Below are 62674 nucleotides of genomic sequence, written 5' to 3'. Positions count from 1 at the left end.
TCTTACCTTTCCTTTTCCCCCCACGTCCTAAGGCTCCCAAGAGTGAAAACGATTGATCCAATGATTCAAACAACACTTCCGCGTTAACGAGCACCCTTGAATTAGTTGTTTGCTGAAAGATAAATTTTTCTATGGCTAATTCTTGGACTTGATTTCTACTCCCTTTGGCGAGAGCTGCTCTCTTGCTCTCTCGAGGTTTCTTGAAATTTCTATACGGTTCAAGTGAGAAAGATGACTTAGTCATCTCTTAATTTGGCCATATAGAATAAATTTCATGTGGCCATGGGCCCACAGAGTGGCTTGGCCCGGCCACTTTGGCCCTTCAACTTCAATATAATTCCCAAGTTTTCTTAATTCATTTTTGGCCCCAAGTGTTTACTTAATATCTTCCATGCCTGCAAGTCATTCGCTGACTTGTATCTTCTAGAACAAATCATGGTTAAAAATCCCGACTTCATGTCCCGGAATTGTCTTGCTCCTAACTTGTCACAACTTACTCATATTATCCCGTTGCTCAAAATACGGGACATAACATTTATAGCAACTATCTATTTAAGCGAATTTACGCTAAAGGACTCATATCGTCGTTACTTTAGACTCTTGGAAATTATCCAGTTTAGATCATGCTTGCCCACTCAAACGAACTAAATGGTTTAAATGCATACATACAATACAATTCATATGTTTTTTATGAAAAGCAAGTAAACTATGAGTTTAAGTCTCACCTTATAACGAGAAAGCCTCTCTTATAAATGCCAAATTTTCTTCAAACAATCTCCAATAGCCTCAATCTATCCAATAATATAATAAATGTTCTAAATTAGTCTAGAAACTAATCCTATAATTTTGGTTTAGAACTAAATCTCAACATTCTACCTAATTTCGTAATTTCTATAAAGAAAAAAATGATAATAATTATCTTTACTAAGTATAATATATATATATATATATATATTAAATGTTCTTTCCTCCAAATAATAATTATCATTGTGTGTAGAAGGAAAACAAATGAGACCAACAATTATACGGAATGAACACAAAAAGCACCAAATTTTAGATTAAAAGCTAAATTTCAACATTCTATATCTCAATTCCATAATTCTTTTAAAAGGTGAAAATATGCCCTAATATCATAATCTACCTTGCATATTCATATACTAATATTCATGTCCCAAATATAAGGTTTAGATACAAAAAGAAATACCTAAATACTCCACAACTTGTTGCCGTCGGGGAATTAAAATATATAACGAACTCCTTTCTTACACAAGCGAGACACAATAGTTTACTCAACAATGAACATAACCCTTGGATATCAAGAAAAGAGGGGTTTTAATTATAGGTGACAAATGGGTTTAAAATTGAGTTGGGGTAACTCTAGTTTTAATTGAGTAAAGGTGATAAACTTTGGATTAGTGATTAGAGAAATTTGACTCCCCCCCAAGTTATATTTTTAACATTTTAACTGACTTTTATTTTTACACTTTGCCCCCAAGTTTTATTTTTAACACTTTTGACCCACCATATAAACCCTACGAGCCAAAATAACGCGCAAATATTCTATTTGTCTGCCGATTTCCACCATTTTGGGCTCTTCTTTTTCTTCGTTACGATGCTTATTTCTTCTTGTTCTTGTTACGATGCTCGTTTCTTCTTCTTCTTCTTCTTCTCTCTCTCTCTCTCTCTCTTGGTGGATTTGCTCGAAAGAAAAAAACAAGACCACTTGATTTTGCAATTTTTTGGATTTCATTCTTGTAGCACGGAATTACTTCGTAACTCATTCCGTTGTTTTGCTTTCTTAACCGTCCGCCATTGTTGCTCGAAAGAAAAAAGCGACCACCCGATTTTGCAATTTTTTGACTGAATTTTGTTGGTGTAGCTTGGCAATTACTTCATAAGTGTTTTCCGCTCATTTGGTAAGTACAACAACGTTGTTTTATTTCAATTTTTCCAGGTATAAATCTCGATTTTTCAACAACTTACGATGTTGTTGTAGTTGTTGCAACATATAATATGGTTGTTGCAACTTCTACAACGGTCTCAGTTGTTAGCAATTGTTAAATAAATAACCTCCAACAAGCGAGTGAGTGAGTTGTTAAAAGCGAAGGTATTCCAACATTTATAATGACTCGGCATCGACCTCTGACAGGTCGACTTCGATTTTTATGCAACGGGGCAAAAAGCTGAAGCTGCTTGATTATTGACTTGTTAACGACAAGTTGTATAGTTGTTGCAACAGTGTTCCCTTGTTTGCAACAACTCAACTATCTGTTGGAGTCGGCTTGATTTTATGCCGAAACGGAGACAGCCCGGCGTGCTTTTAGCAGTTATTGACTTACGCAACAATTTGTATAGTTGTTGCAACGGGTGTTCTTGTTGCAACAACTCAATATCTGTTAGGTCGGCTTCAGTTTTGTACGAAACGAGAACCCAAAAAAGCGAAGCCGCTTCCAACAGTTATTGACTTGCTTTGCGGCAAGTTGTATAGTTGTTGCAACGAGGTGTTCCACTTGTTGCAACAACTCAACTATCTGATGGAGTCGGCCGGTTTTGTACGAAACGGGGCAAAAGCTGAGGCGCCTCTGACAATTATTGACTTGCTTTGCAACAATTTGTATAGTTGTTGCAAGTGTTCACTTGTTGCAACAACTCAACTATCTGTTGGAAGTCGGCTTCAGTTTTTATGCAACGGGGCAAAAATTATTGACAGTTATTGACTTTTGCAACAAGTTGTATAGTTGTTGCAACAGGTGTTCCACTTGTTGCAGCAACTCAACTATCATTGAGTCGGCTTGATTTTATGAAAGAGAACCCAAAAAGCGAGGAAACAGCAACAATTATTGACTTTCTTGCAACAAGTTGTATAGTTGTTGCAGCAGTGTTCAACTTTTTGCAATGACTCAACTATCTGTTGGAGTCGGCTTCAATTTTTGTTGAAACGAGAACCCCCGAAAAGCGGCCCGACTCCAGCAGATTAGTGACTTGTTGCAGCAATTTTATTACTTGTTGCAACAAGTAGTCACTTGTTCCGACAAGTCAATAATGCTGTTGGAACAAGCTGCTAATTTTTCATTTTGTTATAGATTGATATGTACTCTCATGACCAATTTTTTGTTAAAAAAATATCTTGGTACCTCGAACACCACTAATGGGGGACTCAATAACAATAGGGGTTGATTGCCATGGTGAATGGATCGAAGAACAATCGATATATTTGGCGATGAAGGGTAGTGACACGTTAGAGACGATAGCGATATTTGTCCAAAAGAGATGTTATGTTCGATGATTTTGTGAACCTAATCATCATACTTTTGCGAATTAACTTGTGAACCAAAGATCTTGCCATCACTTACATGCGCGACTTTTTTGAAAATCGAGAGGTCTTGCCATTTAAGATAAGCGATCAGGTTTGCGTGCTTATTTGAATGATGTAGCTAGGCCCGTTTTGGGGTATCGTTGTTGGAAGCCGATAGAGAACCACGATTTATCTCGAGACCAACAAGATGTGTTAAATGATGAATTCGATGGGGTGGATGTGCATATCCCAGATAATGAAGTGGGGGCGACCCGATTCTATACCCGAAGTTGCGAGCAATACATTGGGCACTACCCACAATCAATACAATCTAGCCATGTTCAAGATGATGAAACGAGGGTTTTATAAAGAATGTCATTCAAGAACAAGGAAGAACTAGCCACTTGGTTGAAACTTGCTTGCTTGAAGAAAATTTTTAGAATCAAGAAGGTGATTAATTCGCGTACGTATTTGCTTCGGATGTGTACATCCGGAGTGCAAGTGGTGGCTTAGAGCATGAGAAGGCTTTTAAGTTACGGACGATTTTGTATCAGAACTTACATAAAGCATCACACGTAGTTACGAGCACATTACGAGCCATAATCCACACGCTCTGCACGAGAAGTCATTGGTGAATACTTCAAAGATAAGTTTCCTTACGGTAAGAGCCCGTACAAAGATATGAGTCAATCGATATCCGTACGATTTGGGTTGTGAGTAAGTTATTGGAAGGTGCGGAAAGGGCATGGAGATTGCAAAGGCCTTGACAAGGGGGACACATGAGCACGGGTATGCGATGCTTGATGCGTACCGTTATATCTTCGTTACGCAAATCCGGGAAGTAAAGCGGCATTGAAAGTTGATGAAAATGGGAAGTTCAAGTACTTTTTTGTAGCCTATAAGGCTTGGATGCTTGGTTTTGCACAAATGAAAAAGTCATAGTATCGATGGGACATTCTTGAGGAGCAAGTACGAAGGAGTGTTGTTGTCGACGATTGCACAGATGCGGAGAATCATATTTTCCCGGTGGCATTTTGTGTGGTGGACAAAAGTGTGATGCTTCGTACAAATATTTTTGAACAAATGAGAAGCTATATAGAGGATACTTTTGAGTTGTGCATAATTTCGATAGACATCCAAGTATCAAAAAGGCGGTTTCAATTGTCTTCCCTACATGTCATTATAGTTTTGCATGAGGCACCTGGGGAAAATCTGAGAACTACCTTTCACAATGGGGCGGTCGTATCTCAATTTTATAAAGCAGCAAAAAGTACAATATTGATGTATTCAATGACCATTTTTCAATCAAATCGGAGATTTGGTTCTGAAGACGCCGAACATCGAACGTCTTTGGATTCACGGATGAGCGAGGACGTTACGCCGGAAATAGGTATTTTCACATTTACATTTCAACAAGTAACGTATCTGCTATGCAACTAATAGGTAACTTGTTGCGGCGGTATTGTACTTGTTGTGATTTTTGACACGGTGAGCCTCGACCACATGTTCTAACACTAATATGTTTGTTTTGTCGGTATGATTTTATGACGACAAACGCTGGCGAGTCGATAAACTCGATGTTCAATGTTGAAAGAGAATTTCCATTCTTGCTCTATTTGATTCCATAAGGAGGTTCTTGAGAAATTTCATGAGAGGCGTATGGAGTTCATCGACTCACCAACCATCTTTGTTCCTTAATGGAAAAAAAAATATCAAAATTTATCAACTTGGGTAATAAGTTATTGGCCCATCAAATTGCTAACTACAAGTTCGGCGTCATCGGCCACGGTTCGGTTACAACTTGATCGATCGAAAGATCTTGTACTTGTAGAGTTTTTGACACAGACAAAATACCTTGCCCACACTGCTATGTGATAACGAGTCAAATATGGTGAAGATTTTGGAAGGCGGATTTATGACTACTCATCTCCGTATTATGGGGTGGAGAATTACATAATTGCATCTTTGTGAGGAAATGAATCTGTGCCCTTCGAAGAATCTTGGGAGAGTTCTATGGAGATTTTAAATAAAATACCTCCTCCACATGTTGATCAGAGCAAACCGGGAAGAAGACGGACAAAGAGGAGGCGTGGAATCGGGGAATCACTTGCAACGAGGAAAAACAAATGCTCCATATGTAAAACAAACAGCCATAAAAAAACTACATGCCGAACCGAATTGTTCCCTAGTTGTTAAATTTGCAATGTCTTGTAATAATAATTACTATTTTTGTGTTTGTGAAATTAGACTTTATGACATTTTATATGGATTTACATTAGTAAAATTGGTTTAAATGATATGTTGATCTTGCTCAAATCACCAATGTATGTTACGTAGTTTTGAAATTTCCGAGCAGGTTTTTCACCAGTAAAAATTTGCAGCTTGAAATTTGTGTAACTTGTTGGGATTTTGCTAACCGGATTATGTACTTATTGCGACAACTAACTTAATTTGGTTTTCCAACAAGTGACATGACTTGTTCCGACAAGTGACATGACTTATTCTGATAGAATAAAAGGTTGTTTCATCAACAAGTGATATGACTTGTTCAACGACTATGTTACTGCGCATGACAGATTATATACTTGTTGCAACGGGTTAAATAATTATGACAGTTATGTACTTGTTGCAACGGGTTATGCAAGCTAACAACTTGATTATGCAATTGTTGCGTGATTATGTAATTGTTACCGCGCAGTTATGCAATTGTTGCACAGATTATGTAATTAACTTGACGGATCATGAAATTAACACTGCAACAACTAGGATATAAGTCACATATGTTTAGTTATTAACGAGAGGGAACCAATGATATTTAGTGTTAAACAAAGGGATTCAATGATATTTAGTGATCAATATATATATCTACTAACATCCTTAATGGATTAGACGGTAATTTCATTGATTTGATGGGAAATTCTAAGCGTATACTTCCCAAATCGAGCGATCGTTGGTGTAATTTGATGAGAACTACTTGATTCGCCCATATTTAGGTATAAACAAAGAAAACCAATGATATTGATTGTTTACTAAATGTTCTAACCAATTTGATGGTATCACAGTCGAGGGACGTATGATCAACTAAGCGTATACTTCCCAAATCGAGCGATCGTTGGTGTAATTTGATGAGAACTACTTGATGCACCCATATTTAGGTGTAAACAACGAAAACCAATGATATTGATTGTTTACTAAATGTTCCTAACCAATTTGATGGTATCTGAGTCGGGACATATGATCAACTAAGCGTATATTTCCCAAATCGAAGCGATCGTTGGTGTAATTTGATGAGAACTAATTGATTCACTCATATTTAGGTGTAAACATCGAAAATCCAATGATATTTATTATTTATTAAATGTTCCTAACCAATTTGATGGTATTCGGGAGTCGGGGACGTATGATCGACTAAGCGTATACTTCCCAAATCGAGCGATCGTTGGTGTAATTTGATGAGAACTATGGATTCCCATATTTAGGTGTAAACAACGAAAACCAATGATACTTATTGTTTACTAAATGTGAAACTTTTAAACGAGGTTAAATCCATTCTGACGATAATGCGCTTGTTGCAACATATTAGTAACATTTACCTGACAACTAACCAATACTGTTGCAACATATTAGTAACTTGTTGCAACGACTAACAAATCTGTTACCTTGATTAAAAACTTGTTACGGCAGATGGGTTAGTTGTTGCAATTTCTTCAACAATTGATAGATTTGTTTACCTTAGTGACTCATCTGTTATGGCCGACTCATCTTCAACATCGATTAGATTTGTCCTTGTTGACCCATATGTTGCAACAAAACTGAACCATCGGTGCAACAATTTACAAACTTGTTGTAACAACTTACTCGTATTTGCAACGGATGACAAATGACAAACTTACTTCTTATTGTCAGTTCGTTGTATGAGCCAATATGTTGCAACAATGAACCATGTTGCGAGATTTTAAACTTGTTGTAACAACTTAGATTTAGACCTGTTGCAACGGAATTATCAACTTGTTGCAACCATCGTATGACGATGGCTACATATTTGACAAAAAGAACCATGTTCTGACAATTTACAAACTTGTTGCAACAACTTACTCATGTTGCAACGGATGTGTAAACTTGTTGCAACGGAATTATCAACTTGTTGCGGCTTATTTTATCATCGGTTAGATGCATTTGCAACGGATGGAGTCGGTCGTTGCGAGCTTCTTGCAGTGGTAGATTTTGTGACTTGTTTAAAACTACGAAACCGAACATAATGTATTGAACACAACTTAAATAATGAACACCTAATATATACTTAACAAAATGTCTTAAAAAAATCGACCACCTAATATATACTTAAATTACACAATGTCATAAAAAACTCCTAATATATACTTAAAATTGTTCAACGAGGCACACATTTTGGCTCCAAAAATGCAAAATCAATGAATTGTTTATCAACCCATCTTAGGGCTCCAACACCTTTTCAATGACACCTAATGCCCATCTCCATTGCATCACTCCTCGAGTTGTGTGATTAGACTTTCGGGTTTGTCACGGTTGTGCCGGTAAGCAAAGCCTCATAAAAGCAATTGACCACGAACCACATACCTTACCGGTGACATTGCGGGGGAGATTGCAGCCTATTGAATTCCCAAGATTCATTGAGTAACTTTGCGAACAGTGTGCGAACATTCCACTCATTGCAATAACTTGGGCCTTGATTCATTACCGGCTCCATGAAACAAAAGAAATTAGATTCTTCATGAAGGGAACGTTGCGGTCATACACATTTACTCCCTCTTCAATCATGAACTCGAGTGACAAAATGTGTGGCATTAATATTCATCATTTGTTAAAACCCTCTTTTTAAATGACAAGCGACCTCACGGTGAGGTCTGACGCCCTGCAATAATCGACCATATCATCGTCCCTTGAATTCGACAAGTCTAACCTTGAGAGACACGGCATTTGGAGCTGTACTCTCTTTGTCAATTCTGCGTACCCTCTTGGACATGTTGTTATAAAAGTTGAGGTCCGGGATTATGTCGGTAGAATCATAGTACTCGGGGAAATTGATTTGCCTCGTACGCGTTAGAAAGCGAGGACTTCGTCTACATACTAAAAAAGTAGTAAAACGGTTAGTTACTTGGTGCAACGGATTCAACAAAATAAAGGCTGATACATGCTTGACTAGTTAACTTGTTACAGATTGTCTGCTAATTATGACATAGTTAACTTGTTGCACAGTTATCTACTTGTTGCGACAGCTAGTTAACTTGTTTACGGATTATCTGCTTGTTGCACCAACTAGTTAACTTGGTGTATCGGATTCAACAAATAAAGGCAGATTATCTCTTTTTTTGCAACAACATCGAATTAGATAGATATATACAAGTGTTGAAAACTTGTGATCCTCACGTATTTCCATGCTTGTCGAGCCTTGAAATCTTGCTGCTCCAAAATTCATCGCATTGAGTACATGAGATTCACCCCACTCTTTTTGGACTTGATTGATCCTCGACCTTTTTCTTTCTTTGAAGTATACCGGGCTTGAAAATGTCCACCTTTTTTTGGCCCAACATCGAAGAAGGTCTCGATTGACTTACTAGGGGTAGCAGCAGATCTTTTGCATCTAAACGTGCCAAGTCACCTTGGCAATTGCTTTGCCCTCTCCGAGCATGAACGGGGGTATAAGGTGAGGAAAAGATTCTTTGATGGTTTGATACCCCTCTTGAGATGTCAACCTACTGTGTAATGTTTGGGCTTTCCCAGGCACAACGCAATTCCTCCGCGCTTTCTAATCAAATTATCCATTGTGTCCTTGCTACAGTGGTGGCTCCCCAAGCACATGAAGGGACCTTAGAGAATGACACCAGCATCAACAAATCTTCTACCACTCAATCCTGCTACTAAATTACCTGAAAAATCACTCAATCTGGGAGCGAGGTAAATCACGATATTAGCATCGTCGTCTCTTAATCTTTCCACGACCAATACTTCTTTGGGACATCGTCACCAGTCCACCGCCGCCAACCAGCAGTGCAGACACACTTTTGACGACATCGGCCACCGCCATCGGACATCAACTGACAATGACATCACCACCGCCAACAACAACACTTTGTGTTTCTCGCGCGCCCCGGTATAACATTATCAGCCATGGTGATGGCTGTCGCTCCGACCAATTCCCGCTGAACCAAGTAATCGTCTCGACGCCTGAGATTCACAGGCAGCAAATGAGTGACAAGGCATGGCGTCTCACTCTCTTATTGTTGGAACAAGCCATGAGTTCTGACACTGACAAGAAAGTAGATATATCATAATGGTGCTAAATCATACTTAAAAATCCTATTTAAAATAAATTAACAAGGTTGTTGCAAGGTTACACGTACGGTAGACGATATCAGCCAAATAGGTAACTTGTTGCGCGAGGTATCTCATCATTGAAAATTTTCAACGGATGGGTAACTTGTTGCGGACGGTTGATAAATGTTGGATATTATACAACGGTAACTTAGTAATTTGTTTAAAACTGGTTGCGTGTTGATTTATGGGTAATTTGTTGTAAAACTTCGACGGATGGGTAAGCTGATTCGGAAGTTATCAAATTAGTAAATAAACTAGTTTCGTATATGTTGCAACAGGTAACTTGTTGCCACGGGTTAATTATACGTTGGACATTTTCCAGCAGTAACTTGTTGCGACGGGTTACGTTTGTTGTAAAAAACTGGTTTTTTAATAAATCACGTTACAGGTAGCATTTTGCGACGGGTTAATTATACATTTGGACTTGTTTACGGATGGGTAACTTGTTATTCATGCATTGTAAAAAACTTGTTTCATGTTATAACGATTCATCTTGTTGGGTAACTTGTTGCAACGGACATGTTCCGACGGATGGGTAATTGGACATTAGTTGCGTATTTATAGTCTGTGGTAACTGTTGCAACGGATAACATGTTGTGCATGTGTTATTCTGCCGAATTAATAAAAGTTGTTGCAACACCTAGTCATCTTGTTGTGTTCTAATGCTTCAGCTTCCTTAGGGGGTTGAAAAGGTCACACGCTCGGTTTTGTGTTGTTCTGGCGGTGAGCACGTCACAATTCTTGGATAGGTAACCTTCGGAGTATTCCTTGACTTGATGCACGAGGTGAGGAATGGCTTCAAATGCCTGACCTAGAAAAAAGATGTAATGTCGAAAATTAAAATAGTGATTGAAATAATTAAAAAAAAAAGGTAAAACGTTGAAGAAAATTTACCATGAAAGCCAAGGGGAAGCCATATGGGTTTTGTGTCTTCCCAGATTGGCTTCAAATGCTTTATCAAATATTCGATAGTCAAGTTAAAGCTTTGAAAACCCCGAGGCGTAGTTGTTGAAGGCATCATAGTCCTCAAAGAAGTTTAATCAATCAAGCGGTATGTTGTAGTTTACGTCTCTTGCCCAAAGAACATTATGCACTGAAACCAAACTAAGCACGGTGCCTCCGTGCTTTTTGAGAAATGTTTTGGACTCTAAATCTTGCAACAATTTCTTTTGGTGTAGCTCTTTCCCACTAAGTTTACCAAAAGAGACATTATTCTTAGCTTTGGAACCCTTTGCTTTCTTGTACGCACTTGGGCGTCCGGCAATTTTGGTTAAATAACAAGTGATGGGAAGAGGCTCGTAAGGATAACATCTCAATCCGGTAACTATGGCAAACTCCTTCCATGCCAAAGCAAACCAAGCGTACCTGATAATTGATCCAAATCTCATCCTTTCTATCACAAATAATCTTACGTTCAAAAGCTCGAAACCGTTTGTCATTTGAAATCGAGCACTAGTATTTCAGCAAATCTAAATAGGGGCCCAAAACGTAGTCCTAAAGAAATTCTCCAACCCATAGCTGCCGGAGAATGCCCACGAAGGTGTCAAAGCCCTTGCCCGTGGTTGATCTAACCACAAAATCACCGGATAAATCCTTTTTTCATTCGAGGCGGCATCGTCGCCGTACTTTTCAATCGAAACTTCGACGACCTCCTCAATCGAAGGTCTATTAGGATGCGTGGCAATACTAAAAGACTCAACAAGATTGGCATCCATATTATGTTTCCTTTTTCTTCTTAACTCAGCCAAGATCTGATCTGTTGATTCTTCTTCTTCATTATTATCATTTTCGGTTCTGTATCTTCTTCACCTCCTTCATCCCGCTTAGCTCCTTCATCCCCTTCATCGTCTTCTTCTTCACCTACTTCTTTTCATCTCCTTCTTCTTCATCTCCTCCGGCATTTTCTTCATTTTTTCCATCTCCTTGTACATGATTTTCATCATCTTTTTCACTTTCTTCTCTAGTTTCTTCACTTTGTTCATTTATCACTTTCTTCTTCGTAACGTGAGAGGTTTCGTGGGTTTCCTCTCTTTCTGAAGCCCCAGTTTCACTAACTCTTTCCTCATTTGTTGATTGACAAATAGCAGTCACAAGTTTATCTAATGGTGTTTGCACCTTAGCTCTTTTACTACTTTCTCCCTCAGTTGGTTTCTCTCCTTTTCTTTTAACTTGGCTTCATTTTATCTACACGAGAGAGATAGAAAAAAGTTTTAATTAGTTAGTGCAACATTCAAAGTAAAAAGGAAAAAGAATATGTTGCAACAAGTAATAAGTTGTTGCAACAGTATTAATAATATGTTGCAACAAAATACGAAGTTGTTGCAACAACTTATTACTTGTTGCGTGAGAATCTTAATTTGTTCGGAAATAGAAAAACGATTCTGATAAATCCTTATTTGTTTTGATTTTTTACAACAACTTGTTAATACAACAAGCTTCGATTCTGTAAAAACCTCAACAATTGTTTTGATTTTTTTATCCAAGACATTGTTGGATAAAATCAAACCTTTTCCTAAACCATAGCATGACAACAACAACAACAGAAGAAAAACATCTAAATTTAACTACAAAACATCTACATTTCACTACGAATACACAACCGATCACAAATCTCACTCACAACTTAAACAAAATACACCAAAACCATACAACCTCGAGATGTTTGCAGAATCCTAAACAAGTCTTTAATTCGCAACAGTAACCTCGAGTTGTTGGAAAATATCAACAAAATTGCAAGCCTTTTTTTTTTCGAAATAACAAATAGAAAAAGAACAAAAACAGCACCAAATATCATAATTTCACAACTACAAGCACTATTTACAAACTCACAAACTCCAACAAGTGCAACAAATACACGAAACTACAATAAAACAAAAACATTCAAGAAAAATCCATGCTCTTCTTCATCTTCTCTAACCAAAATCATCATTTTCATACTACGATTTCAAAACCCCAACTTTTGAACCAAGTGAAAAAAAAGTTACACGAGAATGAATAGACAAGCAACAACAATGGAAAGAGAGAAAAATGGCGCGGCAATGGAGAGAGGACGAAAGCAACAACAATGGTGATCATAGGTTTTGAACAGCGAGAGAGAGAGAGATGAGATGGCCTAAGAATGAACTCTTTTTTTTTTTGAAATAAAACGAAGTGGGTCGTGGGGAAGTGGGTTGGAGTTGGAAAGAGCTTTTTTTGTATAATGTGTGTGGGTTGGAAGAAGTTTTTGTATAATGTGTATGGGTTTTTGTGTATTTTGTAAAAGATTATAAGTTTTAAAAATTATAATTGAGTCCCAATTTAAGTTAATCACATTTTTAAGATAAGTTTGACCTTGACCGTCAAACTTGTCACCATTTCTAATTATCACACTTTTTTGTCACCACAACTTAAATCTTCCCTCTTTCTTTTCATTGACTACCTATTATGAGTGACCAATATCACTTCTCCCATTTATCTTTGAAATTCGATATAATTTCATGATTTTTGAGTCCAACTCCAATCTGGGTCATCGCTAGAATTTCCCATCGTAAATTCTCCAAAGTGGGTTTTGTTCAGCGACATTCAAATGGTTTCTTTTGTGGGTTCTATTATGTCACCTCTGTCAACATTTGCAAAAGCAGCAGTGGCTCCTCTTCTTCATCTACTTACTAGAAAATATTGTTTCCCAATTCTAATTTGGAAAAGCCATTCTTGGTGTGTTCCCTGATGAGTAGGAAGGGTAAGGAGACTGTTTGTGGTTGTGTTGCTCTCAAAAATGAAAAATACTTTTGAATTGTTATAATTCTTTCTGTAATGTCGTCGCTCGTTTCCACATCGAAGCCCATTAGGTGTTTAGTTGCACATGGGAACGTGTTCAAACAAAGGTTGGAGATTGATAAAACCTGATTAGGGATTAGGAGATCATGTTCAACTTCGATTCTTAAGTATATGTAATATATATGTAATGTATAGTAGTGTATACGGTTGTATATGTAAAATTACAAAAGAAGTCATACATATAGCTATACATAATAAATGTATCATCTGTACCCTGCAATTTGAGTTGGTTTCGTGTGTTTATAAATGAATACACAAAAGCACATACATTAGATATACGTATATGTAATGTTCATATATAAACATACGATGTACGTACACATTATCTACGCATCGATGACAGCTGAGTCACATAGCGCTTCAAACCAGTTAGATGCGTGGGCCGTATGTATGGGTCAGAGTCTCGAAAACATATCGAGTAGATCCAATACATATTAGTCACCACTCCATATGATAAGGACCCGTTTAGCCATGATAAGGACCCTTTTGGCCATGATAATTATCCACTTTTTTCCGGGAAAAAAATTCGCTTTGTTTGAAAATCAGAGTTTGGCATGAAGTTGTATTTGGAATTTGGAAAACACCTAAAACTCTATTTTTCACTCTCAATACATTCAAACAACCAAATATTCTTTGCAAAATAACCAAACACAACTCATCTTCAACTCCAACTTCAAAAATTTCAAATAAAGCGAAAAATATTTGATTTCGATGGCGAAACGCCTACTAAGAATCTGAAATAGATAACATCCTATGTCTATTTGGATAAATTATTTACCTGAAATGGCCCATATTTCTAATATTACCTTAAATGTCTCTTTTATACATCATTATACACTTTTATACAGGTTTATACATTGTCTATAGTAAGTGTATAATGTTGTATTTCGTGTGTATAAACATTGCTGTTAAAAAAAAAATAAAAAAAATTGACTCTGCGGATGTAAATAAAAAATATGTCTATGTGGATGTAATATTCTATGCTGAATTGTATATTATTAAAAATTTGAAATTATCCCTTATTTTAAATAAGCTAGAAGGTATGTTTTAGCTTTACAATATATAGTCAAACCTCTCTATAACATCATCCGCATATAACAACACCTCTTTATAACAAGTAATTTTTTTTCGGAACTGATTACTAATGTTATATTTTACTTCTATATAACAACATTTTATCTATAACATCAACAACCAGCTTTATAACAGTAAACTCTTTGTAAAATTACCCTTCATAACAACCATATGCTTCTTTTTTGTAATTTGACTAAATATTTAATTTGATACTTTAATATACTATATTTATGACAGAATACTACATTTGAATACATAAAGCTTAAAACTACATTCACCAATGAATTTATTGGAATTGTATCAACTTTCTTTAATGTTTAGTTAGTGAAGTATGCATATCTTTTAGATTTAAAATTTAAATAGTTATTTTTATAACATAAAAAAATAAATTTTATGCATTTCTTTTGCCTATAACAGTCAACTATTATTTAAATGTCAAACGCTGTTATAGGTAGCCAAAAAAATTTGGACCTAACGATGCTGCTATAGAGAGATTTGACTGTATATCCCAATTTCAAACTTACAAAATGAATAAAAATTATAAATTGGAATTCTTCTTATGATCCTGAAAGAAGTTCTACATCTAACATTTGCTGATTAATTCCTTGTATAGAAGCAAATTTCCATATTTTGCAAACTTCATGCTAATATTATTTCGTATCAAGCTTCTCATAGTTCTAAGATTATTTTTTGGGAGTATTGGCCTATAAATAGTTCTTCCAACGCTAGCTTTATTTCTTTTTTTCATAATTGATTATTGAGTATTACTCACTGGCTAAGGGAAAGTTTTCAGCCTTTCATTGCCCTGTAATTGCCAATAAGCCCATATTGTGTCAGTCCTTTTGGGCTGGTCCACTGATATAAGCGGGCCGGAGCTTCTAGACGAAACCCTAAAGGGCAATTTGCAGGATTGTCCTTCACTAGGGGTGATCTTTAATTTTTATCCCTCAAATTAGTGGTTTTTAATTTTTGTCTTCGCTAAAAATTTCTTGATTTCGGGTTCGAACCCCACTCAGTCAAAAATTTAATAAAATTCGCAAGATAGAGTTTGGATTCGCATTAAGGCTGCCTTGTCAATCTAAACATACGCAGTGCTTTGCGTTTTTTTTTTTTCTTGGTGGGGCCCGAACCCACAACCTCGGGTGATAGGCGAAGGACAAAACTTAAAAGACCACCAATTTGAAGGACAAAAAATTAAAGACCACCCCAATGAAGAGCAATCCGCAATAAAAACGAACCCCAAAACGGAATACATTTGTTTCCGTCGCCCCGATCGTCCTTCTTTTGGGGTGGTCTTTAATTTTTGCCCCTCAAATTGGTGGTGCTTAATTTTTGCATTTCGCCTAATACCCCGAGGTTCCGGGGTTCGAACCCTAGCTTAGTTAAAAAAAAAAAAAAAATCGCAAGGGAGAGGTTTGGATTCGCAAATAGAATTTTGCCTTCAAAACTAAAACGCTTAAGCGTGAGCTTGAAACTCTACTCAAGCACGCAAAAGCTTGGCCACCAATTTGAGGGACAAAAATTAAAGACCACCCCCAGCGAAGGCAATCCTGCAAATTGCCTAACGGAATAGCAACAAAATAGGGTCCATTAATCACTTAACTATGAAAAGTATTGGGCAACTTACACAAATAGCTATAGTCTAGGAGCTTCTAACCATCCATATCTAGCTTTTTTTTTTAATTCACAATTCGTAGCTAGTTCAAAGACTGCCGCGTGTATTTGAATGTACGCGTTTGTTACTCCAACCTTATTACGATGTCGCGTGTATTTGACTGTATTTGAATACATGCAACTTTAATTTCTTTGTACATGTGTATTCAAAATGATTGTATTTCAGTGCATTTAAATACACGACGGAGCTGTGTATGTTAGCATATTTATATATTGATGTATCCTTTTGTTTTGGCAAGTATTCGAGTTCCGATCAGTAAGGTCTTCGCTGAACGTCACAAAGGTTGAATGTATTCGACTGTATTTTAATGTATTTGAGTTATCGCCGGCTAGTATTTCACTGCTATAAAGTGTATTTGGGTATATCAAACAATGGTAGGGATAAAATTGTATAAAAACAAGAAAAATTCAGATTGAAAATTTCAGATACACTATATTTACTCGGAAAAATTGTATACAAACATATATATATAGATCATTCAAACAACACATACAGTCAAATACATCTAGTTTGCCTAAAAATACAATCAGCCAAATACATTAAATTTATATTTACACTAAAAAAAATGACGAATACACTCAAATACACTCAGATCTGATATATAAGATGGAGAAGAAGCCATGAAATACACTTATATATACTCGCATCCGAGATCTGAAGTTAAGAACGAAGACATGTATTAAGCCAACTTCGAGATTGTCTCCACTCTCAAAAAACCGAATACAAGCCTCGAATCCAATCCCTCAAAAATTTGCTTCGTCGGTGGAAGAATTTCCGCAAAGCCGACCTCGAATAACGGTGCGCGACGGATCTCATCGCCGCCGCTTACGTTCTGCGTTCTTGGGGGATACGGTTAACTTCGTCTTCTTCATGTACTGTTTCTTCTTCTATGACATCATTTTCATATTCTTCTTGTTTAACATCAGGTTCTTGTTTTAATTATCTTGTGGTTCTTCAACTTGTTATTATTTGGATTCGGAAGCTCTTGTTTTCGCTTCTTAGCCATGATGAATATTGAGGTAGAGAGAAGAGAGAGAGTGGAAATTAGCATTTTATGATTTGGGGGCTAGGGTTTCGATGGAAAGGATGATAAAGAAGAGTATAAGGATAAAGAGCGATGGAGAAAGAGGGGAGAGAGAGAGAGAGAGAGAGAGAGAGAGAGAGAGGTGAGGGAGAAGAGAGATGTGGAAGAAGAATTTAAGTTGTGAATACAATATAGCTATAAGCAGTAAATTGAAAATTCACTGTAGCTACTAAAAGTAACTAAATTAAATAGTAGTTATTAATCATAAATACCTCTTAGAGTTAGCTAAGACATGTAATTTTTCCAAAATTATTTAACAAAGTCATTTTTTATTTGTAACAAGAATATTAGTTATTTTTGCCTATACAATTTCAATGGTTACTCTTCCACAACAACAACATAACTAGTGAAATCCCACAATGTGGGGTCTGGGGAGGTAAAGTGTACGCAGACCTTACCCCTATCTCGGAAGATAGGGAGGTACGTTTTCGAAAGGCTTACCAAGAGAAAACACGACGAGAAAAGGTCGAATAAGCCTGAGAGTTCAAAGCAAAATGAAAACGAAACTAAAAGAAAGCGAATAAGTCATAATAGCAACAAAAAGAGACGATGGCTTACCACAGATAAATAAGATAATCGAAGTACAAGAAACGACATATAGTAGTAAGAATCAAAGGACAATAGACTATAGATTAAAGCGACTACCTACTAGTTTTCTACCCTAATTCCGAGTCCTCCACGCCCTCTCTATCTAAGGTCATGTCCTCGGTAAGTTGAAAGCTGTGTCATGTCCCGTCTAAGCACTCTCCAATACTTCTTCGGCCTACCCTACCTCTTCCGAAACCAATAGCTCAACCTCTCACACTCCTCCGCACCGGGGCATATGTTACTCTCCCCTCCGCCCAAACTATCTCGGCCTCGCTTCCCGCATCTTGTCCTCCACTAACGCCACTCCACCTTATCCGGATATCTTCATTCCCAATCTGTCTCGCCCGGCGTGCCCATACATCCATCGTAACATTCTCATTTCTGCCGCAACTTTCTATCTTTTGGACGTGAGAGCTGCGGCGCAACACTGCGCCGTACAAAGCGGTCTCACAACCACTTTGTAACACGCTTTAAGTTTCGATGGCACCTTCTTATCACACAAAGACTCACCGAAGCGAGCCCATTTCATCCACCCTGCACCAATACGATGTGAGACATCATCGTCAATGTCCCCATTTTCTTGTATAATAGACCCAAGATATTTGAAACTTTCTTTCTTTTGGATGGCCTGGGTACCAAGTCTCACTTCCACGCCAGGCTCATTTGTCACGTCACTGAACTTGCACTCCATATACTCTGTCTTGGTCTACTCAATTTGAACCCTTTAGACTCCAGAGTTTGTCTCCGGACCTCCCGAACGCAGCGTTCACTCGTCGCGTGTCCTCGTCAATCAAGACTATGTCATCCGCGAATAACATATACCATGGCACCTCACCTTGAATTTGCCGCGTCAAACAATCCATCACAATGGTTACACTTCCAAATTGTATAAATTTGGCCAGTAAAAAATGATGTAATATTTTATTTAATCTGCATGGACTTCCTTTATTCCTCAATCCACTTAGAATTGATGACTCGTACCACTTAAAACTAATCCGATCCTCCTGACCCAAACACATAATCCGAATAAAATTATCTTCATTTTCGGTAAAAGATTATGTTTTCACTCACTATAAAAACCCTAATCAACACAATATAAAATATAATCTTAACCCCCTACTCAATGTAAGAAATTTCACTCCCTTCGTTTCAACTTGTATGACTTGATTGGAGTAGGGGGTCAAACTAACTAATTCGGTATGAATTCGAACGTGTAATATTTATTTTTTAAACTATATAAAATGCACCATAAATCACAATAATTAATAATTTAAAATATTTAAAAATTATAATAAAAAATATATATTTGACCCTATAACAATCGTAAGAATTAGCAAGCGAATGGAATGAAACGCGAGGGAACCTGGAGTATATCTTTTATTGGACAAGCAGATAAGCAAGAGAGGAAAAAAAACAAAAGGCAAAAGAAAAGAATGGTAGGAATTTGGTCAATTCAACCCCGCTTCATCTCTTCATTTCTTGGCGACTGCCGTGTCATTCAACCTTGTCACCCACTTCATCAACTCTTCCATTACAACCCAGGTTCTTCCTTTGCTATTTACATATACTTTGATGGTATTCTCATACTACTACTTTGGGACAACAAACTAAAGTAAATTACCCCCTTTTCTTCTTATTTTACTGCCTTTTTCATCCCAAGTTTTCTCTATTTACATATACTTACTATGTGCTTTCTTGTCGTCAGTTCAGTTAGTGCACCCCACCCCCGATTACTTCTTTATTTCTGGTCTCAAGGTTCATGATGGGGTTCAATATTCATAATAGTGCTTGGGGGGACAAAGTTGAATCTTTACTCTTTAGTGTAACTAGTAGGAAAAGAAATTATTACAAACAAAATTGAATCTTTTATGTAACTAGCAAAAGGAATTATTTTATGTACTCATTTTGATGTTAAATGTTTATGGTTACTCAGGAAATAAACATGTGACCCTGCAATGCTCAAGAACTTTTAGTGGGTTAACGGATTTGTTATTCAACAGAAGGTATGTTATTTAATCTTCAAGTTAGACTAGCATTTTTGTTTCTCAGCATGCTGATTACCATGTCACTGTTCTTCTTTTAATCCTTAAATATCTGACCTTTTGACTGTTACTGTCATGTTTGCATCCTCAATTCCTCCACTTGGAGGATATGAATTTGCTCCCCAATCAAGTTTCCGGCTACGCTCATGGGAGGTGATACAAAAGTAAAATCGGCCGTCGCATCTTGCACTTTTTGGCCTTTTAAGTGAGGGATGTCATTTTGTCTTCTTGGCATGACAAACTTCAAAATAAACACGTCTGTTCTTCATCTCCAAAATACTCCACAGGCTCGGGTAGTTCAACTTTTATATCACCAACTAAGCACAATGTTGAAAAATGGTTGGAATGTGGTCTAAGGCGCTCCATTTTCAAATTCGCTTCATATTTGATATCCTCATCCACAAATGAACTGGAGTCCTCAAAAATTATTTGACTAACTTTTCTTTGCAATTCTAGTATCATTTCTTCAACCTCGGTGTCATTCATTAAAGTTGGGTCAGTTGGTTGGAAATCTGTCATTTGCTCTTCAATATGGACCTTGACCTCATCTTCTGTTGAATTCAACTCAAAATTACTACCCTCGACCATTTGGTGTTGAGCATTGTATGCCTCAACCTTTGCAGCCTCCAAGTCCCGGATAGCAGTTTTTCAAGTTGCTCCACTTCTTGACACTGCTCAACATTTGTCTTTAAGAATTCTTTCATCTGTTTTTGTGTATGCTGCCATTTCCCTTTTAGGGGAAAAACCAAGAGGTGCTTCCGTTTCTATTCCTGGTTCTTGGTAGTATAAAGCTAGGAGATTCCTCAAATGGAAAATGCCATACTTGGTTTGAGAATGAGGAATTAGTATACATCATTAGTGGATCTTGACTAAATGAAGTTTGTCATATTTCCGATCTCAATGTTTAGGTTTTGGTTCAATCAGTCCAATTAGAGTTCATCTCTTTACATTTAATTGTAGAATTCTGAAAATAAGCGTAGTCAACCTTTGATCCTAGCTACATCTGCGCCCAAATTTGAAAAAGCATTACAAGGGCATGGCTGAAAAAGCAGCTAGAACTTGTATGGATCAACAGTGAGAAAAAAGGAAAAATTAACTAATTATCATTTTTCATCTTACCTTGCACTTAATAGCCTCTGTATGCCGTCTAGCTCACGTTAGCCACTTTTTGCCTAAGAAGTTAAACTTTTGACCCTTGGAATTATTAGCTTCTACCCGCTTCTCCTGCCCATCCTTTTTGCCTCTTTCACCTTTTGGGTAGGTCTATTACCTTGAACTGGAGAACAAATTTCCGCGTACTTGTTTTGTCCTTTTCTCCATAATCGCGTTGCAAAGAGGCCCATTTGGAGTTAATTACACCTGATATCCCTATCAACATTTTCCCCTTTAAGTATCGTTTAGATCTTTCATGCGGCAAAAGGACGAGGAGGAGTTGAAGGACCTCCTTGCCTCACAATGATGCTAAATTATGCTGCTTTATCGTATAATCCTACTAAAGACAAACATGTTTGGAGAGTAACAAGCATTTTCTTCCGTTGTGCCAAATTAGACATCTTAAGTTGAGTTGCCATGTGTTTTGCGGAGGATTTGTACAGTTGTACTCAAATATATTTAAGTCGAACAGTAGAAGTGTGGGACCACACTAGGTATGTTTTTGTTGTTGTTGTATAGATGAAGTCAAACTCATTTATCGATTTGATGTTTCATTAGTATTAACCGTGTCCTACTTATTATTTTGGAAGTATGAAACTGAACAAGTCGTCAAAAGTGAAGGGGAATAATTTCTTTTAAAAAGCGGAAACATGATATGTGCCCCAAATGTAAGTGGGTCAGTTAATCTGAGGATGATGGTGTATGGGAATAGGGAATTGTCTATAGTACAAACATGATATGTGACTCAGCAGTGTATTGGAGAGTGACAGTTGCAAGATGTAGATATGGAGGGTGCAAGCAAATATCAGTACAGAAGGTCTTGCGTAGGTTTGCTTAAAGATCAGGCTAGATACTTGTAACTTAATAACTTTTGGCATTGTCTTGGTGCAAATGAAAGACATCTCTTTTGTTTATCAGAAAGAAAGTTTTGTAAGCTCTTAATTTTCTATGGTTTCTAAACATTTTTGACAGTCTTATTAGGTTCTTAAAACCTGCATTACGTGATTACTGCATTGATTGTAGGTTCGTATGTGAGTTTTCTGTACTGATATGACACGATTCTGTACTGGGAATAGTGTTGTCTATCTCTGTAGGGAGGTCACGAGAAGGTCCCCTGGGAGAACCTACAACGGACTTGCCTATGCTTTGCTTCTTTTGGTCCTTCCTATACTAAATTGATTTTACGGATAGATTAATGGCTGATGAATTATGAAAAGTTACAATGGACAATGTGAATTTGGACTTTCTTCATGTGAGAACAAGGTCCAACAAATTGGAACTTCCTGTCATGTTTCCCTTATTTTACTTTGTTCCTGCTTGCATGCCTTGGATGCTAATTTTGAACTAAACTTGGCAGAAATGTAGATGAACTTCCAAACACCAATCGCAAACGTTTAAGACCAGGTCAAATTTCTCCTCTTCGACCAGTTCCAGAAGAAATACAAAGGCCTCCTTATGTGAAGTCTAGGAAGCCACCTGGGATTGGTAGTGGCTCAGAAGTGCATGACAGAAACGGAATAGAAAAGATGAGAGCTTCGGGGAGGCTTGCTGCAGAGGTTCTTCAGTATGCTGGGACATTAGTCAAGGTGATTTATGGAGTACCTTCTACTCAGTCTCGATATGGAATTCTTTGTGCCTACAAGCTTCATTTAGGTTGAAAATCAAGATTTGTGTTTGGCCCAGTTTAAGGCTTTCTGTAACTGACTTGATTAGCTACAGTCTCTATTTCCCGTCTTACTATGGTCATGTACTTGCTTTGAACTTTGTATATTAACTTTATTCAATTAGACATCTACCTTGTGTTTTTAGCTCCTTCTAGGTTTTTCTTTGCAGACCCGTTACTACCGCTACCGGGGGATCGCTAGTAAGAGGGAAGGGGTTCAATTTAATCCCCTTCGTCTTACACTATACAAGTAGGGGCAAAATTTTTTTTTTTTTTTTTGTTTGTATAAACTGTTGAACCTCCTTGATACAACACCAACATACCCAATGTAATCCCACAAGTGTACAGTTGAACCTTCTTGATATGAGGGAAAATTCTAGTAATTCTAGTTTAGCGTTAAGGGGGTTCAAAAGTTGTTTTAGGTCACAAGTTCAAATCTCACCTTTGACATTCTATAGCATTCTTTTGAATGCCCCTTATGTAAAATTTCTGGTTTCGCCATTGGTTACAATCTGCTTTTACTAGTCCTTCCGTTCAAATTTGTATGACAACTTTCTATTTTTGGATGTTCCCAAATGTTTAATACCGTTTCATTTTTATATTACTTTCGCAAATTTATTGAACTATTCAAATTTTACACATTGATATTAGTTTTTCCCTATTAAACTAACTTCTCAACCATTACTTTAATATTTTTCTTCAACTTTCACTAATATAAGATATACATCAAATTAACTTGTTAAACTCCATGCACACAAATACTATTTATAAAATGGAATATGGGAGAGTAAATGGGTCCCCCTTTTGTTTCTTTCTTTTTGTACATGAATAGAAAATGTAAAGAATGTCTAGTGTCAGATAACTCCAAATTATATGTAACAGGTCTAAATAGAGCGAATGGATAGTGGGGATTGGGTTTGAGGCGTAGTTGTTGTAGTAGTCACCATTGCATCAGACTGACATTTTCCGTAAACGGGTGCAAAAAAGATCAATAATCAGAATAGTTTCGCAGGTTGTCTGAACTGTGCATCATTTTAAATCTGCATTGCTATTTCCTCTGGCAGCCAGGCATTATGACAGATGAGATTGACCAAGCCGTTCACCAAATGATCATTGACAATGGAGCATATCCGTCACCTCTTGGTTATGGTGGATTTCCAAAAAGCGTATGCACATCAGTAAACGAGTGCATTTGTCATGGAATCCCAGATTCACGTCCACTTGAGGTTTGTTCTACTGAATAGTTGTTTCTTTCATAACCAAGAAATTCAATGTTGCAACAAGCTAACATTCTTATGGTCTGTGATAATTAATGTTCAGGATGGGGATATTGTCAATATTGATGTCACCGTTTATCTGAATGTAAGTTGTTTGTTGCAATTTATTGGTACCATTACGTGTCTTTTCATTGCTTCAACTTCTCTGTTTAAACCAATATTTTGTTTCAGTAGAGAGTAAATGACAACAACATCATACCCGATATATTCCCACAAGATCAGTAGAGAGTAAATGCCAGTTAAATAATTTTGCAAAACGGTTAAGCATATCAGAAAGATGTATCATCTTTCCTTCTGTCAAAAAAGCCAGCTTTGTTTCATTTAGTGCATTGATGACATCTAATTGTGTGAGGATGAGCTGATGCCCTATCTTCTAGGTCTTTCCTTCCTCTTCTGTCTCTCACCAGAAATTTAATTAGTCGAGCATGGTTTAATAAGTGCAGTCTATGACTCCTGAAACTCATTTTTTACTCTGTTTATCTGTTTGGCTTGATTGATTATGCAGGGTTACCATGGTGACACATCAGCAACGTTCTTTGTAGGAAATGTTGATGAGGAAGCCAAAAACTTGGTGCAGGTATGACTTCTTGGTGGTATAGGGATATTTGGTACCGGCTTTTTGTGTATGTACTTGGCATTTGAGCTCATCATTAAAAGCAAAGAAAATATTCTTTTTGTGGCTCTGATGCTTAGAAGTTCAACTTCTTTTTTTTCATTGATGATCTGATAAGTTTCTCGCAGCTATATAAGAATTTTTTCCGGCTCTTCTTTGGTTTAACTTCACATTGTGAAGTCACATTATTAGTAACGCATGCATAATCTCTTCAGTGTCTACATTTCTGTCGAGTCATTTTGTTTTTGATCATATCTGACCTCATACTTGACCTTAAAAAACTATAGGAGCATATTTTGAGTTTCTGGCTCTATCCTTGATCCTTCTAGAACATGAATATTGCCCCTTATCTTTATTGCCTCTACTGTCAAACCCTCTTATTTGACAAGTTTGACAGGGCTTGTTCTTGAATTAGCTGACTTGTGTATTATTATTATTATTATAATGGTAAAAGTGGAAGAAGATATTGAAGTTATAGTTGAACGACTAGTGTTTTTGGACAAGACCACATCTTCGTTTGAATTTGTATACTTGACACAAGTGAAAGCTGTATAGGATACTGTTACTTACAGAAGTGTGTCAAATATTTTAGATCGACAATGATAAATCATTTCACATAAATTGGGATACAGAGTATAACAATGATAAATCATCTCACATAAATTGGGATACAGAGTATCTATCTTTTGTAATTTAAGGTGGTACATGTTCTTGTTTATGTCCTTAATTCTGTGACTTGCAGCACACTATCCAATAGATAAAGCTGTTATGTTAGTATCTATTCCATCGTGGAAGAAACTTTTCTTTGGACTTTTTGGTAAGAAGTGCAATTTTCAGATGACATATTAAAGTAACTTTTTATGCATGTTCGAAATTCTTATTTAACTGCATAAATGACAATTAAGTGGAATAGGATGACCTAATTACTGATAAAACACCATATTATGCACCGATCGCTAGATGCTAGTGATCGGAATTGCAACCCGAATAGAAGTGGAATATGAAGAAATTATAGTTTATGTCATATTTTGTTGCCTCTTTGCTTAATTTGATTCCTACCTTTTGTACTACTAAGTGTTCTGTATGCTTTACCTTAAAAAAAAAGAACCTTTTTCCTTTTGTGCTTTAGAGGGAGACACCTTGTTTTGTTGTATAGATGCATCTGCAATCCCGCCTATTGATTTTTATTTGATGCCTCAGGTGACAAAAGAATGCTTGGACAAGGCAATATCAATATGTGCACCAGGAGTTGAATTCAATAAAATTGGCAAGGCTATACAGTAAGACGTCTGCCTAAATCTTCTTATCTTTTTTGTTCTTGTGCATCTTGGTCTGCTAAATTTTAGAAAGATTTGTCTCGGCATGAAGGTGATTTGTCATGAAAAATCAATGTCCTAGCTGGCTTGGTAAATTGATTTGAGGAACAGGACACATTCATATCTGATATTTCTTGTAAATTCTTAAAATGCGGTTATTATCTATCTAAATATACATCAATATATTGCTTGTTTAGCATAGCAGATTTTATTGACCAAAACGTTCCATTTGTAGTGACCTTGCAGATAAACATCGCTATGGGGTTGTTCAACAGTTCGTTGGCCATGGAGTGGGACGTGCTTTCCACAGTGATCCAGTCATTCTGCATTACAGTAATTTTCCTTTTTTTTTTTTTGTACTAACCTCTTTTCTGCTTTTTGTAGGTGAAGAAAAATGATCTATACTGAGCCAATAGGATTTAACTTGTTTGCTGCATAACTTATACTGTTTGCTAATCATAATGTTTGCATGGGAGAAACCTGATCTTCTTGCTGAGCTTTCTACTTGTGCTATCCAATGTACTCCCTCGATCCCATATTAGTTGTCGAGGTTACTTAAAATGTTTGTCCCAAGATACTTGTCATTTTACAAAATTAAGATAAAACTTAATGATTTTTTTTCAAAAAAATGTTATTCATTGATGTTATGATTGTTCAAATACCAATAAAATTAGCCTACCCTTATTTATGAAGAGAGAGAACTAGATAAGGGTAAATTAATAAAAGAATACTTCCTATTTATGATTTCTTAAGAGGCATGCAAAAGGGAAATGTGACTCGAATGTGGGGTGGAGGGAGTATTATTTTCTTGAGGTGTAATAATACACTGCTGTTGTATCAGGGGATAAAAGTAGAGGACACTTTAAATTTATTTGTATTGCATCCCAAATAATATTTAAGCTATGTGTAACATAAATATTGAATCTCTGTTGAAACTGGTTCGAACTACTATCAGTTATCTGAGATGACAAAAAAAAGTTACTTCATGCTCTTGGTTTGATCTGTATCAATTTACAAAATGTTTCATTCATTTGCAAACCTCCATCCTCTTGGACAGTTCTGTAATGCAAAATAATCTATTTGAACGCTGTCAATTTTCACTTACTATCAGTTATCTGAGATGACGAAAAAAAGTTACTTCATGCTCTTGGTTTGATCTGTATCAATTTACAAAATGTTTCATTCATTTGCAAACCTCCATCCTCTTGGACAGTTCTGTAATGCAAAATAATCCATTTGAACACTGTCAATTTTCACTTGCATTTAGTTATTCTTGTCCTCCTAAACCAGTAATTCTGTTCATATCAATTTTCATTTTGCTATATTTCTTTTCTGTCTCAGGGAACAATGAACGTGGACGGATGGTGCTCAATCAAACATTCACTATTGGTAATGTACAGTAACTGATTAATTTTCCACGATGTTGAAGAGACTTACTGTGATATAGCTGCACAATATTTTTCCATGTTAAATAAATGTCCACTTGAACTCTCTGTTTATAGATATTAACCAGAAGCTGGTAGCTACTGTATTGTGTCTCGTTATTCCCTGTAGATCATTAGCTAAGAACTGAGGTTTCGCAGTGCTTAATGTTATGAATCATATGGTTAGTGTAGTTTATGTTTGACCTCTAGTTTTGCTGTAATTGATGCATCTCTTGCTTTTTGGAGCATAAAATTACTACTACAGCTTTACGTGCCCGATTTTTCTGTGCTGAATGTAACTTTTTTACTGTGTTGTACAGAGCCGATGCTGACAGTGGGTAGCATAAATGGATTAATATGGGATGACGATTGGACAGTCGTTACAGAAGATGGTAGTCTATCGGCACAGTTTGAGCACACCATTTTGATAACTAAAGATGGTGCTGAGATTCTAACACAGTGCTAGTGATGGCCCTGCAACAACATCCATCTAAACAATTCTATATTGTTGTACAATTCCATATTGGTTACTACAATTCTCATATTGACCTTGTTCTAGTTTAGGTGCTGTACTATTCTTTGATGGAATTTTTACGCGTTATAGCTACTTCTAATACATAGTTAGTGATGATAACTACCTTTTATTTTAATTACTAATAATAACTAAATACTTTTCTAATTTAACTATTATAGCTACACAGTAACTTTCAATTACCATTTCACAAATACAACTAAAAATTAGCACCCCCAATCCCATATCCCCTTTTAATGGTAACAATATTAATCACTTAATATACATTATCATTCTCTCACTTTTTTCATAAATTCTTACCTTTTTAAAAAGGAAAGAATGTGTGAATGCCCAGTGAAATAGTCATCTTCTTCCTGTCTTCACCCTTCTGCAAAATTTGATTTTCCATTTTGGGATATTGCAATCCAAAACGGTATTTTTAGTACGGTTATTTCGATTCAAGGCGTATGTGGTCAAAGTGGGCCTCTTTCACGTTCTATCCCATCTCCTTTGTTTCGTGAAATTTTCGCTATTTGTGTTATTATTCTTCCACAAAAACAACTTGGTGGAAGTGATTGTTTTTGCTCCATGCTGTGGTGGTGGTTATGGTGGCGCACACGAGAGAAGGGGAGAGAGAGTTTTTTAGGGTTTTTGAGAAGAAGAAAAATATATGTATTTGTGTATGTTCTATGATATAACTACCAATTGTTGTGGTTCGTGGTGTATTTTTGTAAGTTTTTCTATATATTTGTGTATTTTGTTCAAATTAATTCCATCAGTTCATCTAGTTTCAAATACGCGACGCAAATACATGGTAAGTTTTCTATATATTTATGTATTTTGTTCAAATTAATCCCATCAAATACATGGGTGATACAAATTGTTACTCACACAAATACATGAGATTTAATATAAAATACATGGAGTTTGATTGGAAACTTCAAACACATTAGTTATGCTATCAAATACATGGGTAAATATAAAAACAAAATCAATATTGAAAACTTCAAATACATTACCACTAAAAACATGGGTGATGCAAATTGTTACTCAGACAAATACATGATATTTAATATAAAATACATGGAGTTTGATTGGAAACTTCAAATACATTAGTTATGCTATTAAATACATGGGTAAATAAAAAATGAAATCAATATTGAAAACTTCAAATACAATGGCTGTTGAATGTTAAATTTTAAATTTTTGATTTTTTACGTTTGAATGTTGAAGATTGGATGAAGGAATAGAAAACAGTTATGGAAAAGAAATCTAAAATATGATTTTGTGGAAGAGTATGGTAAAAAAATACCAATTAATAACTAATGAAATGATCTCACCGTTATGGCCTAAAACCAAGGGATATGTTTTCTTTTTTACTGTGTTTTCTATGAATTTACCTGCATCAAATATATCCGAAAAAATACCTTAATTTGAGAAAACGTAGCTACAAATGGTAATATTTAAAAAGATAGCTATAAATGATAGGAAACTACCATAAGGTAATCATTTGAGTAATTTTATCTTCTTTGATTTGTGCCATGGAAATAAATTTATTGTTACCTTTGATCCCCTTCTCCTTTCTTGGATAGCTAGTGTGATTCAAATTCTTAAGGAGACTTGTTCAAGGTTAAGCATTTTTAAACTTCAAACCCCTACTTATCTAAGACAATGGGACACGAAAGTTTATATTTATGACAAGCTTCACGATTTGCCCAAATTCTATGCTGAAAATAAGTTAATTCTAAGCTTGCCAAATAGTTCCATTTCGAAGTTTTTCTTGCACGCCTTCGCAACTGGCAAATGGCAATTGTGAACTGTTTTCACGAGAGTTCGGAAAAGAAAGACTATTTGCGGTTCTATATTACGTGAATGAGAATTAATATGGTTCCAACAGTTAAAAGTCTATTAAAAATTGACGTATGTGCAAAGCTTTCCAAAAGAAGATAATTTATCAATGCGCTATAAAAAGCCAGTTCAAGTTGAAAACTATACTCTTGGCTATCATTGCAAGTACTTGGATAATAATGGAATTAAAACTTGAAATGATCAATCATGAATAGGTTTTAAAATTCAACCTAAAGAGCGCAAACCGTAAGCTTCTTAATTACTTGGTCGAAATTGGAAATCTTTTACCGTGAGGAGAAGTATTTCTTCCCATGTGGTTATTCACCTTTTCCATTTTGCCATAATCTGATCTGGTTCTTCCCATACATATTCTCAACTGATCTCACCTTTTTCTTTTCATTTAAGTGCATTTAGTCCTAACAACAATTAATTTACTAGTACTACGTTATTTGGTGCCATCTATATATATACCTGCACAAAAAATTCAAATAGCATTACGGTATAGTACGCACTTGAAGAAGATTTCAGATAACTCAGACTTCGAGTCATTCATTCACCTAAAAAGTTGAGCACATATATAGCTGGAGATGGAGGGACTTAATTGCAAGAATAAAATCCAGCGGAGCATGGAACGTTATGGAGAAAGAATTACAGTGCTGAGCATTGATGGAGGCGGAGTTAGGGGAATCATTCCCGGAACCATATTGAGTTTTCTTGAATCAAAGTTACAAGTAAAACAACTTGATTTGAATCATGAAGCATTTGCACAAATTATTGACAATGTTATAATTCCTTACATTGTCAGTGTATAGTAACACTAAATGTAGTAGCTTTGTGTATTGCAGGAGTTGGATGGACCAGAAGCTCAACTTGCAGATTACTTCGATGTAATAGCAGGGACTAGTACTGGAGGCCTAATGGCGACCATGTTAACAGCACCGGACCAACATGGCCGTCCTCTTTATGCTGCAAAGGATATTGTTCCATATTATCTTGAGCATAGTCCCAAGATCTTTCCCCAGCGCAAGTATAACTACAAAATTACCTCATTAAAACGGTTCTCCTCTAACTTTTATTTAATTTAACATAATGCGATTCACTTTTACAGTAAAATCGTAACGCTACTAAGGATGATGTATGGTCCAAAATATGACGGTAAGTATTTAAGGAATTTAATCCGAGGACTCTTGGGGAGCCGAAGATTGCACGAAACTATAACTCATTTGCTTATTCCTACGTATGACATCAAGATACTTCAGCCCCAAGTTTTCTCTTCATTTGAGGTTTAAAAAGTTTACCTCACTATGGATCTAATTTTCTTTAATCGTTTTCCTCTATTTCTGTATGAAATATGGTCAATTTGAATAAATGCAGGCAGCCTTGGATCCTGCTATGGATGCTTTATTATCAGATATCTGCATCAGTACTTCGTCAGCTCCAGTTTATTTTCCTGCTTACTTCTTCAAGACAAAAGATTATCATGGAAATGAAAGAGAATTTAATCTTATCGATGGAGGCATTGCAGCCAATAACCCTGTAAGTTCAAAAACATACTCCCACTGTCCCAATGTATATGGGGCCGTTCGAATCTTTAGAGTCAAATCTTTTTAATTTTCACCATAAATTCAAATATAGAGTTTTTAAGGGTTTTCTTTAAATAAATGTTACATATATTTTAGAAAGCACTCATGGTAGTTTTTAGCCTCCACTAATTGCTTAAGGGAGGTTAAAACTAATTCGCAACTAAAAACCTTCACAAATTACCTTTTTTTTTTTTTTTTTGTAGTGAAACTACATAAAAATAATACTAAGTCACAATAATTAACAATTCAAAATATTTAAATGGCATATAAAAATATTACGGTCAAAGAAATCGATCTCGTTTGACTCTGGAAATTCGAATGATGCGACATAAATCAGGAAGGAGGGAGTATACACAATTAAACTATATTTTGGTCATGTCATAGGAAGACTAATTAATTAGTACTAGTACATTTTGTTTTATAAAGGCATTGCTGGCGATGAGACCAATTGGAGCCAACGCAAAACTATTGCCGGCAAATGTTTTGGATTATGGCAAGTATCTAGTTCTATCTGTGGGAACAGGTACTTCAAAGTCACAAAGGAAGTATGATGCAATTAGAGCAGCCAAATGGGGACTCATTTGTTGGCTCACTAAAGATGGAAACTGCCCTTTGGTGGATGCTTTTACTTTTGCCAATGCTGATATGGCTGACCTTCATTTATCTTTGCTTTTTAGCACTGCTGGCCATATAAACAACTACCTTCGGATCCAGGTCTTTTACACCATTTTATAGTGAGTTTTAAGTAATGTATACCGTTACACCATCAGGTCACGTTTACTTGTTGTGGCAGGAAAGCTATCTTAGTTTCAAAATTATAAATTTTACATTTTAAGGAGATTTACCTGTAAATATCCATTGATGATGGTTGGTGTGTATATATATATATATATATATATAATTTAAACTCTTCTATATTTGGTTACTGTTGTTATTATTTAGGTGACCTAATGATCAGTATGTAGAAGTCTCACTCTTATACTTTTGGCAGGATGACTATTTAAGTGGACGTGCATCATCGACTGATAAAGTGTGCATGGAGGAGCTGGTGGAAATTGGTAATGACATCTTGCAAAAGCCTATTTCAAGGATGAATCTTGATAGCTGCAAATATGAAGCTGTTGAGAATGAAGGCACAAATGAGCAAGCTCTTACCAGGTCTCTAATTAATTCATAATCCAAAAACCTTGAAACAAATACTAATGATTAGACTTTAGAGTAACTTTAGATATTTATAGATAAATTCAACAGAATATTTATTGTGATTTATTTAACAGATTTGCGAAGCTGCTTTCACAGGAGAAGAGACTTCGCACTAAAAGAATGAAAGAGAAGAACGTGGTCTAATGGACATGCATGAACAAATATTGTAGAATAAGTCCGAAATTGTTATTCTTCTAAGATATAATTGACTAGTCTCTCTTTTGATTGTTCAATATATATAGAATAAATTATAATTCTTCTTAGAGAGAAGACATGTCTCAATCTCTCCCATTTGTGAAAGCAGTTGGATCATTTTTACGTACAATTTTCCCATTATTATATTATTTTGATCATAGTATTTGTAAATGAACATATATAATTAAAATTATTTGTGGACTTTACTTGAATTGATAATCAAGATACTTATCCCCCCATTGTCCTTTCCCCCTTCACCTTTACTTGAATTGATAATCAAGATACTTATCCCCCCAATTGTCTATATTTCTTTCCCTTAGAAAGTAATTTATAAAAGAAAACAGAGAATGAACCTTCAAAAAACTGCGAAAAAGAAAATGTGGCTTGTAGATGACTTTTTTTTTGGTTCAAAATTTAGTGCTATCAAGAAAAAAGAAGATTATTTCAAATGTCTTCTAGAAAGTGAGGCATTATGGGTGTGTGACAAATGAGAAAGCATATGTAACATAATATCTTCAATGAGAGAGGTTAATGACAAGCAAAACTGAAAATTTTCGATGAAAGTTTACTCGTAGCTAGGAAATACTATAAAACACAATCAAATGGTACTTTTAAGGATTGTTTGATTGTTGATGATTATTTGACAATTGATAACTATTTGAAAAAATCATTATCAACATTTTTAAAAAAACACTTTTACAGCTAAAAACAATGATGTAAATAAATGAAACTAATTTAATCCGACAAATTATATTGGGCTTTATGGCCGCGTTTGCTGAAAAACGGACGGGCTTTACTTGTTTGCTTGTGTGTTTCTAACGTGAGGCCCAACAGCCCAAAGCTAAAAGTCGTCATCCAACCTATAAATGACGTTTCCATTTGATCTTACCACTTTTCTAGAACAAAAAAACAACAAACAGTAAAACAATTTATCCATCCATCCAATGGATTATTGTATAGCGGTAAATTGGGAGGCACTGGACTCTCTAATTATCGATTTCGTCAAATCCGAAAACCTAATCGAAGAAGACTCAGTAGGTTCTCCTTCTTCCTGTTATCAGTCACGATTACTTATCCGTCAGATCAGACGTTCAGTTGAGTATGGTCACATTGATGCCGCTATTGATCTCTTGCGTGTACACGCGCCTTCTGTTCTTGATGATCACCGTCTTCTCTTCTCCTTACAGAAGCAGGTAACTAATTTTTTTACCTCGCTATTTGTCTCCAGGCTTAAGTATGAATCACTTCTCTCTGTTTCGAACTTTCTAGTGTCAATAGTTTCTAGACCTCACCAATTCGATTTAGTTAGCAAGGATTTAAAATTAATTGATGCAGCCTTCATAAAAATTAAGAGATAATGGTCATAAAGTATCACTTTTTTGCGTGCCTGAACTATTAGGTGCTATCACCAACTATTTATCAAAGCACATCTCGAAGCTGACTAGACCAAGTGGTTGAATGCAATCGCCAAAAGGCGGTGACAGCTTAATTTGCCCATAAAATTTCGTCCACATGCCAGCTGACTCATTAATTTTGAGGTGTGTTTTGATAAATAGTTGGTGATAGTTAAGGTAGGAAAAGCAAACACTTGATAGTTTAGGTAGGAATCTCGCAAAAAAAATGATACTTAAGGTGTGTTTTTGACCATTATGAAGACGCTTTAACATTTTCGAGTTACTAGCTTCTTAAGTCTTACTCCCTCTGTCCCAATTTATGTGGCACTATTTGACATGTCACGAAGTTTAAGAAAGAAAGAAAGACTTTTGAACTTTATGGTCCAAAACAAGCGTTAGATATTTGTGTGGCCATAAACTATCTCATAAAGTTAAATTGTTTCTAAATATAAAAAGGTGACATTCTTTTTGTTACATACTAAAAAGGAAAGTGTGCCACATAAATTGGGACAGAGAGTATCTATCTGACTTGCATATGTACAGATGTCACCTGATTATGGTCTTACCTTTTATTTGTTGAGGTTGAAAACCCTGAAGATAGCTGCAACTCAGATTGGGGTGCTTTGTCCTTGCCGAGGTTCTTCAACGCCTATGGGTTCCCTTTTGTAAAGGGCAGCACTCGATAAATATAGCTAGCAAAGAGATATTTTAATTGTTAAAGCAATATTAAGGATGATTTTAGTAGTGAATACAAGATAATCTATTAGAAAATTAAAACTAAATTTTGCATCTGAGTCAAAGAGTAAAATGGTATTTGAACTTAATTTTAGTTAGGCTTCCATCTCTTGTCGATATTATTGTTCTTTTCATTTGTTGTTATATTTTCTTATCACACTCAAGACTGACAGACACATAATCCCTTACCTGTGCTTTTCTTCATTGAAGTGCTCGCTTTAATTACGCTTGTCAATAGTCACTTGGTGTTTTCCTGCGTTTTTCCTTTTTTATGTGATTAACCTTAAGACAACAGATATTTAGAGTTTTAGTTGATTTATGAGACTTTTTGGCGATATGCTTCACCTATGTTATTTTTAGGTTTAAAGGTCTGTCCATGCAAACTCGCTGGTAAATTAAGTCAAACTTGTCCCCCATGCTTCACTTAAACGAATAATTGGTGATCCCTGAAACTTGTCTTCATGATTTTTCTGCAGAGGTTTATTGAACTTTTGAGGAAAGGAACTGCAGAGGACCGAGAATCTGCCATTAATTGCCTCCGAGAGTCACTGGCACCTTGTGCATTGGATGCATATCCAGTAGGTCCCCTGCATATTCATTTTGATTCCATTATCAACATTGACTCTAGTGAATACCTCTTCTATCAGTCAACATCACAATTTTATTTTTTGTAATCACAACACGACTCACTTATTTACATATCGCTATTTATTTTTCTCAATTAGATTATAAGTTTTGTTTATGCAACGCATGGAGAAATGTTTGGTTTGACAAGCTTATTCCTGGTGTTTCTTTGTTGTCCAAGGATGTAATTTCTTATCATTGATTCTTTGTCATAAATCTTGTTTTCATAGATACAAGTTATGTTATATGATATTGGCTTACACGCTATTCTCAGATTCATCACTTTGGATCCCATTACATCAATTCCATACTTTCAAAATAGTTCATTTGAGTTCTCTCAATCTCATTTACAAAAACAATTTTCTATGTGCATTCTTAATCAGTATATGAGAATCATTTCTCTTCCAATGGTTCTCTGTGTTCACACTTGGGTTCTAATGAATGTTTAACTTTTTATCTTAAGGAAGCATATGAGGAATTTAAGCATATTCTTCTTGCCTTGGTTTATGATGAAGAAGATAAGAATTCTCCGGTGGTGAGTGAGGTAAGAGGTTATTTCCTTGGCCCCGAGACTTAGACTTCCATATATGTTCATGTGGCAGCAGTTAGATGTCTCAGTGGTTTATTGAGATTTATTTTGCGTCAAATAAGAAACTGAATGTCTCCTTTTAGTTAGAGTGACTAATGTCTTTGCACTTCACTATCCCAGTGGTCTCCAAGGAGGAGGATTGACATTGCTGGACTGCTGTCATCTGTTTTAAGGGCTCATTTATGTGCATATGATCCTCTTTTTGCGATGTCATTGAGGTACTTGATAAGGTTAGTACAACTTTTAGATGATCCATGACGTGCTTAGATGCACATTCCAAATCCAATGAAATGGAAACATTCTATAACTGGTCCACCAGCGATCCAAGTCCTCTTTCTATTCTTATTTAATTTCACAATCATTTTGCAGCATACACAAGTTGTTTTGCTTTCGTCAGGGAGTTCCATCACCTATATCAGATCTTACGCAGAGGTTACTTCTCGAGGATCGTGACCCCCCTGCGACACCACTTGAGAGTTCCTATGAAGCACCTCCATTTGATGAGGTTATAAATCTTAGCTACTCTATTACTATCCTGATGTAATTGTTTTGGTTATTGAACCTGAAGAGGAATGTGATTTGTAAATGTGCTATGCTTTATGTGGTAATTCTCTTTGGTTATTTTATGTTACTTTTCAAAGGTCTTAGAGAATGTAGAGAATCTCTGGTGTTAGAAAGGCCCTTATTTTGCCGTGGCAAATTATAGGGTATTGGAGTAAAATGTCCAATCCGGGGTGGTGTGGGTGTTAAAAGATGTCTATATACAGATGCCAACTAGTTTGGGATTGAGGTGTGTTTTTTTGATTAAGTAAGATTTGGTACTTAATGTAATGTGCATCATTTGTTGAAGTTTAAACTGCCATATCTTCTTTTTTTGGGATACTAGTCTTTAGAAATCCTTCTAACGTTTTAGGCATTAAGTGACATCAATATTTTATGAAAATAGGTGGACATTCAAGCTCTTGCACATGCTGTAGAGCTTACAAGGCAAGGGGCTATTGATAGCTTGAGATTTGCCAAGGGTGACTTATATCAAGCATTTCAGGTTAGTATGCCGAATTATTTGCTATATAATAGAAATTGTTTGCTAAATCTACATTATCTGCAACAGTACTTTAAACTGGGTTAGTTTTTCTTAGAATCTCGCATATACCACACTATTTCTGCCACAATAGGTTCCATCTTTCGGATGGTAATTTGAAGATTAGTAATGTCCTTGTACAGCACCACCTGCTGTTTCATTGATAATACTAAATGTATGGCTAGTAATTACTGGTGATGCTGAGAACATAGTTGATGGAGTTCAATATGGCCCCCTAATCTTGGGGTGTTTTCTGTTTCTCAAAATGAAGCTTTTGTTAAAGTTATCTGCTTTTGATGGAGTGGTGAAGGATTTTGTATACCTGAGGAATAGCCTTGTCTCTTATTTCTTTTTGGTGCACCCATGAGGTTTTTGTTTGTATAGAAGATTGGGTGTCATTAGTAGAAAACAATGTATTTTTGTAAGGTTCTCTACTTTTTGGTATACTTCGTGTAGACGGGCGAGTTTTTGCCCCCCTTTTAATGAATTATATTACTTACATCAAAGAAGTTAAAGTTATCTGTTCAACATATCATGCATATATCTGTGTGTGTGTGTCTATGTGTGTCGACGTCAATCCTCTGAGTTTTGGATTTGTGTGCCATTATCATTATCGAATTCCCTTATTTTTTATTGCCCGTTCAGCTTCCAATGGCCTGGATGATGTCTCACATATAGTTGCATTAAACTACAGTCAATACTTATGGGTTTGCTCGCCTTATGATTCTTTTCGCTTCAACAGCGATTCAGTTTCTTTCACTAAATGGAAAATCACTACGTAGTTCTTTCCTTGTAGCTGCCAGTGGCTTTTCTCAGTAAAAAAGCCGGGATGGGACTTGGAACGATTTCGTCGCTCATTTGCATTCTTGTTGAGTTGTTTTCTGTTTTTTCTAGTGTTCGAGATATTCTATGATCTGCTTATGAGGTAGATCTAGCCTGCTAATTGTACAGCTTTGATTGCAAATAGTAGAGAATCACAAATACTTTTGTTGAGTTTGTGCCTGTACTTTGCTGTTGCAGAATGAGTTGTGCCGGATAAGGTTGGACGACCCCATGGTTGATGAGCTTGTTCATGAGTATTGTGTCTATAGGGGATTCGTCAACTTCAGTGTGGTAAATTCTCCTGGTAAGTTTCTCATTGATTTTACTTTCCATTCTTACATTCTGTTTGCTATTATGGCTGGCTTTTATTATTTTTTCCATTACCAGGGATGCAACATAGTATCAACGATGATCAATCAGAGTATGGGCATTTGTCAAAGAACTGTTCCACTGAAGTTGGGCGTGGAAACACGAAACTTTCTGGCAGTGGCACCTCCGCTACTCAAGTTATCATGGAGGGATCACCTGAAAGTAATACCAACTTGGCTAGCATTCGAAGTACTGATACTGAAGAGCGTTACCCTAGTGAGACAAGTCATGGAGATTGCAGTACCAGTGGGACTCCTCAGTTCGAAAAAATCCTGCAGAAAAATAAGTCTCTTAGAGTTGGTGAAACAAACAAACGCAAAAGATGGAGGGGGAGACATGAAAACACAGAATTTGTGTCTGGACCTACCAGTGAAAGGAGCAGAGAAGATCTTAATGCCAGCACGACTATGTTGAAAGATCAGCAGGCATGTATTTTGGTTTTAATGGTTCAAAGTAGAACTTAACATTACAAGTACCAAAAAAAAAAAAAAAGAGGTGATGAGTAGTCTTCAAAGTTAACACTTTTGACACCTTTCATTACAGGTCTCTCCGAAATCGTGCTTCCTGAATATGATGAAGAACCGAGAGGACAAGCATGAGCTTGTGCTGGGTTTGAAGGAATTAGCTAGCAGAGGAATGGCAGAGGAGGTCGTTGAGGAGATTAATGAGATGGATTCAAACTTTTTTGTGCAGAACCCTGCTCTACTTTTTCAACTTAAGCAGGTATGGAAGTTAAACTTTTGCTTGGGTCAAATATCACTAGAAGTTATAAAGCATGTTGGTATTGATTAAGGCGTTTCAAAATAATCTCTCTGGTCAGGTTGAATTTTTGAAGCTGGTTGCCTCCGGCGATCATACTCAGGCACTGAGGGTAGCCTGTTCTTTTCTGGGTCCTTTGGCTTCTAGTCATCCTGATCTATTGAAGCCATTAAAGGAGACTTTGCTAGCTTTGCTCAAACCTAATGAAGAGGCATTTAATGAACACATGCCCTTATGTGCTCTTGCCAATACACTCCAGGTATGACATTCTGCACTCTTTATGGTAAAAGCAGGTCCCAGGTGAACCATGACCTGCTAATCTTTACCCATCCTTACGTCCCCTTTATCTCCTTGTCAGTGTATCTGTGTATATGTAAGATAACAGAGTGAAAGACCCGCCCATTTACTAATGCAGCCCATTTTGACCTGTCCAAATTCAGCCCAATCTGCCCATTTGACACCCCTAAGTAAGCCCAATCTTTTGGAAATTTTTCTGTTTGCTCTTTTCCAGTGAAAGGGGAAAAACAGGGCTGTGGGATAAAATGGTGGTGTTATGGAACTTCCTTTTTACTTGGAGGGATTATTTCAGAAAAACAAAGCTCATTTATCTCTTGATCAAACAAACCTCATTAACTATCACTAATTTTCCCTGAATCGACTTATGAATGTCAATCACACAGCAAACAAGAAACTGATTTGTTTTCATCGCCGCTTTCTCACTTCAGTTTCCTGAATGTTGATTCTTAATCATTCTTCATTGACTTGGAATTGTATTTTGTCCTTCATTAGCCATTTAAGATTTGGGAAAATTTGAAAAGCAAGATCTTGCTGGTCCTCTTTTTCTATTTTTCTGCTATATTAAACGGGCTTCGGAAGGCGCGGGGGGTTTTGGGGTTTTTTTTGGGGGTTTGGGGGGGGTTGGGGTGGAGTGGGTTTTGTATGTTTTTGTGTCTTCACTCACCTAATTTGCTGTTGCAATTTTGGCCATGTAAAGGTTGCTATTGGTAGGAGGCTTGGTATTGAAGAACCCCAGCTTATGAAAATTATAAGGGCCACACTTTATACACACAGTGAGTGGTTCAAACTTCAAATGTGTAAAGATCGATTTGAAGGGCTCTTAAAGATCGACACCCTGAAAGAAGTTGGTGCCAAATTGATTATAGATGCTTCCAGATTGGATGTTGACATGAGCACTGATGGATCATCTCAAGTTACTGGTTCCTCAAATAATAAGAAACAGGAAGATGGAAGTCCAACCCAGTCATCGGCCAGAGATGTTGGATGTGATGAAACTGCAATACTAAAAGTTATGGTGAGTCTTGTTCTGGTTTACAACCTTGCTTCTACTTGACGCTATTCTACTGATGTGTATGTCCCCTGTTAGTGTGTGCTGCTTATCAGCAGATCATGTTAACTTTCTAGATGTTCTCATTATGTGCCATTTTAGCAGGTCATTTTTCGGTGCAGCTACTTAATTGTGAATATTTGGTGCAGGAATTTCTGGCATTGCCCAGAGCGGATGCAATTCATCTCCTTGCACAATATAACGGGAATGCAGAGACGGTCATTCAGCAGATATTTGCATAGTTCCTAGATTATAGCGGAACGGTGATATTCATTTATTTGTTAAATTGTTTAGTTTCCTACCATAAATTCTTACCTGTGAGGCTTTATTATAGGCTGAAAGAGGGGATGTAATAACTTAGAAAACGGCAAAAATAGGTGGAAAGGGGATGTCTTTGTGTGTTACCTGAAAACTTTTCCACGTCAAGTATGATATTGGCTGATGAGAGGTTTGGTTATGTAAAGTGCTCTGTAAATACACGTCATAAATGAGGATGAAGAAGTTCCAATGAAATGCTCTTATGTTCCAGAATCTTATGTTACTTATTACTGTGCGTTTACTGATGCAGTGTTTTTTTAGCAGTTCGTGTCTATATTACTTTTGCTTTAGGAGTCTTTAAGTCACAAATGTAGTTTCACCGCATAGATAATAAAAATTGAAGTGAACAAAAGAATGATACGCTAATAAAGGTATGCAACTTCAATTCCACCAATATGCAAAGGCATAAAAGGAATGGCAAAGTAGGACCATTATTAAATTGAAAAACTCAATGCATTCACGCAATAGCAACAAAGTGGATGATAATACAATGTCAATTAGACCAACCGGCCACCGGCTTTGGACTGGCGGAGTTTTCTCTCGTCCGAAAGTATCTTTGCAAACCTGCAAAATTTTAAAACGAGACAATGGTCACTAATTAGTATATTTCATTAGCAGTTTATGTATATAAACAATAATACAACAATAAATGCGACAGACAAGTGTACCTCCGAAGAGCTTCCTTGTTGGTTCCTCCATTCTCAATTGGTTCATAAACTCCTTTGTCTAAGTTTATCTTGGAAGCTGGTTTTTCAAGCAGCTGTTCTCCTACCTTGACAAGGCCTTCTAAATTTTCCTTTGTGGATACGTCAGCTGAGGCCAAGTTCCCCGTTAAGGTGTCATCCTGGTATCAAGCAAATGTGAAATTATGGTAATCGATTCTAGATGGTGTAAATGGGAACTGTCATATCAAATAGCAAATTACGGCAAATGAGATTAGTAACTTAAAAAAGAAGGCAAGTAACCTATTACAAGTTACAACATGTTAAGTCACTTATAGGTTAAAAAAATATATTGTCAGTGTACATAACTGAGGCTCGGGTACCTGGATTCGGAGGTACTTATCATCCGATTGAAGAGCTTTGAAAACCACAAAGTTGTGATAATCAACCATATCAGCGCTTGCTTGATTAAAAGCATCTATGATTGGTGTAGAGTTATTATTAGTTAGCCAGCTAAGTAATCCCCATGTGGAAGCCATTTTGGCATTGTATTTTTCCTCGTTCTTTGCATTGCCTGTCCCCAGTGATATTACCAGAAAACGACCATAATCCATGGGTTTTATAGGGAATAAGTCTTCATGCTTCAACAATACTTGCTTAGTCACCTCACCAATTGCTATCAATGTCTAAAATTCATCACATACATAAACGAAATATTCAATTATTATCAAATCTTGTACTCTGAAGTAGTACTACTTATTAATTCTACTAATTCATAATATTATATATTTACCGGGTTATTAGCAGCGACGCCACCATCAATTAGGTTGAATTCCCGTTCATTATTTAGAGCATCCTTGTTCTTGAAACTGTGGGCAGGTAGAAAAGTTGGCGCTGCCGAGGTACCAATGCAAATGTCCGCCAGTTCTGCATCCAAATCAGGTTTCGATTTTGCCTACAAAATGGTTAAAATAGTTGAAGTATTTGACTCGTATATATTGACATGTTAAAATATTTTAACATGTTGTAGCAAGGTAACTGCCTTATTTTTCAAGCTATTAATTTCACTTATTTAATATTTACTTTTAGTTTATCTTTTAGATGATTAGTACTGTAGAGATTCTTTTAACAATACTATCAATACATTAAAGTGATCTAACAGAATTTTCCAATTAAGGGGTTAAAAAAGGAGGATTAAGTCGAAATATAAAATGCGCACCTCATATGAGCTGAAGATAACTGGCTGAAGTGTCTTGATGTCAAAAGCTGGAACAACGACGGCAGTTAAGGTATCATGCAACCTGGTACCTCCTAAGAGTCCCTTTATAAGTTTATGAAGATACTTCCCATCATATTTAGGTCCGTTCATCATTTTGGCTAGATTTACGACTCCAGCAAATGGCCCACTGCAAAAATTTATCCTAAAAAATAAAGAAATATATATACATCGAAGGGTGTGGTCTAATGGCCCTCAATAATCGGGTAAAAATCATTGGACAGCAGATTTCGAATTTCAGCAGATAAAAGAATGCTAGCCTAAGTCTTGATACATAGTCAAAGATAAATAATCAAGGTGAATACAAGTTATCTGTATAGCATCATTATCCCTAAAAAAAACAAGAATCATATTATGTATGTTTGGGTTAACGTATAGCTAGCATGAGTTACCCTTTTTGGGGAAAGATTTTGGGGGAGTGCTGAAGATAGAAAGGAGTAATATCTTTTGCAGCATATAAAGGGCGTTTATGTTCATTTGGTGCAGCTACCATGGCTGTTACAAGACCACCTGTGCTTGTTCCTGCTATCAAGTCAAAATAATCCGCGAGTCTTGCATCTTCACCGTCCAACTCCTGCAACAAAATGAACACAATTAGAGAAGGTTTAAGGTTTAAACTTAATTGTGAATTCAGATTGTGAATTCAGCTTCGAAGGCTTTTATCACTGAACTTACTTCATCCGCCTCTGAATATGTACAACTAATATCACTACTAAAAAATCACTATTTTCCCATTAATTTTCCACTGAAAAAATTTCAGTGGCTATTACCCACTGAATGTCGGTGGGAAAAACCTATAGTTGAGTTTTCACACGGAAAAATTAGGAAGTTTCCTAGCGTCTCAATGGGAATCTGTTTCCCACCATACGTCTTCCCAGTGAGATTATTCAGTGGGAAAATCATATTTTATAACACAAATTTCCCACTGAATGGCGGTGGGAAAAACTTCTTTTTCTAGTAGTGTATACGTGCATAGCCAACAAGAACTTATAATTCTAGTCTTGGTCAATATTATTATTAATTTTCCTAATTACCTGAAGTTGTGATTCAAGATATGCAAGAATAACCCCAGGAATGATTCCTCTGATTCCTCCTCCATCAATGGCGAGGATGGTTATCAGTGTCCCTGTGTTGGGAGGCGGCAATATTGCTACTTGAGATGATCCAGCTGCAGGTTCGTTTTCCATAGGATTCAAAAGATAATTAAGTAGCGTAAAAAAGGATTATAGAGGGAGTTTAATTGGTTCATCCTCATATGCTAATCATAATGCGAATAAATAGAAATATTGTGCAGGAGTTTCAAAGATGATAATCATTATCATCATAAATAAACAAAAATAATATTTAGAGGTATCTTTGTCAGTGAGCACATGGGATATATAAACTGCTCTTTAATTGAAGAGTTCATTAACAAAACTCAATTCCTTTGTCTAATAATTTAGACTTTGAAAGATATACTGTTAAAGAATGCATTTAGTTTAGCTTAATCGAGAAATTGAGTAATGGTAAAGCATTGCTATATTTTTAAGTTTCTTCAGCGTTCAAGTTGTACCAACATCTAATAATTCAAATTTATTTAATTAGATGTCCTGGAAGATTAGTTGTTGGACAAGCGTTGGTTTCTGTTAACAAATACACGATTAGACACGTTTACCTTTCTTCAAAGACAGCGCCATGATAATTTGGGTAGTTTTGCAGCTTAATTGCACATTAATTAGCACGATTTCATGTTGACTTCGCTAGTATTTTCCAGGGAAAAGGGTCAAAAATACCCTTCTACTTTGGGAAAAGGGCTAAAAATATCATTCATTACAAATTTGGGTCAAAAACACCCCTCTCATTATTAAAGTTTTCAAATATACCCCTGTCTTAACGGAAATCCTCAACATAACCCGATTTCATTTTTTAAACCCGCTCCATTTAAACCTGACCCAACTAAATAAAAAATCCATATGGGTTACCTGAACCTGTGCCTAGTGGCTTCAGATGTAGGACTCGGGAACAAGTTGGTCGCATATGAGTTTTTTATGTAGTTGGGTCGGGTTTAAATGGAGCGGGTTTAAATATGAAATCGGGTTATTTTGAGGGATTTGAGAATTTCCGTTAAGATAGGGGTATAGTTGAAAACTTTAATGACGGGAGGGGTATTTTTGATCCAAATTTGTTGCAGAGTATATTTTTAGCCCTTTTACCAAAATGGAAGGGCATTTTTGACCCTTTTCCCTATTTTCTATCTCACATTCTTGTTCTAACTCCAAAAATTAGGAAAACACAGCAGTAGTTACAAAGGAAAAGATTTCTTCCTTGGATAGTGTTTCCTGGGATATATCTGTTTTTACTATGTTCCTTTCTTTTCTTATTATATATAAACTATATATGTCGCTGGTGTTAATTCCTTGTTTTCCGTTTCCAAAGCATTTCGTCAGAGATGTTGTAGTTATCTTGTATTTTCAAATTTTAAGCTTGCTTTTAGTGCAAGTAGAATAGAATCACATGATACAGGATGAAGCTCAAGAATAATATACTCCTAGAATGACGGAGAAAAGTCAAACAAGAAAAACCTGGGCGGCAAAAAGAAAAAAAGTCAACACGCAATAAGTAGCCAAGAAACTCTCCAAAAATACTTATATGCAATTGGTTTGTTAGCGATATTCCATATCTTTCATGTTACATTGTTTATTCATTGTACCATAAATTCTTACCTGTGAGGCTTTATTATAGGCTGAAAGGGGAGGTGATAACTTATAAAAGAAAACAACAAAATAGGTGGAAAGCGACTCTATGTGTAACCAAAGACGGATCCACATGGAAGGGTGGGAGTGCACTACCAGAAGTCTTTCCTAAAAAAATTATGTATATATATATGTGTATATATCTCTATAAATTAGTATATATTTAATCGCGCATTCTAACAAACGAAAGTGTAGTTTTGGGGCACGTTAGAATCGTCGCTTCACTTACATGTCACCCTGGATAAAACCCGACTGTCACTTTTAATTATTTTTTTGAGCCTGTTTTTAGGAAAACAATTAACCCCTTGTTTGGATGGTGGTTTCCCGTGGTTCATTAATGTATGGTTTTCTATGACATCATGTTTGTTTTTGTTGTTCTTAAAATTACGTGGTATGATATTGTAAATTCATGGTAATCCCATGGTTAAATAACCATGAAAAACCTCAATTTTTGTAACCATGGATTTAGTGATTTTTCCGTGGTTACGTATTTCATTTACCCATTATACCCCACTTATTATTTAAAGTTCCTATTTTATCCTTTACCCTAGTTTTATTAATATATAAATTACTACGTTCAATTTTGCCTCCAACTCCTTTAACGTGAGCAGTGGTCTATTCCTCCATTGGTGAACTCCTTCTGTGGCGAAAATCAATAATGCTATTCTCATTATTGACACTTCTCATTTTAAGTTCTGTTGTCGAATATAAGGTTTAGGATTGAATGTAGGGATATATACAAGGCAATGCTCTAACAGATCATCACATCGATATGAATGGTAGAGTCAAATATGCTAATCATATGGGACTTATTTCAGATAAAACCTATTAGGTATTTAATATCTTATGCTCTGTACCTTCATGAAAGTAACCTACTAGATAATAACGGTCTAGGAATGAAAAATCAACAAAATGAAGCAGAGCTGAAAGTTCCCATCTATTTGTGGATGGAACTTAGTGCAGCAGCCAACTTAAGTAATCAAGATGATATAAAAACATCTTAATGATATAAATATTCTCAAGCAACTTTGTGTTTTGGTTTTTTTAAACTGAAAGAGTCAAACTAAAAAAGAAGAGATGAACACAGCTATTATTCTATCTTTTACTTGGGTTATCCTAGTATTTATTGATATTTTAAATAGTTATATTAGTTAAGGGTATTTTAGTAAACTTACATGTTATTATACAGTACCATACAGTCCAACCAAACAATAAAAATGTTAGTAAACCACAATAAACGATACAGTCTATCCAAACATAGTGTTCATTAATACAGTACAATACAATACAACACTATACTGTACCATACCATACCGTACATTAATGAACCACGGGAAACCACCATCCAAACAGAGGCTAAGGGTTAAATGAGCTCGCCTGGATGCGAACCTGCACTGTCACCACATGTTGCGCAACATTAGTCACTGAGCTATCTCTTTCATTTGCTTCACTGTGTTTAATTTTATTTATTACACATATTTGACCTATATACTTGTATTTTCGTCACTGCTACGCTATTAGTGACCGGTCCGACACGGTATTATCCCTCCATCGTCACTAAATTTTTTATTGGCGTTTATGTTAAGATAATGGTGCGCTCGCCGTCTTAAAATCCTAGATCCGCCTCTGTGTGTAACCCGAAGACTTTTTCCATGTCAAGTATAATAATGATTGATGAGAGGCTTTGTTATGTGACACTCTGTAAATACCCTTTCATAAATGAGCTTAAATTGTAACCTTCGTCATACTTACTTGTGGGTGGGGGGTGGGGGGGGGGGGGGGGAAGCATTCACAGGATGAAGAAGTTGAACCTGTTCGTGTTCCAACGAAATGCTCTTATGTTACAGGATCTTATGGATTACTTCAATTTACTGTGCGTTTGCTGATGCAGTGTTTTTTTGCAGGTAGTGTCTATACTAGTCAGCTTTGCTATCGAAGTCACAAATCGAGTTGGACGAGTAGGTAATAAAACTTGAAGTGAACAAAAGATGACACTTTAATTATGTATTTACAGGGATGCATTGCCATATTGCGACATTGACTGATGTAGAATGATACGCTAATTAAGCTATGCAACTTCAATTCCACCAATATACAAAGGCATAAAAGGAATGGCAGAGTAGGAACATTATCAAACTGATATACATAATGCATTCACGCTGTTGCAAAAAAGTGGATGACAATACAATGTCATTTAGACCAACCGGCTACCAGCAGTGGACTGGCGCAATTTCCTCTCATCCGAAAGTATCTTTGCAAACCTGCAAGATTTAAAAACGAGACAATGGTCACTAATTAGTATTTCATCACCAGCTTACATGTATGCATGTCAACAATTCAACTATAAATGTGATAGACAAGTATACCTCCTAAGTGCTTCCTTGTTGGTTCCTCCATTCTCAATTGGTTCATAAACTCCTTTGTCTAAATTTATCTTAGAAGCTGGTTTATCCAGAAGATGTTCTCCTACCTTGACGAGGCCTTCTAAGTTTTCCTTTGTGGCTACGTCAACTGAGGCCAAGTCCCCCGTCAAGGTGTCGTCCTGGTAGCACACATATTTGTATCAAAGTACATTCAAAATTATGGTAATCGAGTTTAACTAAAGTGTAAAATATATGTGGCGCTCTCATATGAAATATATAGCTAATGGCAACAAATTATAGCGGACATCATACATGATATACTCCCTCCTGTCGATATTATTTGTCTTTTACAATTTCTATTCCTCTCTTAAGGAAAGACATTTAATAGCTTTAATCATGAGAGTACTTATATCTAAATCATTATTTCTCTCTCCTTATATGTCTCACTCAATTAATAGTAATTCATTAATTGAAACCTCAAGAGAAGATCTAGAAAATACGGCGGTAACTATTTTGAAACAAATTCAGTTTGAAAAAACTATTAATTAATACTCCCTCTGTTCACTTTTATTTGTCCAGTATTTTAAAAATAGATTTTTACTTTTACTTGTCGGGTGAAAATGATTTTCGTCCCCCAACTTTGCTTTAAAAATCAAACTCCCCCCTCAACTTTGAACAATAGTCATTCTCCCCCCTTTATCCTAATTGGCTTTTTAAAATTCCTATTTTACCCTTATATTATTAACTTGTCTTTTTTCTTTTACCTTTTTAAAATCATGATTTTTTTTTATCTCTTTAATCTATGTAACAAATTTCCTATAAAATAAATAAATATTATTTTCGATACAGAAAAAGAAAAATGAGAAATACTAGTTGAGTATGTAAGTTAATGCCGTTCTATAATGAAACAAATGAGAAGAATAAGAATTTTATTAATAATACTCAAAACTCTGATATCTATTTATACAAGTAAACATAACATGCAATAATAATTTTATAAATATATTTCAATGAAGGTAATATAAAATAATTAATAAAAATAGAGGTATATTCTATAAAAATTCCTAAAAAATTATCTATTTATATTGTAAATGAATTTTAAATTTTAATTTAAAATATTCTATTAATGACAACCAAAACCAGGACTATATATATATATATATATATATATATATATATATATATATATATATATATATATATATATATAGAGAGAGAGAGAGAGAGAGAGAGAGAGAGAGAGAGAGAGAGAGCGCGCACACACACACATACAAATATATGTAAAAATAAAAGTTAATATGTATGTGTGTGTGCGCGCGTGTATAAATATACTTATGCCTGTAATATTAAAATATGAATCATAAAAGTAATATTTGATTTTGTGATAAATTCATAAATGGATTATTCTACTTATAATATGAATTTAGATAAAAGTGTATAAATATCTAGGTTAAAAAATAAATTTTCTATACTATAAAAAGGTATTACATAGATGGAGGATTGAAATGTCAAGGGTAAAATAGACATTGTCTAGGATAAAGGGGGAGAATGTCTATTGTTCATAGTTGAGGGGGCAGTTTAATGTTTAAAGCAAAGTTGGGAGGTGAAAATGCTTTTTGCCCTTTACTTGTCACTTTTAGCATATCAAGAAAAAATAATTTTTTTGTTTTGTTTTACCCATAGCATTAAATACTCACTTCAAATCATTTTTCAAATCCAATAAAAATATGCACCAATTAATATGAGAACATTGGTAAATTATGGACTTCATTTATTATTTCTTAAACGATGAAAAGTCCAAGATGGACAAGTAAAAGTGAACGGAGGGAGTATTTGGAAGTGAAGAATGAATGAAGATAGATAAGAGTACAATGCTGGTGATCAAAGTGAAACTGAAGCTCGGGTACCTGGATTCGGAGGTACTTATCATCCGAGTGAAGAGCTTTGAAAACCACAAAGTTGTGATAATTAACCATATCAGCGCTTGCCTGATTAAATGCATCTATGATCGGTGAGGAGTTGTTATTAGTTAGCCAGCTAAGTAATCCCCATTTGGAAACCATTTTGGCATTGTATTTTTCCTCGTTCTTTGCATTGCCTGTCCCCAATGATATTACCAGAATGCGACTATATTCCATGGGCTTGATAGGGAATAAGTCTTCGTGCTTCAGCAATACTTGCTTAGTCACCTCACCAATTGCGATCAATGTCTAGAATATTCATCACATACATAAACGAAATATTCAATTATTATCAATTTTCTACTCTGAAATACTGATTATTCCAAGAATTATTTTAATTAGTATGTCATGTTGTAATTTTTACCGGGTTATTAGCAGCGATACCACCATCAATTAGGTTGAATTCCCGTTCATTGTTTTGAGCATCCTTGTTCTTGAAACTATGTGCAGGTAGAAAAGTTGGCGCTGCCGACGTACTAATGCAAATGTCCGCCAGTTCCGCATCCAAATCAGGTTTAGATTCTGCCTATAAAATGGTTAAAATAGTTTAAAGTATTTTGACTTGTACACATTGACATGTTAAAGTATTTTCCGCAAGTTCACTGCCTTATTTTTCATGCAAGGTATAAAAGGGGTACCTCATATGAGCTGAAGATAACTGGCTGAAGTGTCTTGATGTCAAAAGTTGGAACCACGACGGCAGTTAAGGTATCATGCAACCTGGTACTTCCTAGGAGTCCCTTTATAAGTTTATGAAGATACTTCCCATCATATTTAGGTCCGTTCATCATTTTGGCCAGATTTACGAGCCCAGCGAATGGTCCACAGCAAAAATTAGTCCTACAAAAATCAAGAGATATACGTGCATTCAAGGGTGTGGTCTAACAGTTAACGAAGTGGGTGAAAATCGCAGGTGTACAGAATTCAAATCTCATCAGAGATAAAAAAATGCTAGGACGTGACTTTTCCCCATATGCCTAATTAAGTCTTGGTAGGCGTGTTTACTTCTGGTATCTGTACTAGTGGAAAGTAACAGGTATCCAGTGGAATAATTGATCAGGTGAATTGCCCATACAACACCATTATCCAAACAGAAAAGAAAAATTTTATCCTACAAAAATCAACATATATACATGCATCCCAGGGTGTAGTCTAATGATCATTAAAGTGGGTGAAAATATAGGAGCACAGCACTACTAGGTGACTTGTGCCCATATGCTTATGTCTTGTAGACATAGTTACGTCCGTTACTTGCAGTAGTGGAAAGTAGCAAACATCTGATGAAATAATCGAGGTGCACGCAGGTAGCCCGTACAACACCATTATGCACAAACAAAACAAAAAAAAATCAAGAATCATACTATATGATTGGGTTAACTTAAGTAACATGGTTTACCCGATCTGGGGAAAGATTTTGGGGGAGTGTTCAAGATAGAAAGGAGTAATATCTTTGGCAGCATAAAAAGGGCGTTTATCTTTGTTTGGTGCAGTTAACATGGCTGTGACAAGGCCACCCGTACTTGTTCCCGCTATCAAGTCAAAATAATCCGCGATTCTTGCATCTTTACCGTCTAATTCCTGCAAACAAAAGTACAAAACAAATACAATCAGAGACAAATCTAAGATTTAAACTTGATCATGAATTCAACTTTTTACGTTTTTATTACTGAACTCACTACATCCACCTCTGAATATATGCAATTAATGTAGATACATAGCCAATAAGTCTTCATAATTGTACTCTTTGAACATTTTATTTTACTCTAATTAATTTGGTTAATAATTACCTGAAGTTGTGATTCAAGATATGCAAGGATAACCCCAGGAATGATTCCTCTAATTCCTCCTCCATCAATGGTGAGAATGGTTATCAGCTTCCCTATATTGGGAGGCGGCATTTCTACTGGAGATGGTTCACCTGCAGCTTCGATTTCCATCGGAATATTGTAAAAATGGATATATAGAGCTGACTTAATTAGTTCATCTCATATGCTAATCATAATGATAATAAATAGAAATGTTGTGCAGGCGTTTCAACGATGATAATCATCATAAATAAAACAAAAAAGAATATTACGAAGTATCTTTTTCAATAAGCACTACAAATGGATATATAAACTGGTCTTTGAAGAGTTCATTAACAGTACTCACTTCCTCTGTCTGTCCAATAATTTAGACTTGAAAGATTGTTAAAGAATTTATTGATTTTAAGTTAATTAATAAATGGAGTAATAGTTAAGAACTATAATTTTAAGTTTCTATAGCGTCCTGTCCAAGCTGTACCAACACCTAATAATTCGAATTTATTTAATTACAAGTCCTGGAAGATTAATTGTTGGACATCCTGGTTTCAGTTAACAAATACACGATTTTACACTTTTAGCTTTTTTCAAACATAGAACCATGATTATTTGAGGCTAGTTTTTGCAACTTACATAAGGGGTTAGCATGATTTCATTTTGACTTTTCTCGTAATTTTCTATCTAACATCTTGGTCTCGCTCGAAATTAAGGGGAAAAAATAGTTATAATCTTCCTTGGATGATTTTTTCTGGGATTTTTGTAAAATTCCTTTCTTTTCTTATTATGAACTATGTCGCTGGTGTTAATTCCCTGTTTTTCGTTTCTAAAGCCTATCGTCAGAGTTGTAGTTCTATTATGTTTTCAAATTTTAATTTGCTTGTAGTTGTAGTGCAAGTAGAGTAGAATCAGGTGAAACACGATGAAGCTTAAAAATAAGGCAAAATAATACTCACACAAATGAGGAGAAAAAGTCAAACAAGAAAGCGTGGCGAAAAAAGAAAAAAGTCAATACAGAATGACTTGCAAGCGAAGGCGGAAAAACTTATATGCAAGGGTGTTTGCACCAAGAAGTTTGTGTCTTGTATATAAACTTTTTATCATTATTTATGGTTGAGAAGTGATACTTCATCTATTTCATTAAACTAACCTTATTAAACTCGGCACGAAGTTAAAATAAGATTGTCTTAAATTTATAATTTTAAATATGTCACAATGTACTTACTATAAAAAATTATTGAAATTTGTGTTATTAAGGATGTCATAATATTTCTGTGCGAGGAGAACTTGTCATTAAGGGTAAAATCGGAATCTTAAGCTGAATTATTTTCAAATTTAAAAATGTAATTTTTAAACAAATTAAAAAGATATATGATGTCCAATGTCCTCCAGCTATATGAAGGACATTCGAAGTCATAGTTGTGAATCACGATCGATCAGGAGATTCTTTTTTTGATCCAGCTACAAGGAACTGAAGTCAACTATTTACTCCTATTTTCTTAAGGTTTTTAGGGTACTACGATGTGTACACATGTCACTTCATATTTTTAAGCGATAAGGGTCAAAAACACATTTTAACTATCACATTTTTTTGAGTTTCATACCTAAACTATCATAAGGTTGAGAAAACTACTTAAACTATCACTATTTAGTTTGCAAAACACACGAACTAAATGTGTAACTCACTCTTCAAAAGCAGTGAAAAAGTTCGAAATTTTCTCAAAAAATTATCCACATAAAGCACAAGTAATGCTATGATGGCACCTTAGAAATTAAAAAATAATATTTTTTTTATAAAAAAACTTTATATATTTTTTTTAAAAACTGCATTATTTTTTTTAAAAAAATCAGCATTTTAAAAAAAATATATATATGAAAAAAAAATTGTAAAAAAATATCAAAAAAATTTGAAAATCAGAAAAAAAAAAGATTTAAAAAATGGAAAAGTTGATTTTTTTTTTTTAAATGTGAAAACTAAATAATCAGTTTTCTTATTTATTTATTTTAAATAACTTTTCCATTTTTTAAACTATTTTTTTATTTTCTATAATTTTTGATATTTTTTTACAAATATTATTTTTCAGTTTATTTTTTAAAACAAATAGCTTTTTTTAATTTCCATGTGGGTGCCATTGTGACATTATTTATCCACTTGGATAACACTTGGCAACATTTTTATATAAAAGGGAGAGTGTAGATCACATACGCCATTCCAAGAATAATTTGAGGTGTGTTTTCAAATGTAGATAGTGATAGTTTAGGTAGTTTTCTCAACCTTCTGATAGTTTAGGTATGAAACTAAAAAAAAAAAAGTGATAGTTGAGATGTGTTTTTGATCCTTATCTCTATTTTTAATATACAAACGTGTTGTACCTAGTTTTCAAGTTTCTTCAAGATATACTCTGCACGCTATTGCCAGTTTGCTTTTGAAGTATTTCTGATGTTCCTTGGCCTTTATTATTTCCCATTTTCTATTTCTTTATCATGCGTCAGAGTACTTTGAAAAAGAAAAGATAAACATACCACGGCATTAATTATTGGCTAAAAAAATAAAGGAATAGGAAAATAAACTAGAAGCAAATACTAATCAGTCTCTTACCATTTTGATTTGTAAGAAAAGGTCAACTCTTCACTTATTCTACCTCACAAAATCTTGAAGGCTTAATAGCTGGGACCTCCTAAACTTGATATTTTTTTTGTTTGGGGTACCAAATTAAGGATTTTTACTGAGCAAATTCGATAAATAAAAATGTAATGTCTGAAATTTGAATACTCAAGATGAATTTTGAACACTCTAAAGCACTGAATCAACTTCTACTCAAAATCTATATATGTACATAAAAATTTAAAAAGTATCTTATATACCATGTCAAGTGGGATATTTTTCAACCATAAATTGCTACATATCTAATACAATAGTTTATTTGTTTCAAACTATGTAACTTCTTAGTTCTTCTTAATACACCACACATATTTTACTTCAATTTTTTTTTTTTTTTTTATAAGAATACTTCAACTTTATATTTTTTTATTCATTCTTTAGGCGCAATGGTTATTTGTCCAACTATATATTCCTCCGTTTCAAAATATTTATCTTACTTTCCTTTTTAGTCTTCTTTAAAAAGAATGCCTCTTTCCTTTTTGTCAACTCTTTAATTTCGACTTCCCACATGACATGTTTAAGAGCACAAGATTAAAGGACAATTTGGTATATTCTACATATCTTTAGTTAGAAACCACATGATTCAAAAATCTTCTTTATTTTCTTAAACTCTGTGCCAGTCAAACCAGAAAGACTTGACTGGAATTCTATCATTTTAGCCACACACAAAATTTTACCATAATAATGAGTTTCAAGTGTAATTTTTTTTATCTTCTTATTTAGAGACAAAAGCAAAATAAAAATATTTAGCCAAAATAATAAACTTTTCAACTGCTTATTTCTTTTTAGATGGAATGACGATTTCAACGATGCAATTCTTCTTTTTACGAGATAAATTTGTGAAAAAAAAAAAAAAAGGGAACTCAGGTGACCCTCCATCATATTTATCCATACAAAACAAAAATAGCCTAAATAATGAAGTTTGAACCGCATTTTACAAATTTCGCTCGCTAAAATGATCCAAAATATCTATAAATTTAAAAAGGTAAGAATATATTTTTTAATATTTTTTAAAAATATTAATATTAATATTAAAAAATACCATGTGAGGAGAAATATTCATGTGGCAGCAAGTATAGCACACCTCTGTGAGCTAAAGTCATTCATGGGGCGAAAGCCGGGGGGGGTTGTAATAAACCAATAATAAGGGGCGCCCAAACGAGGCCTCATTGCTAAAGTCATTCATGGGGATCTCAATCATTAAATTTGTTTTTTTAATTCAATCATAATGGGAAAATGGTCAAATTTACCCTCCAAGTATGGTTTATAATTTAAATTTTCCCTCCGTCAAAGTTTGGAATCAAATTCAGATGGATCATTATGCCCTTTTTAACAAAAGGTGACTTGAACTAAAAAATTAGCTCGAGGCTCCACGTAGACTCCAAACCCAATTATTTTAAGGCCTCGTTTACCTATCATATAAAATAATACAAACCTAATCCTTTTATTTTAAAAGGAAAAGTCTAGATGGACTCTAACTCTGTGCGATTTTCCAGCGTCGGGTCCACCCCCGTGTGAAATGTTCATATCCGAACTCCCGAACATAAGATAAAATGTGTTTGAACCCCTTTTTTGAAGCTCACTTGCTGTGACATGGAAAAATAGGGAAACATGGAGCCATGTCATGTTTCGTGCTTTTTTTTTTTTTTAAAATAACCATGTCAACAAAAACAATTAATTTTAAAACTCTATTTTTAAAATCTATTTAAATAATTTTTGAAAAACCCAACCCGTCCTCTCCGATAGCATTCACCTTAAGTTTGGGATCTTTTTTTAAATTTTTAATCATTAAAAATTAATTTTAACAAAAACTCTATTTTAAAATCTATTTAAATAATTAAAAAAATTAAAAAACCCAACTCATCTCTCTTTGGAAGTCGCTTTCTTTTTTTTAAATTTTTAATCATTAAAAATTAATTTTAACAAAAACTCTATTTTAAAATCTATTTAAATAATTAAAAAAATTGAAAAAAAACCCAACCCATCCTCTAGGCCTACAGCCCACTTTAGTCCAAGCCACACTCCCATCCCGCCACCGCCAAATTCAACAATCTATTTAAATAGTGTTTTTGTTAAAATTAATTTTTAATGATTAAAAATTTAGCGAGGGCAAATTATAAAATAATACAAAGGTGGCCGGTGAAGTGGGCTAATCATAATGGGTTGGGTTTTTCAATTTTTTTTTAATTATTTAAATAGATTTTAAAAAGAGTTTTTGTTAAAATTAATTTTTAATGATTAAAGATTCAAAAAAGAGGCCGCGCCCTTTGTGCGGCAATTTCACGAAAAGCAATCGACAAAGTTTATCTTATGTTCGGGGGTTCAGATGGTCAACGTTTCTGTTGGGGGTCTAGATGGAAAATCAGAACAAGTGTGGGTCCATCTATGACTTTAGCCTTTTAGAAAAGAGAAAAGAGAGGGAACAAAAGCTCTACTGCTCTACAGGTGCATTTCTTCAAGGTTGGGTCCACAACATGTGTGTCAATTCCCTCAGACACGTCATACCCAACATCACCATTGAAATGGACCTCGTTGTTTTCAGCAATAACCTCATAGTCCTTGTAAAGCTCTACTGTTGTAGGACTGTAGTTGGTAGCCCATTTGTGTATCTCACTTTCATTGGCTACTAACATGTCCATTACCTACACAATATTAAAGTGGTAGTTTTATGTGTCAAAACTAAATAGACAAGCTAAAATGGACAAGTGTTACCTTTAGCCTGATATCTTCAAGCATTCTGATAATTGGCTTGTGTCTTGCCTCCAAAATCCAGCTATCAAATGACAGCAGTAGAGCTTTTCGTTCCTCTCTCTTTTCTCTATTCTAAAATAAAAGGATCAGTTTTGTATTATTTTATGTGATGGGTAAACGGGTCGTGGGTCATGGATTAAAATAATTGGGTTTGGGAGTCTACGTGGAGCCTACATGGCTAATTTTTTTAGTCCAAGTCACACTTCCATCCAAAAAAGGACAAATATAACAAGTATCCTAACGAAGAGGGTAAATTTGATCCCAAACTTTGACGGAGGGCAAATTTAAACTATAAACCATACTTGGAGGGTAAATTTGACCCTTTTCCCAATCATAATCATTTAGATTCTGTCCATTAAGTGTATTTGTTTTGTCTCTTTTAAAAGCTCTTAATGGGTCTGAATAGGTCTGAAGGAATCAAATCTGTAACAAAGTCTTAACACAATTGAGGCTTTGGTCTTCTCCCTTTGTGCAAAAAACAATTTCACTCTTCCCTCTCCAACTATCAATCGACAAACCAATTTCTTTTCCTCTTAAACCGGTAAGGTTCTAAAATCTTTACCCACTTGATGATCTATTATTATTAAGCACTAGAAGAACATGAATATTTCTATAAAAGAAGGTTTAATTTATTTATACTATGTACTGGTAAATCTACATTAAATTAAAATGGGATTGAAAAAAACTGAGGCATGTAATATCTCGAGAATACATATAAATCTTATATGAATAGTAATATTTATAGTTCATCCATTTAAGGCTTGGTATTCGTGTAAGCTTCTTATTAATATGTATGTCCACAATTATCAAAAGGTGTTTTATAGGGATGATTGCATATGCAGTTTAAAAAGGATTATGAATGCATATGCAATTCCATTATAAAAACGATGATGAATGCAAATGCAGTTTCATTTTTTTTTTTTAAAGGTGAAAGCATATGCAAGCAATTTCAAAACTAGTTATCAGCATTTATAATTTCATTTACCTTGTTAGAATATTTTTTTATATTGATTTCAGATCGTTCAAAATATTTGTCAAAGATAAAATATACATTTATATCTTTGAAATATTATTTTCTATTAAAAAATAATTTTATTTTGTCGTAATGAGATTTTTATAATATTTTATTGATATAATGTTTAATACCTAATTTTATTTGAATATTATACTGAATATGTTTAAAATGATAAATTATCTACATTCAGATATTGAAAACAAACAGTCTTAATCATTCAGTGTTCAGATTCAGAGACAACATCTTAATATTTTAGATGTGTATTCAGATTCAGACGCTTAAATGTTAATGCACATCTTAATATTTAGATATGTATTCAGATTCAGACGTCTCAATCTTAACGGAAATAAATGAGACCTAAGTCAATCTTGAAAGAACAATAAATGATAAGAGCTTCAAATCGGGAAAATTGATGAAAGGCTATGCCTTTAAACCCAATAATAGTATGTATCCTAGTACTATTAAATTTATGGAGGCACATTAAATATGCCATTATAAATATTAGGCAGAATAGCTAAAAATTTGTTTTTCAATTTGGCACGAATTATTAATTGCCTGTTTAAATTATGATGAGTGCTAACTATCCCTACTTTTGGATCCTTGAAATTTTTGCAGGCGAAATTAGTACAGCCTCCGAATAAAACAAAGTGTCCACTTAGCTTTTTATTTTTCGGTCAAAAAAAGTGTCCACTTTTATTTTTTGGGAAAAAAAAAGTGTCTACTTATTAAATCAAGAAACAATTAACCTTATCTTTCCGACTAAGATGACCATTTGTCGCTTATTAAGTGTTATGTGATCAAATTCCAATGCCTATTTAATTGGGGGTAGTTTAGTCAATTTAAATATTTTTTTCTTGGAGTGAGCATTTTCTTGGGGTGGTGAAAATGGCTAAGTTTTTTTTTGATCCAAACCGAGGGTAAAATATTTGGCTTGAACTTCACTGTTTAGGCGTAAATTTTTTATTATGCTAAAAATAATGGAGTTTTATCGGAGTTTTAAATATTAAATTTAAAGACCACCCCAAAATTTATGACACTTATTATGGGATGGAGGAAGTACATAATAGAGTTCTAATCAAGGTTTTTTTTCTCAAAAAAAATACACAGTTAAAATAATTAATTATAGCATCTAAAGAAGAAATTTAAAAATACACAGCTAGCAGTCTATTATTTTGGCTAAATTAATTCTATTTTGCTAAGGCTTTTACAAATTTGGCTCAAAAAAAGAAAAATGAATTACACAATTGGAACAAATAGTTATTGCATATGAAAAAGAATTTTAAAAAAGCAAAAAAAAATTATTAGATATAACTATGTGACAATTAATGGTTGAAAAATACCCCCACTGAAAATTGATTTTCGATTTTTCTTTAGTCTCATGCGCCTAAAAATAATGTATTTACACTATTTGTCATGCCATGGCTCAAGAGGTAAGTGCTAATAAATAGTCAAGTCCAGGATTTAAATGAAAACCACGAATAACTTAAGCATACAACTAATAGTTCGTGTTAAGTTTAATTTTTAGGTATACCCCTATCTAAGTATTACTACCAAATAGAAACTGAATCTTTCTTGGATTATTCAAGAAGATTTTGCATATAAATTGGGCTCAAGAAAGTGTTCCAATTGTGTTTACTCCAAATCTTTAAAAGGCCCAATGTGAATATTGCATCCTTTAATATTGAACAAACAAATAGCAAAAGCGAACGTTGGCATACCAGAGTATTGGCTTATTGGCCAGGTTAGAGCATCAAACAAAGGCCCTGTTTGGATTGACTTATTTTAGGTGCTTAAGCCAAAATAGCTTTTAAGCACAGTCTTACCCCACTAAAAAAAAAAGTATACTGATTTTTGTGGCTATATTATTGCAGTATACTGATTTTTGTGGCTATATTATTGCTTTTTTCATATTTTGATCCGTGTTTGTCAATTAAGTGGCGTTTGGACATAAAATTTGTGAAATTTAAAAAATGGTATTCCTAGGAAAGCTAATTTTCAGGTGGGATCTTGTTTCTCGCCTCAGTTATCTCCTAGGCCATTTTCCTTTTTTTTTTTTTCTTTTTTTTCTTTTTTTTTTGCGTCAAACCATATTGGTCGTTGAGATTGAGACCTGTCGTGGGTCAATAATCTATATGTTAAAATCAATTTTGTTTTCTTCATATGCTTATACCTTACACTACGTCTAAAAAGAAACTGACATTACGTTATCTTATACCTAATTAAGATTAAGCATCATTTCATTTCAAAAAGAAGGAGTTAGTTCCACTTCCTGTTTATACAAATTAAATGATGTTTTGACTCGTATCATCCGTTCATCGTCATAGAAATCACTATTTAAAAAAAGAAAATTAGCAATTAGCGACTGACAAATTCTGTATCTAAATAATAAAATTCATCGTTAATCCTATTTACCTACTGATTATAAGAAAATTTTGTTAGCTAAGTGTTATATACTGAGGAAGTTCTTTTTTTTTTTTTTTTTTTTTTGTGTGTTAATTATAGGTAATAGGAAACAAACTACAAGTTCCGAGGTAATAAGAGAATTTTGTTATAATCAGTTAATTATAGGTAATGGGAAATTTTGTTATAATCAGTTAATTATAGGTAATAGGAAAATTTTGTTAGCTAACAGTAATATCCCACACTACTCGTATAGCCACTCAAGTGGAAAGCTGTCTTCAGTTTTAAGCAAAAGCTAATTGATAAAAGAGAGTGAGTGCTTTTATAATTGTAACATGTTTTTTGTCCATTCCCTGCTATAATTAACTAGACACCCCAGATCCTTTGCTTTAGTTTCTTTTTTATATATAATATAATAAATACAAAGAGCATTGCCTTTAGCAGGAAAGAGATCTTTTAATTAACAAAACACTTCATACAGCCAAAAGAAAGAAGATCGATGTTAGCATAACGTTTTCCTGCTGAGCTGTATAAATTAGCTATAATAATCAAACTTCATTTTAGAAAGATCGAGCAGCCTAGAATTATCCAGTTTCATGCCCTTTGAGTAATTAAACTCTGAGTTTAACTTCAATACGCTAAAAGCTCAAAAAACATTTTGCAATATAAGGTCACCTAAAGAAAACTATATATATATAACACCATATATTCATAAAAAGTGGGGTTAGTCACCAAAAAATAAATAGTGGGAATAGCAGCCTGACAAATAAGACGTGTTGAATATCCAATAGAGTATAAAAATTCTTAGCATTATCAGCTTTTGTAATCACCTGAATCCTTTAAATATAACATGCGTAGGATGGCACTAGTAAATTAGGTAGGCTATATGTGGCAAAGTCATAATAGGGCAAAAAGGTATGTGAAAATTTAATTTTTGAAATTTTTTAATAAAGGGTATAAGAAATCAAGCGAATGCTACGTAAAAATGACTATTTTATTGCTCGTTCCTAGTTTGAATCCACATTTTGAAGTCATTGTTTTTTACTACTAAAAAAAAAGATAAGCATTTATTTTGAAGTTTAAAGATTTCATTCGTTATTAAATTCTTATTTGTTAAAATGTGACTCTAGCATAAATTAAAATCAATATTGATTATAAAACTAAACTTACGAACTAAACCCGTAATAGAACTATTCTATTTGTTTAAGCTTTGTACAAACCTTTCCTATTTATCACAAAAGCGATCGCTTAATTAACTGATCTTACGATTAACTTCATTTGAAGAAATCACTAAAAAGACATCTACAAAAAGGTGAAATACTACTACTTGCCAGTTTATACTTACATCACAAGTTGGTCTTTAGTAATTAAGACAAATCATTTTTTTTTAACCTCAGACATTCCTTCAAGCTTATTTAATTATACTAAAGATGGCTTTGTATTCTCATGCTAAACATAGTAAAATATGTAAATTCTAGTTCTATTTTGAAATTTGAACTATCAAAAGAAAAAAATCCAATTTTAGGAACTAATCATTCATCTAATTGTTTTTAAGAAAATATATCATGCTCCAAAGTGAAAAAATAAAGAGAAAACGAAACATAATATAAACTAAGCAAGCTGGAGCAAGGTGGCCCGTATGGACGTAAAGGGCAAGCAAATATGAATTTCTTTCGAAAAAGCTTAACAGCACAGTGTATGTGGTCGAAATCTTAGCAAGTCTCCGCCGCCCCGCCCTAACCTGCCCTAACCCGCCCTATTGCCATCCCTAAACATGCGGTAAAAGGTCTAAATATGATTCGATATGTTGTTGGAGCTCTGAGTACCACTGATAAGTAGTGTACTATATTAGATAAAACGTGAATGTACGTTTCAAAAGTTTGGTTGGTGAAGTGGTTATCATGGATCATGACTATAGCTTAACTTTATATTTACGGAGCAGTATTTAAAAACTACAAAGTATTTAGGCCTAAACCCAACGACGTACATCGCTGGTCATTCACTCTTTCATTTCGAAAGACCTAAAGCCACCCTCGTTCCATTTAAACACTTCAAAGTGGGTCATTCTATTCCACTAGACACTTTTTGCACCGTTATCTGAGCAAAACCAACACCAAAAGCGTCACCTCATTGCACATCCAACCAGCCCAAAAGTCCCAATTTTTAATGGTCAAAACTCCAGGAATTTACAAATTAGTGAATTTACAATTAAAAAAGAGTTGAAATTTAATTTAAAAGAAAATTTAAATGAGCAAAATTTAAGGCCATTTAATAGTAGGATGCTTTTTTTTCTTTCCCATAACT

The 62674-nt window shown here is 34.9% G+C and overlaps 5 protein-coding genes across 9 annotated transcripts; 3 read left to right on the top strand and 2 right to left on the bottom strand.

Moving 5' to 3' along the window:
* The first annotated feature begins 19254 nt into the window (after positions 1-19254).
* Positions 19255-28057, top strand: LOC132046877 (methionine aminopeptidase 1D, chloroplastic/mitochondrial). 3 transcript variants are annotated; one of them, XR_009412787.1, is made up of 11 exons: positions 19257-19428; positions 19820-19889; positions 22438-22666; positions 23808-23969; positions 24064-24105; positions 24526-24597; positions 25834-25913; positions 26185-26282; positions 26426-26468; positions 27291-27338; positions 27694-27820. XR_009412787.1 is itself a non-coding variant. In XM_059437683.1 (10 exons), the coding sequence occupies exons 1-10, from the start codon at positions 19320-19322 to the stop codon at positions 27837-27839; spliced, it is 1056 nt and encodes a 351-aa protein (XP_059293666.1). In that variant the 5' UTR covers positions 19258-19319; the 3' UTR covers positions 27840-28057. The 3 variants fall into 3 exon arrangements, 2 of the variants coding, with proteins under 2 accessions (XP_059293668.1, XP_059293666.1); XM_059437683.1 differs by lacking the exon at positions 26426-26468 and having other exon boundaries at positions 19258-19428; positions 27694-28057; XM_059437685.1 differs by lacking the exons at positions 26426-26468; positions 27291-27338 and having other exon boundaries at positions 19255-19428; positions 27694-28057.
* A 2185-nt stretch (positions 28058-30242) lies between these two features.
* LOC132048329 (patatin-like protein 2) lies at positions 30243-32882 on the top strand. Its single transcript, XM_059439239.1, has 7 exons — positions 30243-30463; positions 30578-30759; positions 30841-31015; positions 31107-31268; positions 31742-32029; positions 32307-32473; positions 32593-32882. Exons 1-7 carry the CDS (start codon positions 30320-30322, stop codon positions 32660-32662), a joined length of 1188 nt encoding a protein of 395 aa, XP_059295222.1. The 5' UTR covers positions 30243-30319; the 3' UTR covers positions 32663-32882.
* A 739-nt stretch (positions 32883-33621) lies between these two features.
* On the top strand, positions 33622-40962 carry LOC132046873 (uncharacterized). 2 transcript variants are annotated; one of them, XM_059437678.1, is made up of 12 exons: positions 33622-33906; positions 35319-35420; positions 35930-36010; positions 36176-36285; positions 36425-36560; positions 37002-37100; positions 38157-38262; positions 38346-38752; positions 38871-39050; positions 39148-39345; positions 40081-40398; positions 40581-40962. In XM_059437678.1, exons 1-12 carry the CDS (start codon positions 33658-33660, stop codon positions 40671-40673), a joined length of 2079 nt encoding a protein of 692 aa, XP_059293661.1. In that variant the 5' UTR covers positions 33622-33657; the 3' UTR covers positions 40674-40962. The 2 variants fall into 2 exon arrangements, with proteins under 2 accessions (XP_059293661.1, XP_059293662.1); XM_059437679.1 differs by lacking the exon at positions 37002-37100.
* A 172-nt stretch (positions 40963-41134) lies between these two features.
* On the bottom strand, positions 41135-44183 carry LOC132046876 (patatin-like protein 3). Of its 2 annotated transcripts, XM_059437681.1 has the most exons (7): positions 43722-44152; positions 43080-43261; positions 42631-42817; positions 42205-42366; positions 41795-42097; positions 41418-41593; positions 41135-41313 (listed from the first exon to the last, which is right to left on the bottom strand). In XM_059437681.1, exons 1-7 carry the CDS (start codon positions 43872-43874, stop codon positions 41247-41249), a joined length of 1230 nt encoding a protein of 409 aa, XP_059293664.1. In that variant the 5' UTR covers positions 43875-44152; the 3' UTR covers positions 41135-41246. The 2 variants fall into 2 exon arrangements, with proteins under 2 accessions (XP_059293664.1, XP_059293665.1); XM_059437682.1 differs by lacking the exon at positions 41795-42097 and having other exon boundaries at positions 43722-44183.
* A 3212-nt stretch (positions 44184-47395) lies between these two features.
* LOC132046875 (patatin-like protein 2) lies at positions 47396-51890 on the bottom strand. The gene is made up of 7 exons (XM_059437680.1): positions 51531-51890; positions 51140-51321; positions 50382-50583; positions 50108-50269; positions 49690-49992; positions 47786-47961; positions 47396-47680 (listed from the first exon to the last, which is right to left on the bottom strand). Exons 1-7 carry the CDS (start codon positions 51678-51680, stop codon positions 47614-47616), a joined length of 1242 nt encoding a protein of 413 aa, XP_059293663.1. The 5' UTR covers positions 51681-51890; the 3' UTR covers positions 47396-47613.
* Between the last annotated feature and the right edge of the window lie 10784 nt (positions 51891-62674).

The sequence above is a fragment of the Lycium ferocissimum genome, chromosome 2 (genome assembly GCF_029784015.1).
Source record: "Lycium ferocissimum isolate CSIRO_LF1 chromosome 2, AGI_CSIRO_Lferr_CH_V1, whole genome shotgun sequence".
Taxonomy (NCBI): Eukaryota; Viridiplantae; Streptophyta; class Magnoliopsida; order Solanales; family Solanaceae; genus Lycium; species Lycium ferocissimum.
This window is presented reverse-complemented; position numbering and strand designations above follow the sequence as displayed.

Excerpts from the sequence above, each read along its gene's own strand:
- LOC132046877 (XM_059437683.1), top strand. The coding sequence starts at position 19,320 with ATGGTAGGAATTTGGTCAATTCAACCCCGCTTCATCTCTTCATTTCTT. Across the intron at positions 24,598-25,833 it reads AAGCCAAAAACTTGGTGCAG|GTGACAAAAGAATGCTTGGA; the intron begins GTATGACTTCTT and ends TTGATGCCTCAG. Across the intron at positions 27,339-27,693 it reads CAATCAAACATTCACTATTG|AGCCGATGCTGACAGTGGGT; the intron begins GTAATGTACAGT and ends TGTGTTGTACAG.
- LOC132046873 (XM_059437678.1), top strand. The coding sequence starts at position 33,658 with ATGGATTATTGTATAGCGGTAAATTGGGAGGCACTGGACTCTCTAATT. Across the intron at positions 35,421-35,929 it reads GTGCATTGGATGCATATCCA|GAAGCATATGAGGAATTTAA; the intron begins GTAGGTCCCCTG and ends TTTTATCTTAAG. Across the intron at positions 38,753-38,870 it reads CTATGTTGAAAGATCAGCAG|GTCTCTCCGAAATCGTGCTT; the intron begins GCATGTATTTTG and ends CTTTCATTACAG.
- LOC132048329 (XM_059439239.1), top strand. The coding sequence starts at position 30,320 with ATGGAGGGACTTAATTGCAAGAATAAAATCCAGCGGAGCATGGAACGT. Across the intron at positions 32,030-32,306 it reads ACAACTACCTTCGGATCCAG|GATGACTATTTAAGTGGACG; the intron begins GTCTTTTACACC and ends TACTTTTGGCAG. Across the intron at positions 32,474-32,592 it reads AATGAGCAAGCTCTTACCAG|ATTTGCGAAGCTGCTTTCAC; the intron begins GTCTCTAATTAA and ends TTTATTTAACAG.
- LOC132046876 (XM_059437681.1), bottom strand. The coding sequence starts at position 43,874 with ATGGAAAACGAACCTGCAGCTGGATCATCTCAAGTAGCAATATTGCCG. Across the intron at positions 42,367-42,630 it reads TTATCTTCAGCTCATATGAG|GCAAAATCGAAACCTGATTT; the intron begins GTGCGCATTTTA and ends ACCATTTTGTAG. Across the intron at positions 41,314-41,417 it reads AACAAGGAAGCTCTTCGGAG|GTTTGCAAAGATACTTTCGG; the intron begins GTACACTTGTCT and ends AAAATTTTGCAG.
- LOC132046875 (XM_059437680.1), bottom strand. The coding sequence starts at position 51,680 with ATGGAAATCGAAGCTGCAGGTGAACCATCTCCAGTAGAAATGCCGCCT. Across the intron at positions 51,322-51,530 it reads ATCTTGAATCACAACTTCAG|GAATTAGACGGTAAAGATGC; the intron begins GTAATTATTAAC and ends TTTTGTTTGCAG. Across the intron at positions 47,962-49,689 it reads ATAAGTACCTCCGAATCCAG|GACGACACCTTGACGGGGGA; the intron begins GTACCCGAGCTT and ends GTGTGCTACCAG.